The sequence below is a fragment of the Somniosus microcephalus genome, unplaced genomic scaffold (assembly GCF_052327205.1).
Source record: "Somniosus microcephalus isolate GS21.2 unplaced genomic scaffold, FLI_Smic_1.0 unresolved_chr1, whole genome shotgun sequence".
Lineage (NCBI taxonomy): Eukaryota > Metazoa > Chordata > Chondrichthyes > Squaliformes > Somniosidae > Somniosus > Somniosus microcephalus.
Genome location: NW_028225179.1, coordinates 52,016,465 through 52,088,553, shown reverse-complemented (window position 1 = coordinate 52,088,553; position 72,089 = coordinate 52,016,465). Strand labels below are relative to the sequence as shown.

The 72,089-nt window shown below is 45.3% G+C and overlaps 7 non-coding genes across 7 annotated transcripts; 3 read left to right on the top strand and 4 right to left on the bottom strand.

Annotated features, from left to right (window-relative positions):
* Positions 1-31,947: 31,947 nt before the first annotated feature.
* Positions 31,948-32,029, bottom strand: trnas-uga (transfer RNA serine (anticodon UGA)). The gene has a single exon. It is a non-coding gene; the product is annotated as a tRNA-Ser (tRNA).
* A 1,958-nt stretch (positions 32,030-33,987) lies between these two features.
* Positions 33,988-34,061, top strand: trnaa-agc (transfer RNA alanine (anticodon AGC)). Its single transcript has one exon. It is a non-coding gene; the product is annotated as a tRNA-Ala (tRNA).
* Positions 34,062-36,462: 2,401 nt separating this feature from the next.
* Positions 36,463-36,536, top strand: trnat-agu (transfer RNA threonine (anticodon AGU)). Its single transcript has one exon. It is a non-coding gene; the product is annotated as a tRNA-Thr (tRNA).
* Positions 36,537-37,742: 1,206 nt separating this feature from the next.
* Positions 37,743-37,824, bottom strand: trnat-ugu (transfer RNA threonine (anticodon UGU)). The gene has a single exon. It is a non-coding gene; the product is annotated as a tRNA-Thr (tRNA).
* Positions 37,825-38,934: 1,110 nt separating this feature from the next.
* trnat-agu (transfer RNA threonine (anticodon AGU)) lies at positions 38,935-39,008 on the top strand. Its single transcript has one exon. It is a non-coding gene; the product is annotated as a tRNA-Thr (tRNA).
* A 1,210-nt stretch (positions 39,009-40,218) lies between these two features.
* On the bottom strand, positions 40,219-40,300 carry trnas-uga (transfer RNA serine (anticodon UGA)). The gene has a single exon. It is a non-coding gene; the product is annotated as a tRNA-Ser (tRNA).
* A 10,343-nt stretch (positions 40,301-50,643) lies between these two features.
* Positions 50,644-50,716, bottom strand: trnat-cgu (transfer RNA threonine (anticodon CGU)). Its single transcript has one exon. It is a non-coding gene; the product is annotated as a tRNA-Thr (tRNA).
* Between the last annotated feature and the right edge of the window lie 21,373 nt (positions 50,717-72,089).

The window sequence follows — 72,089 nt, the reverse complement described above, 5'->3', positions numbered from 1 at the left end:
TTAGAAGGCAAATGGTATGTTGGCCTTCGTAGCAAGAGGGTTCGAGTAGAAGAACAAGGATGTCTTGCTGCAGTTGCACAGGGCCTTGGTGAAACCGCACCTTGAGTATTGTGTGCAGTTTTGGTCACCTTACCTGAGGAAGGACGTTCTTGCCATGGAGGGAGTGCAGCGAAGATTCACCAGGCTGATACCTGGGATGGCAGGAATGACGTACGAGGAGAGATTGTGTCAATTGGGCTTATACTCACTGGAGTTTAGAAGATTGAGTGGGGATCTCATCGAAACCTATAAAATTCTGTCAGGTCTGTACAGACTAGATGCAGAAAGGATGTTTCTGATGGCCGGGAATCCAGAATCAGGGGTCATAGTCTAAGGATAAGGGGTAAGCCATTTAGGACTGAAATGAGGAGGAATTTCTTCACCCAGAGAGTGCTGAACCTATGGAATTCTCTGTCACAGAGGGCGGTGCAGGCCAGTTCATTAAATATATTCAAGAAAGAGTTGGATATATTTCTTGAGGCTAAAGGGAGCAAGGGATATGGGGAGAAGGCAGGACAGGGTACTCAATTTGGATGATCAGCCATGATCTCATTGAATGGCGCAGCAGGCTCGAAGGGCCGAATGGCCTACTCCTGCTCCTATCTACTTTGTTTCTATATAAGTACCACACGCTAACCGATTGCGCCACTACAGCTGCGCTTCATGTGTGCCAGTTATCCGTGCTCATTTACTTGCACGTTTCAGGTTGTCTAATCGTGCGGGGGCGCAATGTTGTTTAATGGAGGTGCATTGGCTGGGTTTATATGAAAGAGTGAAGCAGGTGTTTTCTCATGTGTTAGTGAGCTGGTGAATTTAGCAACAGCTGCACCAGATCATGGTGCCATAAACACTGAACATTTTTACCCAACTCCTACAATACGGTCTGCAAAATTAGAACCGATGAAAATTCATCACATGCAAAACGGAGAAACGTTTTAAACATTTGCCCATGATTCGGTAACCATGTGAATTACCCGGTGATTAATGACGATTACAACAATCTTTTCACACAGTCTAATGAGTTTTACTTAATAGAATAAACAGTTTTCTTAAAGTTCACTCCTTGACATGCAATGGAACCCTTTCGCAGGGTAAGAGTATTTGTAGCTGACAATTGCTGTTCTGAGCTGCTTCTCTAATTATTTAAAGAGCAGCAGTTTCCGAAGTGTAGCGGTTATCACTTCCGTCTAAAGTACAACAGGTCCCTAATTCGATCATCTCTTGTAGGTAGAGATCAATAAAATGCATTAACAGCCGTGCGGTATTCTCCTTTTCTCTATACAGTTCTGTACACACTCAAACTGTACAGAAATACCGACAGTGTGAGATAACATTACAGGATCCTGCAGCGCTGCCTCGGTCAATAGCAACAGTTCGGAGCTGCATTTCAGACCCGGCAACAAACCCATGAGTTTGTTTGCTGTTACACAGCTCCCGGAGTGAGTGAGGCCGCGACAGCAGCGAACTTCAGGCTGCCTGTCCGGCCCCGCTCTCTCCAAGCGCCTACTGCCGGCGGAAAACAGCGATTGCAGCCTCAGAGAGTGTAAACTGCCCATCGCTGCGAAACAAAATGTCACTGAAGCAGAGGAGCGCAGAGATTTGCATCTGCAGCGTGTAGGTGAGGATGTCGAGGTTGATATAGGTCGACTCGTTGTTGGAAACGCTGAAATTGAATCTTTCTCTGGCAGATGTTGCAGGTTTACCTGTGAAAAGTGCCCTCGAGGTGCAATCGACAAATTTGGAGATGCCGTGTAGTGGAACAAGTTAAAGGATCAGCACAGTTAATGCCGAGAACAAATTAAACAGTAGCTCAAGCTGATGGACCTTGCGCTGGTGACAATCCTGAACGGAGATTTAGAGGAAGCGACAGTGGGAAGGGCTGTGCCTCGATTCCAACACTTCTCCAAGCACATTCCGGGCAAGTAATCGACAGCAAAAAGAGGGCTTGGAACCAGAATGGAACTGCGGGCCCACTTTTCAGACAAAATGCAATGGACAATACATGACAAATCCATTTGATTTTCCGTTTGATAACCAGTTGACTGGGCCTGTATTCCAGACAGAGTGACTCTTTAGTCTAGGGGTATGAATCTCGCTTTGGGGATTGTAGATTGACATTTGCGAATGGTTCCGCGTGAGGCCATTTTTAATGTCGACTTCTAATATTGGACTTGCGCTCAAAAGTTGCTCGAATCCGCCTAAGAAATGATCGTTTAGAACCCAAATCATTCTCCATCAGTCTCCAGCGGCTTTGGAGGAAGGTCAATGCAAACTACCATGTAAATATTGTGGCTTTAAAGACAAACAATTAAAGTATTTTTTTTAGCAAACTATCAGTAGTGATGGTTGTAAGTATATTTGTGTGTGTCCATGTTAGATACAAATGTATTGGTGAGTTGCTATTGTATTAGTTGTAAATGCTTTTGCACCTCTGATCGCTACAAATATGTTTAGATGTATCTGTATTATTTATAAATGTATTGAGTGGGGGAATTTATGCCAGTTATAAATGTATTTCTGAGCACTGTAAATGTTCAGTCCGGCCCCATTCTACCTTCTCATTGCCCCCACGTGGGACACGGCAGACCATCTGTTACATTAGGATTCAACTTTTGCTTGTATTGATAATTAGAAAATGTGAGCTGTAGAAAGTAATAAATCTGCATCCATCAGACTCTCTGATACCTCTTGAGCGTCCCTTACTCTGTCTGATTGGCCCTGAGCATCCCTTACGCGCTCCAGAACCTCTTGAGCATCCCTTACCCTGTTTAGTACATCCGGAGTATCCCTTACCCTGTCTGGTACATCCGGTGCATCCCTTTCCCTATCTGATACAACCGGAGCTTCCCTTACAATGTCTGGCACATCGGGAGCGTACATTACCCTGTCTGTTACATCCGGAGTGTCTCTTACCTTATCCGATACATCCGAAGCGTCCCTTACCCTGTCTGATGCATCCGGAGCGTCCCTTACCCTGTTTGATATATCCGGAGTGTCACTTACCCTGTCTGGTACAACAGGACCGTCCCTTACCCTGTTTGGTAAATCCGGCTCGTCCCTTAAACCGTCTGGTACATCCGGAGCGTCCCTTACTCTGTCTGGTAAATCCGGAGCGTCCCTTCAACTGTCTGGTACATCCGGAGCATCCCTTACCCTGTCTTTTACATCCGGAGCGTCCCTCACTCTCCTTGATAACTACTGAGCGTCCGTTTTCATTTTTGGTAGCCAGTTTGTCAAAATTGCATATTTCACCCTTCATCCGCAGCTATGTAGCGCTTCCCATCGCTCACGCCCCTCAACTGTTTAGGGAAAAGCGGCAACTACCAGGTGAACAAACCCACTTTTTCAGTTAGCCTCCCCAGTGCACTTCATTTCCCGAGGAATTTTCTTGTACAATCAGGCTGCTTTGGTTCCAAATGCCGGCCCTGCTTTCGCAGAGCTTGTCTGTCGAGAGGTCCCGCAGGTCTAAGTATATCGACTGGTTTGAAAGCACCAACTCAGATTGGGGTGAATGGGACATGTGCCCCAGGAACAGCGGTGGTAGCAGAGCACACTTTGCGTTTTAAGTAGGTGAAAGTGAATGTTAGATTAAGGTAATACTGCAGGAAATTTAAAATGAAATTGAAGGAGGAATGTAAAGGAAGGCTATTGATTGTGGAAGGATGAAAAATCTGTGCCGTGACTGGGATTCTGACCGAGATTGCTGCGGCCACAACGCAGAGTACTAACCACTATACGATCACGGCGCCACACATCAACTATTGAATGAAGCTCTGCTCTGACTACAACAAAGTAACGCACGGCACTGCATAGAAAAGATGGATTTTTGGTGAAGAGGCCAAAATCAGCACCGCCAGAAATTAGGACAGTGGTGGAATTCGACCCAGGCCCCGCAGGTATTGGAGCGTTCAACCAGAATGGGAACCAGTGCAGCTGCAGTTACATTAAAAAGAATTTTAGCCTTTTCACACGAGAAGAAACTTACCCCTAGAGATTCAATAAAACAAAGGCCCCGCTGCAAGTCGAACCCAGGATCTCCTGTTTACTAGACAGACGCTTTGATCAGCTAAGCCACGGGGCTAAATCCCGAAAAAAAAATTCACCTCCACTCACTGACCTCTATCAGCTACCGGTCACTGTCTTCTGGAGTCTCAGTCCATTTTGTATTTCTCCAGCTCTCTTGTCTATTCCGCCATGTGTCCCATTGTTGTCTGTATCTCCCACTTAATTTATCTCAGTGTCAATCTGTGGGGTGATTCTGAATGATTACCTGAGTTTGTGTCTTATTATCTACATATATAAAAGGATCGATCTGTCTGTCTGTCTATCTGTCTGTCCTTCCATCTGCCTGTCTGTCTGGCTATACACTCTAAAGTTATAGAGCCTACCTACACGTGCATTACATCAAAAGAAAGCTTATGATTCCGGAGCGGTCAGAAGTGTATTTAATTTTCGGCGAGACAAAAATTGCACCCGCGGTATCCAAAAAACGTTCAAAATTCTGCTCATTATCCGCTCATTAGCATAGAGTAACATTAAGGTCGACCAATCGTACGGTCGAGCGAACCGACGGTCAACCAATCGCTGCATGGCGGGGGCAGGTTCGTTGCGCGTGTGGACGGGCCCTGCCAGAGCCGAGCGGCAGGACGATTGACCAATCCTACGCTTTGGTGACATGACGGTCGGCCAATCGGTGCATGTGTGGGCTGACCTTATCGTTCTGAGATGAGGTGAGTGGCCGCCATCTTGATTCCAAACTGTGCATTTCTTTTTCCCACTTTCTGCGTGTTTCTTTTCACATCTACATTTCCAGCAAAAAAAAAGTTGCTTTAAAAACACAAATTATTTTTTTAAAAAGTTAATTAATTTGTAAATCTTTTCTCTAAGCTCTATAATTTTCCTACCTTTCACCATTTTTCCAGGCCGCGAAGCCTGGGCCTCTGTTGCCCAGCCACGCCTGAGCTAGTCACCACCCGTCGCGATCAACAAAAGGCCCGCGATCGCCGCAATCTTTGTGAATGCTGGAGGGGGAGGGCCTGAGCCAAGCGTCGCCACTGCCACTGCCTCCATCTTAGTAAAGGCGGACGGGGCGGGAGTCAGCGCATGCATCAACTTCTGCCCGGAGCGTGACTTGAGTCCGGCCGGGCCTCACGCGATAGGCTGTGCGGCGGCATCTCTCTCTCTGGTCTTGAAGCCGGCTCGGGCATGGGGAGGGGTTTGGGAGGGCGGAGCTCAGGAGGGCAGGGCTTGGGAGAGCTCGTGCGTGAGGCTCGGGGGGGCGGGGCTCGGGAGAGAGTGAGCGCGGGACTCGGGTGGGTGGGGCTCGGGAAAGCGCGAGCGCGGAGCTGGGGGGGGCGGGGCTCGGGAGACCGAGCGTGGGGCTCGGAAGAGCGGGATCGCAGGGCTCGGGAGGCCGGTGTGCGGGACCGCGTGGCTCCGGAGGCCGGGGTTCGGGAGGGCGGGGATCGGGCTGAGCCATGTCAGTACGTGGGGTGGAATGGAGCTCCGCGGAGCCATCGCCGGCAGAGGGGAAAGGGTCTGCTAGCTCCCCCCTCCCTTTCCCCCCCTCCCTTTCTCCCCTCCCCCTCCTTCCTCCCCACACACCCCCTCCCCTCCCCCCCACACCCCCCTCCCCTCCCCCTCCCTCCCCCTCCCCTCCCCTGCCCCTCCCAACTACCCCCTCCCCTCCCCACCCCTCCCCCTCGCCCCTCCCCTCCCCCTTCCCTCCCCTACCCCCTCCCCTCCCACCCCTCCCCCTCCCCTACCCCCCAGTCGCTCTCTCTCTTCCCCCCAGTCGCTCTCTCTCTTCCCCCCAGTCGCTCTCTCTCTCTTCCCCCCAGTTGCTCTCTCTTCCCCCCAGTCGCTCTCTCTCTTCCCCCCATCGCTCTCTCTTCCCCCCAGTCGCTCTCTCTCTTCCCCCCCCAGTCAGTCTCTCTCTTCCACCCCCCAGTCGCGCTCTCTCTTCCCCCCCCCCAGTCGCTCTCTCTCTCTCTCTTCCAACAACAACATGCCCTCAAAAAAGCCTCGGCACCGCCGGGCACTCCAGCTAGTATATATATATATCTAAGAGTATGTCTCTCTGTCTTTCTCTCTGTCTCTCTGTCTCTCTGTCTGTCCAGCTATACAATCAAAAGTTATAGAGCGTGCCTACACAAATGTTATATCAAAAGAAAGCTTATCGCTAGTGGACTCTTGTGGTTGTATTTACTTTTTAGTCACACAAATATTATTTGGACAGTCTACAAAAAACATTAAAAATTACTCAAAAATCCACTCATTAGCGCTTGACCAATCCTACCTCTCATTAGCGTTGCGTGACGTGCTACTTGACCAATCCTGCAGTTCACTCACCTGATGCTTGACAAATCGGTGCATCACAGGCGGGACCTAATGCTCCAATCTCCTTAAACTTTGCCGCCATTTTTTTCATCCCCACAGGGACACTACCAGCCAAATAAACCCCCACATTCTGACTCCGGCAGCGGTAGGTGAGTTTCCACGTAACGGGCGGTTCATCGGCAGCGGCCGACCGTCAACCGCGCCACCCGCAGGGGAGCTCCATCCCCACAGGAACCCCCACATTGTGGCTCCCAATCCCGCTGCAGCGGCCGCCCATCAGCCACGCAATCCATGAGGGAACTCAGCTCTGGTCCGTCTCGGCCCGACAGCCCGGCCGCGCCTCAAGCGCTAGGCCCCGGACGGCCGCTATCAGAATGGCACTGGGCCTCAGGCGCTAGACAGGGAGAGGGGAGGGAGGGGGATGTGAGGACGGGAGAGAGAGGTGTGGGGGGAGGGGGAGGTGAGGGGGGCAGGGGGAGCGGAGGGAGGGATGCAGGGAGAGGACAGCACAAGGAGAGGGGGAGAGGGACAGAGAGGGGGGACACACAGGGGCACGGGCACCGCGCACCCCAAAATTGCCCTGGCAACGCCAGGCTCCCCTGCTAGTATGAAATAAATGTGGGGATCAGACAATTCTTTCTCTGACACCGGGGAACTAATGAGACAACATTTATAACAAGATATTGTTTATTTTGGTGCAGCAAACACAATATTCCATCTTGAAAGATTCAGGTTCATTCCTGTGCAAAAGAAACTGTGAAACCAACGTGTTTCCAATAGACTGCCTTTTAATTTGACGTCAAAAACACCACCATTGCAGCTCAAGGTGATTCATAACTAATGAACAGAGAAGTCAAGCAGTGAAAGGGTATTTGTAGAAAGGGTTGTGAGACTGTCGAATGCACTGGCCCAGCAAAGCAGCAGATATAAAACAAGGTCTAAAAACCGGCAGCATGTGGGAGGGAGGCAAGACAACCACAGGTAAGATTACCTTGGAATGCACTGGCCCCGAATCTGCTTTAAATCCCCCCACTGTACTGAAACACATTTAATGTCATATTCACACATTGATGCATTTGAGCAATATATGAGATTTAACGCTGTCTCTGATCTAAAATATCTGCTTTATGTATGTGAAATTATCATGGCCGAGATTAAACACGCATTGCAGGGTTAGTGGCTCTTTGCTCTAGGGGTGTGATTCTTGTTTTGGGAATTCACAACAATTAAAATGCAAGAGGCACCAGGTCCAAATCCCGGACGTGCTCCAAAATTTTAATAGAACCACTTTCCTCGGCCTGGAGACATTCCACAAGTCTTCAAATAATAACTGGCAGAAAATCAGCCTTTGTTCAGTACATCGCAAGAAAACGGCAATTTTATTCTTTAAAGCAGGAGTTCAGTCCCAGAAGTGCCGAATCTGTAAAATAAATAGAAAAGTCCGTTTGTATCCAGAAGCCTGCTCCACATTTTCCACATTTTCAATCTGGGAACACAGGCAGGACATGTGGTAAAGAGACTTTATTAAAGGTTGTTTCTACCGTTTGAAACAGAAATACTGAAATAAAAGGGATTTTTGGATGACTCCTTTTGTATAATAATGTTAGATCGAGGTTGGTGAGACATTAACGTCTCAGGACTGTTAATCCAGTTGGAAGATACGTGGCCTGAAAATGTTACATTCCCCAAGTTAGACAATATTTTCTCTCCCTGTTTGGTAAAATTCTCCCAATTTTTCAGCCTAATATTTCACCCAGCTCTAATGGAAAGAAGATCGAATCGAGAGCTCCTTCCTCCTTCCTCCCTTGCTTCCCTCATTGCTTCATTCACATCCTTCTTGTTCACGGTTTCCTGCTTCATTGGACAATGAGCCTGAATTTGATGTTAACTCTGTGATCGACATCTTATCAGTTCCAGTCCTAACCTCGTCTTTTTGCAGATTTATTAAAATCGTTTTGATGGAAACTCTCCAACCTATAATAAAACCGCCCATTTAATGCCTGTGAGTTAAAACAGGCGTTTTCCTGGTGAGGGAACTATTAGAGGAACAGAACAACTCCTGCAACAATAGAAATAGATTCAGTGCCCAAATCTGCTGTTCGGGGCAATCCTCGAAGGGCTGAATGACCTACTCCTGCTCCAATTTCTTATGTTCTTATGTTCTTACACCGCTTGAACGATAAACAGAAAAAGCAAATGAAGTGGGAGCTGGCAGAAAGGGTTAACTTTTTCCTTTGGAAATGAATTTAATTTCAAACTGTTATCGATCTTAGACCAGTGCAGTTTTCTGATTTGTAACACGTCTGTACAATTTATTTCTGTTAAACTGTATTCCTGCCCCCGCTCTTCATAAAGAACAGAGGGTCCCGCGCCATGGGCATTCAAAAACATTTCAATTATGGCCAACCTCCTGTAATTGCTGGTTTCACCCACTAGTGCTCTTTCCATTTAACCTCTATTTGTTTCAATCGCACACTTCAAAGGAACTGTTAAGATTAAGACGAAGCACTTCCGATCCAACTGCACTGTAACAGCGGGCCACTTGTTCACATTTAAACCCTCATTGGCAGCTAGGTAGCGCTCCCTGTCACTCACGCACTACAACAGCTTTGGGAACAGCACGAACCAGCATTAAAATAAATCCCAGTCCTTCAGTTAACAAGATTCTCCAAGGAAATTTCGTGAACAATCCGGCCGCTGTCCATCTGAAGTTCAGTCCTGCTTTCACAGTGATTATCTGTCGATCTGTCACACAGATCTAAATGTATCGACTGGTTGTACATTGGTGCGAATGGGACATGTGCCCCCATGAACCGCGGTGGTAGCAGAGAGAATTTACCACGTAAGCACATGAAAGTGAATGCTAGATTAAGGTAATACCGCAGGCAAGTGACAATGAAATGGAAGGAGGGAAGTAAGGAATGGCTACTGATTGTGGAAGAGTTAAAACCTGGGAGAAGAGGTGAGTTTGAATTATGGGGCATCAAGCTCAGGCTTGTGAGAGCGCGGTGTTTTAAAGGAGTAAAAAGGTTTTCACCGCCAAAAAAGCATAATTTTTCATGTCATAAAGATTGATTTTTCAGTCAGTTCCATTGGCAGGTGCCGCAGAGGACAGAAGATAAAAAGCGAGCTGTGACATGATTTAAGTTTGAACCGAGGTTACTGCGGCCACAATGCAGAGCACTAACGATGATATGATCAATGATCACAGCGCCACACGTCAGCTTCGCGTATTTTTTCTGGCTACAGCATAGTTGCGCACGGCACGGATATTTTTGCTGTTAACTATGAATAAAATGCGACGTATGTTTGCAGCTGTTGATGTTTCTGTCCTGTTACTGTCATAAGAACATAGAAACATCACAAGGCCATTCAGGCCCTCGAGCCTGCTCCGCAATTCAATTAGATCATGGCAGATCTGTATCTGAACTCCATCTACTTGCAATGATTCCATAAACCTTCACATCCTCGCCGAACACAAATCTATCGATCTCATTTGGAAATTGTCAATTGAACCCCAGCCTGAACAGCTGTTTCAGGAAGGGAGTTCCAGATTCCCACTACCCTTGTGTGAAGAACAGCTTCCTTATATCATCCCTGAACGTGGTAGCTCTAATTTTACCGTTAGGCCCCGTTGTGCTGGACCCTCCCAACAGAGCAAATAGATTCTCTCTCTCTTACACCTATTTGTTTGCAGCTCTAACGGAAGTTCACACCCCAGAACATTAATTGTCACTCAGATCCTGTCCTGCTAATTTGGATTTTGAGTTCATGCCTCTTTCCCCGATTGTTATTTGCGCCCTGTCTCTGCAATTGGGTTTGTTGCAGATTACTGGCAGCAGGCAGCAGAAGCAAGCGGGATATGGGTGCTGATAGGGAATATTGCTTCTCATGGCTGTCTCACACCCCGCGGGAGCTGGCGGGGGTTTGAAAGCCTTCATGTGCAACACAGTTAGAATTGATGACGTGGTGTCTCAAAGTGCGACCCTATAATGGAAGTGCCTGTATATGGGGATATTTGAGACGCACACAGGATTTCGGGAACCTGTCTAATTCCAGATTATAAGACCGCCTGTTCGAATGACGCCCAGATCACGGCTACTTTTATACCAGATGTGCGTCTGAATAAATCTAAACCGCTCACAATAAACACTGTGAACTTTCAATATTTAGCGGACGAGTTTCTCCGAGCGATCAATTTGATCCTCTCATTAATTCGTTTCTACAAACTTTGGGAACAGACGGAAGTGGAAATGATTTACAGGGAAATCACGTAAACATATCTTCAAGTCTCCCAGTCACCCACAAAGAAGCTCAAACTCACGGATTCAGCATCCTCCGACGTAATCGGCTCTGTTGCGCAATGAATAGCGCGTTGAACTTCTCGTGTCAAGAGTTGGTAAAAGTTATTCAAAGGCTGTGGATTCGAGTGCCGCCAGAGTCGCTGTTCAGTCAGGTTTCGATGATGAACTTCTGAAGCAAAACCACTTTGATGTCCTTCAAGGACTGAGAATAGCCAATGAGGTCGTTTCGAATTGTGAACAATTAACATGTCAGCAATCTGCGCACTTTCTGCAACTGTAAAAAGACATCATTTGAACCTGAGAACCACTCCCACATCAATCAATGGAAACCCCCCAAGCGAGAATTCAAACCCGAGGACCAACGAGTCGCTGGCAATGAAGCCATAGCATTTCATTCAGACCGCTTCTGTCCATCCAATATGGCTTTCCTATAAAATGTACAGCAATATCTGCGGTACACTAAACATTTCAAGTCAAAATATCATCCTCACTTCACCAGGTTCTGTTTGAAAGTTCGAATTTCACTTTACTTAATTACTTACCCTGCCGTCTCAGTCACTATTTCTTTCTTAACCGTTTCCTGCTGGTGTGGCAGGTTAGATCAGCCTTGGCAGTTCAAGGAAGCCTGAGACGTCTATCTGTGGAAAACACAGAGAGGCAAGATAGAGAGACGGAAACATTGAGAGATGGTGTCTACCGGTATGATTCTCGCACAGAAAAATCCACTGACTTAAATGCGAGAGACGAGGACCCAAATCGCGGATGAGCCCCGTTCTTTAGACGAAAATCCCCAAATCCCTCAGTTTGGCGACATTGCAGAAGATTTAAAATAATAACTGGCAAAAATTCTGCACCGAGCTTGTGTCCAGTACACGCAAGAAACCTGCGATTTTGTTATTAAAAGCAGGAATTCAGTCTCAGGTGTACAGAAACTGTATAATGTTAACCCGCTTGTTTACAGAAGCCTGCTCCACATTTTCCACACTGTCAATCTGGGAGCGCGAGCCGGACATATCTACAAGTCTGCCGCTCACCCACAAAGCAGCACAAACTCATGGATTCAGAAACAACTCATAGATGGAGAATGAAAGATAAACACAACCAGAGAAAACTGCAATACCTTTAGCTCAGGAAAAATACTTTGGCACAAAAGCAAAAGACTGCGGATGCTGGAAATCTGAAATAAAAACAGGAAATGCTGGAAATACTCAGCAGGTCAGGCAGCATCTGTGGAGAGAGAAAGGGAGTTAACGTTTCAGGTCAATGACTCTTCGTCGACCTGAAAAGTTACCTCTCTTAAAATTCCGTGGCTCAGTTGGTTAAAGTGCCTGTTCAGTAAGCACGTGTTTCTGGCTTGGACTCCCAGCTTTCTTTCATAATTAGTGAAATTAAGCAACAAAATAACTCTGTATCTGAAAACCACACAGACCAGAGCGTGGAAATATCAATTTTAATAAAATGACCTGCAATTTTTTCAATGATTGGTGCGAAACATTAGATCGGAGGAGAGCTCATCGACCTGAAACGTTAACCCTGTGTTTCCATCTCCACAGATGATCCCGGACGTGCGGAGTGTTTACAGCATTTTCTGAATAATTTCATTTCCAGACTCTGCAATATTTTGCTTTGTGTTTTATTCTTTCATTAAAAGAATCAGGAGCGTAACAACAGAATTGAATACTAGGCTCTGTTGGTCCAGAGGTAGAATTCTCGCCTGCCATGCGGGTTCCATTTCCGGCCAATGCAAAGTTTAAATTCTGACTGAAGTATTTCGGTAATCCTTTTAAATTAAAGAAAATTCATGAAACGCACTACAAAGTATACAATTTTAAAAATATGTATCAAACTTTCCGTCATTCTTCAGTTAAAGAAGGTAAATCCATCCTCTCACATCCGTGGGACAAATCTCAGGCAAAGAGCTCCGAGCTTACTTAAGAATTTCTTCACTCAGAGGGTTGTGAATGTTTGGAATTCTCTGCCCCAGAGGGCTGTGAATGCTGAGTCTTTGAGTATATTCAAGGCTGAGATAGATAGGTTTTTGGACACTAGGGGAATCAATGGATATGGAGATCACGCAGGAAAGTGGAGTATAGGTCGATGATCAGCCATGATCTTATTGAATGGTGGAGCTGGCTCGAGGGGCCGAGTGGCCCTCTCCTGCTCCTAATTAGTATGTTCGTACAGATAACCCGTGAGTTTACACATCTTCTCGATTGTGCCAAATTCTTAGTCACTGCGTTGAAATCAAATCTATTTCCTGCACATTATACTTTGCCTGATAATTGCTGCTTTAAGAGTTAAAACTGGCCCCACTTTCGTCCTGTCAATAAGTAACACTGAAGGGCTCCTTTAAAACTCGCATCCGTTATTGCAACACGGTGGGCCTGAGGAAACTAAGTGCCTACGTGAAACAGCTAATAAGGAGAAAGCTTCCGCAAACACCAATTGTACCATCAGCTCCGGTAGAAATATCACACCGCAAAAGCATTGGCTGCTGCAAGTGAGGCTCGAAATCACAACGCCGGCATTTCCAGAACCTCTACTCTCATAGAAATATGGCACGCTAAACGATTGCACCACTAGAGACGTGCACTGTGGGTTGGAGTTATCCATGCTCATTTACTTAACTTTTCAGATTGCTTAATAGTGCGGGGGGCTGCGGCACTGGTTACTGTTGTTTAATTGAGGAGCATTGGCTGGGGTTATATGACAGAGTCCAGCAGGAGTTACTCTGATGTGTTCGCGAGCTGATGAATTTACCAAAGGCTGCACCAGATTCCTGGCGTCATAAACATAGAACATTTTTACTCAACTCCTAAAAGTGCAGTCTATAAAATGAGAACGGATGTAAATTTATCACATGCATAACACAACATTTATTTTAAAGTTTTGCCTATGACTCGTTAACCATGTGTGTATTTCGATCAGTCCGAAACAGAAAGTTATCGGTTGATTACTGCCGATTACCAGAAACGTTTTGCACAGTTTAATGAGTTTTGCTTAATTAATAAATTAGCAGTTTTCGAAAAGTTAATTGAACCCATGTCGCACGAATAAGAGCATTTATAGATGACAGTTCTCTTCTGAGTTGTGTCTACAATTATTTAGAGAGCAGCGGTTTCCAAATTGCAGCGATTGCAGCCTCAGAGAGCGTAAACTGCCCATCGCTGCGAATCAAGCTATCACTGAAGCGGGCGCTTGGAGGGAACCGGACGGACAGGCGGCCTGAACGTTGCTGCTGTCGCGGCCTCACTCACTCCAGGAGCTGGGGAACAGTAAACCAACACAATGGGTTTGTTGCCGGGCCTCAAATGCGGCTCCGAACTGTTGCTATTGACCGAGGCAGCGGTGCAGGATCCTGTAATGATCTCCCACACTGTCGGTGTCTCTGTAGAGTTTGAGTGTGTACAGAACTGTACAGAGAAAAGGAGAATACTGCGCGGCTGTTCATATATTTTATTGATCTCTGCCTACAAGTGACGATTGAACCGGGGACCTGTTGTACTTGAGACGAAAGTTACACTTCAGAAACCGCTGCTCTCTAAATAATGAGAGGAACAGCCCAGAACAGCAACTGTTCATCTATAAATCTCTTATCCATGCGACGATGGTTCCATTCCACGTCGAGGAATTAACTTTCAGAAAACTGTTTATTTTATTAATTACACAAAACTCAATAAACTGTGTGAAAAGTTTGTTTTAATCGCCATTAATCAACCGCTAACTTTCTGTTTCCGACTCAGCGAAATACTCACATGGTTAACGAGTCATAGGCAAAACTTTAAAAAGATATTGTGTTCTGCACGTGATGTATTTTCATCCGTTCTCATTTTACAGACTATATATTAGGAGTTGGGTAAAAATGTTCAGTGCTTAGGACACCAGGAATCTGGTGCAGCCTTTGGTAAATTCACCAGCTCGTGAATACATGAGAGTAACTCCTGTTGCATTCTAGCATATAACCCCAGCCAATGCTCCTCAATTAAACAACATGGTGGTGCAATAAAGCATGAGAGTTTTAAAGGAGCCCTTCAGTATTGCTTATTGACAGGAGGGAAGGTGGGGTCAGTTTTAACTGTTAAACCAGCAACTATCAGACAAAGAAAAATATACAGGAATTAGATTCGATTTCAACGCAGTGAGTAAGCCATTGACACAAAGGAGAAGATGTGTAAACTCACGGGTTATCTGTACATGTTTCCTACATCATTTTGAACACAAACAACGATTCACCTGAACACGTTGTTCAGGATTATAACGACGCAAGTTGCGTACAGAGAATCGCCCAAACCCCATATCCAAAATTATAGATTCATTTAACTGCCGAACTTCAACATTGATGGAGCGAGATCGTCCATACAGGATGTTCAATTACCATTGCCCTGATGGACAGTATCACACACATAATTGGCGTCAAACATCCGACAAAATCTGAGCTCAATTTCAGAGTAGGACCGAGGGGTTTCGTTATCTGGAGAGTACATCGGGCTCTCGGTGGCGCTCAACAACAATAAAAACAACAACTTGTATTTACATAGCGCCTTTAAAGTAGGAAAACCCCCCAAGGCGTTGCACAGGAGTGCTTTAAGTCAAAAAATTTGAAACCGATCCACACAAGGATAAATTAGGGCAGTTGGTCAAAGAGATATGTTTCAAGGACCGTCTTAAAGGAGGAAGGTGGGATAGCGAGGCGGAAAGGTTTAGGCAGGGAATTCCAGAGCTTAGGGCGGCAACAGAAGGCTCAGCCAGCAAAGATTGAGCGATTATAATCAGGGATCCTCAAGAGGGCAGAATTAGAGGAGCGCAGATATCTCGGGTGTTGTGGGGCTGGAGGAGATTACAGAGATAGGGAGGGGCGAGGCCTTGGAGAGATTTGAAAACAAGGATGGGAATTATGAAATCGAGGCACTGCTTAACCGGGAGCCAATGTAGGTCAGCGAGCACAGGACTGATGGGCGAACGGGACTTGGAGCGAGCTTGGACACGGGCAGCCGAGTTTTGGATGATCTCAAGTTTATGTAGGGTGGAATCTTGGAGGCCAGCCAGGAGTGCGTTGGTATAGTCAAGTCTAGAGGTAACAAAGACATGGATGAGGGTTTCAGCAGGGCATGAGCAAAACAAGGGGTGTATACAGGCGATGTTACAGAGGTGGAAGTAGGTGGCCATCGTTATGCCGCGGATATGTGGTCAGAAGCTCATTTCAAGGTCAATTATTACACCAAGGTTGCGAACAGTGATGTTCAGCCTCAAAAAATTCTTTGGGAGAGGGATGGAGTCAATGGCTAGGGAACAGAGTTCGTGATGGTGACCGAAAACAATGGCTTCATTTTTCGCTCCTGGAGGTTCTTCTGGAGCAAGTTCCAAATAATGTTTCCACCCGGGATCGAACCAGAGACATTTCGCGTGTAGAGGTGAACGTGATAATCACAACACGATGGAAACCTCTGCTCCGTTTATTATCGGCAAGTCAGATGACGTGTTCAGGGACAGGGTGAATCGCTGAATTAGAGGGCGGGGATCCTGCGCTGTTGTTGAGGCGGTCTGGCTGTTGCTGCTTCCACCTCTCGCACTCGGAGAGCCTGAGCCACAGTCCGTACTGATCTCACTCCTGTAGATCCCAACTTTACTCCGTTCACTGTGGCGCAATGGTATCGCAGTCTGAAGCCAGTTCATGAAAGCTGCGTGTTCAAAATCATGCGCAGTTACAGAAACCGCTCCTAAATTGATAAAAAGGAACAGTTTGCAAGCTGGGAAACTCAGTGTTTTTCAGAATTGTGCTCTTTTTCTGTTACTTCCCAGTTACACATTCAGTTTTTATTTGGCAATTTTTATTTTATATCGGAACAATGTTTAGGGGATGTGATGTATTCATTGTTGGTACAGTAACTCTGTCACCCAGTGTGAGAAGTGAAACACAAACCGCCCAGCCTGGGGCTCGCACCCATTCGAGGTGAGTCTTTCTGTCCGTCAGCTCAGTTGGTTAGAGGCCGTGTTAATAACGCCTTTACAAAAAAATACAGAATGTCAGGGGAATTTATTTTCAATAACATCCATTGCACCTTTGCACTGGGGTGGAGTAACACATCTTTTTGTTTATTTGTGTTTCTTCGGTTTGCTGAAAAACGTTTAACTGGCGGCCTGTTCCCGTTAATGGTCACAAGCATTAACAGACAGACAGAGCGTGTCGGACCGCCCGAGATGTGCAAAAGGCATCAGTTTAGGACAAATGCATCAAATCAAATGTTCACCCGGTACCGAGAGAGAAAAAACCAGAGAAAATGGCAGAAGTAGATCGAGAAATAAACACTAAATACAGAGGATATAAATATGTCCCACTCTAGATGTCATTCAACCACCATAACAAAAACAGATGATCTGGTCATTGCCCCATTGCTGTTTGTGGGAGCTTGCTGTGCGCAATGGCTGTCGCGTTTCCGACATTACAACAGTGACTCCACTTCTGTAAAGTGCTTTGATTGGTCCGGTGGTCATGAAATGCAAAATAGAAATGCAAGTCTTTTTTTCTTTATTGATTGAAAACCAACCCTTCCGTTCCGGATAAAGAATTTCAGAGTAAATCATTCAGTTCGAGATTCAGACCAAAGAAAGTGACAGGAAATACCATAAAACTGCCAAAACCAGAGAATGAATCAGGAACCTTTAGATCTTTTTCAGTCTAACGCTCTCCCAACTGAGCTATTTCGGCCTCACAGCAAATTGCGCTTAGTGTCATTCATTGGAAAAAAATATCTCCCCGGATGGAATTGCCCCGAACCTGCAACACCAGCAGAAAAGAGTAAAGAAAGAAATAATGACCGAGACGGCAAGGAAAGTAATTCAGAAAAGTAAAATTCGCACTTTCCAACCGAATCTGGTGAATTGAGACTAATATTGTTGACTTGGAATATTTAGTGAACCGCTTGATATTGTTGAACATTGTGTAAGAAAGCGGATTGGATGGACAGAAGCGCTCTGAAACGATGGCTGATCAGCAGTGGGTGGTAGCGAAATCTTACGGCTTCGTTTCCAGCGGCTCGTTGGACTTGGGGTTTGATTCACGCTCGGGGGGTTTCAGTGATTGATATGGGAGAGATTCCCAGGCTCAAATGATGTCTTTGTACCGTTCCAGAAGGTCGGATTGTCTTTTCTCCAGAGAATGTTTGAGCTCCAGAGGACAGAATGCACAGGGTTTGTCCACACAACACACGTGGAGTAAAGAAAATATTGCCAGGAGGTGCGCAGATTGAAGCTGACATGTTAATTAATCACAATTCAAGCGGCCTCATTGGCGATTCCCAGTTCATGAAACATAGAAACATAGAAGATAGGAGCAGGAGTAGGCCATTCGGCCCCTCGAGCCTGTTCCGCCATTTAATGAGATCGTGGCAGATCATCCAAATTCAGTACCCTGTCCATGCTTTCTCCGCATATCCCTTAATCCCTTTGGCCTTAAGAAATATATCGAACTCTTTGAAAATATTTAATGAATTGTCCTCAACTGCCTTCTGTGGTACAGAATTCTACAGGTTCACCACTCTCTGGGTGAAGAAATTCCTCCTCATCTCAGTCCTAAATGGCTTACCCTTTATCCTTAGACTATGACCCCTGTTTCTGGACCCCCGCCATCGGGAACATCATTCTTGCATCTAGTCTGTCTAGTCCTGCTAGAATTTAACAAGTTTCAATGAGATCCCCTCTCATTCTTCTAAATTCTAGCGAATATAAGCCGAGTCGACCCAATCTCTCTTCGTACGTCATTCCTGCCTTCCCAGGTATCAGTCTGGTGAATCTTCGCTGCATTCGCTCCATGGCTAGAAGATCCTTCCTCAGATAAAGTGACCAAAACTGCACACAATACTCAAGGTGTGGTCTCATTAAGGCCCTGTACAATTGCAGCAAGACATCCTTGCTCCTGTACTCGAAACCTCTCGCTCTCAAGGCCAACATACCATTTGCCTTCTTAACTGCCTGCTGCACCTGCATGCTTACCTTCAGCGACTGTTGCACAAAGCACCCAGATATCGCTGCACTTCCCCTTGTCCCAATCTATTGCCGTTCAGATTATAACCTGTCTTTCTGTTTTTTCTACCAGAGTGGATAACCTCGACATTTATCCACATTCTACTGCAGCTGCCATGCATCTGCCCAATCACCCTGGAATTTCTCTGCATCCTCCATCAGAACACACATGCCCACCTTGCTTTGTGTCATCTGCAAACTTGGAGATATTACATCTAGTTCACTCATCTAGATCATTAATATATATTGTGAATAGCTGGGGTCCTAGCAGCAATCCCTGCAGTACCCAACTAGTCATTGCCTGCCACTCGGAAAAAGACCCGGTTTTTCCAAATCACAGAAACCTCACAGTGCAGATAGAGTCCATTTCGGCCCATCGAGCCAGCACCGGCACATATCCCACCCGCTCCCTGTAACCCCTACACCAACACATATCCCACCCTATCCCCGTAACCCCACGTATTTAATCCCCCTAACACTAAGGGTCAATTTTATCATAGCCAATCAACCTAACCTGCATATCTTTGGACTGTGGGAGGAAACCGGAGCACCCGGAGGAAACCCACGCAAACACGGGGAGAATGTGCAAACTCCACACAGACAGTCACCCGAGGCTGGATTCGAACCCGGGTCCCTGGCGCTGTGAGGCAACAGTGCTAACCACTATGCAAATCTTTCCTTACTGTCTGCCAACCAGTTCTCTATCCAAGTCAGTACATTACCCCAATCCCATGTACTTTAACTTTGCACGCTAATCTCTTGAAGGACATCAGTGAACGAGTTGTGGTGTTGCTGCAAAATGTCGTCACCAAAAACCTGAGTAAACAACGACTCTGGTGGGACTTGAACCCACCACTTTTGAATGTTTTTTCCAATAATTAACTAGACGTCCAATGCGCTATCCAATGCGCCGTGGAGCCTACTGTATATTACAGTTCTGAATCCGTGAGTTTGTGCTTCTCTGTGGGTTACGCGAGCCTTGAAGGTAAGTTTAAATGATTTCCCTGTAAATTATTTCCAACTCCGTCTTTTCCCGAACTTTGTACAAACGCATAAATGAGAGGATCACACACATCGCTCCGAGAATCTCGTCCGCTAAACTGTGAAAGGTGAGAGTGTTTATTGTGAGGGGATTCCATTTATTGAGACACACATGTGATGTAAAAGTAGCAACAGGAGGCCTTATGGTCTGGAGTGAGACTGGTTCCTGAAAGCCAGTTGTGTCTTAAACATTTAGATTTTATTCAATATATGGTCATATTCTGAAGCACCGCTTCAGACATTCTGACTTCGTGACACATGAAGATTTTCAACCCCCCACCAGCTCCTGTCGCTTCTGCCGCCTGCTGCCAGTGATCTACAACAAATCAAATTGCAGGGGCAGGGCGCAAAGAATAATCAGGGAAAGAGGCATGGGCTCAAAATCCAAATTAGAGGGACAGGGTCAGAAGGACAGTTCATGTTCTGGAGTGTGGACTTCGGTCAGAACTGCAAACAAATAGGTGCAAGAGAGAGAGAACCTCTGGTTGGAGGGTCCAGCACAATGGGGTGAAGCAGTAAAGTTAGAGCTCCCCCGTTCAGGGATAATGAAAGGAATCTCTTCTTCACACAGAGGGCAGTGGAAATCTGGAATTCTATTCCCAAAACAACTGGTCAGGCTGGGGTCAATTGACAATTTCAAAATGAGATCGATAAATTTATGTTCGGCGAGGATGTGAAGGATTATGGAATCATCGCAGGTAGATGGAGTTAAGATACAGATCTGCCATGATCTAATTGAATAGCGGAGCAGGCTCGAGGTCCTAAATGGCCTCCTCCTATTTCTCTGCTCCTATGACAGTAACAGGACAGAAACCTCAACCGCTGCAAACATACGGCACATTTTATTCATATTTAACAGCAAAAATATCCGTGCCGTGTGCAACTATGCTGTGGTCAGAAAAAATACGCGAAGCTGACGTGTGGTGCTGTGATCATATCATGGTTAGTGCCCTGCATTGTGGCCGCAGTAACCTCGGTTCAAATTTAAATCACATCACAGCTCGCTTTATATCTGCTGTCCTCTGCAGCACCTGCTAATGAAACAGACTGATAAATCAAATCTTACCACATGAAAAAGATGTTTTTTTGGAAGTGAAAACCTATTTACTCATTTAAAACCCCGCACTCTCACATGCCTGAGCCTGATACTCCATAATTCAAACCCGCCTCTTCTCCCAGCTTTTTCTTCTTCCACAATCAGTAGCAATTCTTTACTTCACTCCTTCCATTTCATTGTCACTTGCCTGCCGTATTACCTTAATCTAACATTCACTTCATGTGCTTACGTGGTTAAGTTCTCTCTGCTACCACCGCTGTTCATTGGGGCACATGCTCCATTTGCACCAGTGTACAACCAGTCGATACATTTAGATCTGTTTGACCGCTTGACAGATAAGCGCTGCAAAAGCATGACTGGACTTTAGAAGAACAGCGGCCGAATTGTTCACGAAATTTCATTGGAGAATCTTGTGATATCTTGTTAACTGAAGAACTGGGTTTTGTTTTGATGCTGGTTGGCACTTTTCCGAAAACTCTTGCAGTGCGTGAGCGACGGGCAGCGCTACCAAGCTGCCAATGGCGGTTTAACTGTGAACTATTGGCCCGCTGTTATGGTGCAGTTAGATCGGAAGTGTTCCGTCTTAATCTTAAGAGTTCTGTTGAAATGTGTGATTGAAACAAAGATAGGACACATGGAAAGAGTTGAAATGTCTTTGAATGCCCGTGGCGCAAGGCCCTGTGTTCTTTATGAAGAGCGGCAGCAGGAATAAAGTTTTACAGAAATAAAATGTACAGACTTGGTGCGAATGAGTAAACTGCGCTGGTCTAAGATAGATAAATGTTTGAAATTAAATTCATTTCCAAAGGATAAAGTTAACCCTTTCTGCCAGCTCCCTCGTCATTTGCTTTTTCAGTTAATATTTCAAACGGTGTAACAACATAAGAACATAAGAAATTGGAGCAGGAGTAGGCCATTCGGCCCTTCGAGCCTGCTCAGCCATTCAATGAGATCAGGGCTGATGTTCTGCCTCAACTCCATTCACCGGCCCTATCGCCATATCCCTTGATGCCCTTACTCGTCAGAAATCTATCGACTTCTATTTTGAATATACCCAATGACTGAGCCTCCACAGCCCTCTGGGGTAGAGAATTCCAAATATTCACCACCCTCTGTGTGAAGAAATGTCTTCTCATCTCAGTCCTGAATGGTCTATCCTTTATCCTGAGACGGTGGCCATTGGTTCTAGACTCCCCAGCCTAGGGAATCATCCACCCAGCATCCACTTTATCAAGCTCTGAAATAATTCTGTATGCTTCAATGAGATCCCCTCTCATTCTTCTGAATTCAAGAGAATAGAGGTCTAGTTTACTCAATCTCTTCTCATAGGACAGTCCCGCTATCCCAGTAATCAATCTCGTGAACCTTCGTTGCACCCCCTCTATGGCAAGTATATCCTTCCTTCGGAAAGGAGACCAAAATTGTACACAGTACTCCAGGTGTGGCCTCACCAATGCCCTATATACTTGGAGTAAGACTTCTTTACTCCTATACACAAATCCTCTTGTAATGAAGGCCAGCATACCATTTGCCAACCGAATGGCTTGCTGCACCTACGCATTCACTTTCAGTGACTCATATACAAGGACACCCATGTCCCTTTGAGCATCTGCATTCCCCAATTTTTCACCATTCAGGAAATACTCTGCCTTCCTGTTTTTTCTACCAAAGTGGATAACTTCACATTTATCCACATCATATTCCATCTGCCATGTTCTCGCCCAGTCACTGAGCCTGTCCAGATTCCCTTGAAGCCTCTTCACATCCTCTTCACAACTGACACTGCCACCTAGCATGGTATCTTGAGCAAATTTGGAAATGTTACATTTAGTCCCCTCATCTAAATCATTGATATAGATTGTGAATAGCTGGGGCCCAAGCACGATCATTGAGTGACCACACTAGTTACAGCCTGCCATCCTGAAAAAGACCCGTTTATCCCTACTCTTTGTTGTCTGTCTCTTAACCAGTGTAAAGCCCGTGTAGATTGGAGTTCGCTCTCAGTTTTCCCATCGATGTGAAAATGAAACACGAGGTGGCGAGGATTGCCCCGAACAGCAGAGCTGGGCACTGACTCGATTTCTATTGCTGCAGGAGTTGCTCTGTTCCTATAAATATTTCCCTCAACATTAAAACGCCTGTTTTAACTCACAGCGTTTAAATGGGCGATTTTATTATATGTTAGAGAGTTTCCATCAAATAGATTTGAATAAATCTGCAGAAAGATGAGGTTAGGACTGGAGCTGGTATGATGACGATACACAGAGTTAACATCAAATTCAGGCTCATTTTGCAATGGGGCAGGAAACCGCAAACAGTTGCTGATATGTGGCACCGTGATCGTATAGTTGTTCGTACTCTGCGTTGTGGCCGCAGCAACTTCGCTTCGAATCCGAGTCATAATACAGGTTTTTCTTCCTTCCACAATCAATAGCCCTCCTTTACTTTCCTCCTTCAATTTCGTTGTAACTTTCCTGTGGTATTACCTTAATTTAACATTCACTTTCACCTACTCGTACCGCTAAGTGTGCTCTGCTCCCACCGCTATTCCTGGGGCACATGTCCCATTCGCCCCAAACTCAAGTCGATACCTTTAGACCTGAGGGACCGCTCGACAGACAAGCTGTAGGAATGCAGGTTCGGCCTTTGGAACCAAAGCAGCCCGATTTTACAAGTAAACTCCTTGGGGAATGAAGTGAACTGGGGAGATTAACTGAAGAACTGTTTTTTTTTTTAGCTGGTAGTTGGCGCTTTTCCCTAGACAGTTGAGGAGCGTGAGCGATGGGAAGCAGTACATGGCTGCGGATGAAGCGTGAAATGTGAAATATGCAATTTTTGCAAACTGGTTATCAAAATGCATAATGCACGCTCAGTAGGGAACAAAGAGAGGAAGGGACGCTCCGGATGTAACAGACAGGGTAAGGGACGCTACGGATGTAACAGACAGGGTAAGGGACGCTCCAAATGTGCCAGACAGTTTAAGGGACTCTCCAGATTTACCAGACAGTGTAAGGGACGCTCCGGATGTACCAAACAGGGTAAAGGACTCTGCGAATGTATCACACAGAGTAAGGACGCTCCGGATAGATCAGACAGTGTAAGGCATGCTCCTGATGTAACAGACAGTGTAAGGGACGCTCTGGATGTATCAGATAGGGTAAGGGACGTTCCGGATGTACCAGCCAGGGTAAAGGACGCTCCGGATGTATCATACAGATTAAGGGACGCTCCCGATGTACCAGAGAGGGCAAGGGACGCTCTTGATGTACCAGACAGGGCAAGGGACGCTCCGGATGTACCAGACATTCTAAAGGACACTGCGGAATTACCAGACAGGGTAAGAGATGCTCAGGGGGTTCTAGAGCGGTTAGGGTGCACTCAGGACCTATCAGACAGAATAAGGGACGGTAAAGAGGTATCAGAGAGGCTGATGGATGCAGAGTTATTACTTTCTAAACCTCACATTTTCTAATTATCAATAAAAGCAAAAGTTGAATCCGAATGTAACAGGTGGTCTGCCGTCTCCCACGTGGGGGCAATAAGACCGTAGAAAGGGGCCGGCCTGGACAATTGTAGCGCTGAGAAATAGATTTATAACTTACACTGATTCCCCCACCCAATACATTAATAAATAATACAGATATGTCTAAATATATTTGTAATGAACAGAGGTGCAAAAGCATTTACATCTAACACAATAGCAACTCACAAATACATTTGTATCTAACATGGACATACACAAATATACTTACATCCATCACAGGTGATTGATTGCTAAAAGCAGTGTAATTGTTTGTCTTTATGTGTCCCAGAAATTCGGGTCGGGGGCTTCCCGTGGGTGCAAGCCCCCGACCTACACTTACCTTGCGCGCCGGCAGTTGAGCTTTAGGGCTCCGTGGATGTCCTCTCTGTGGCCCGGTCCAGCTCCCGGCGCGCTGTGCTTGCGTGTTCCAGCCGCATAGTTAGTGCGATGCGTCCCCTTGGATAACGTGAGCCATGGGCAGCCAATCCGAGGAGGGAAAAGCCCATTCATAAGATTGACAGAAAGACCTGTCAAACTTATGAATACTCCGGTCCCCAAAACAGTAGTTAACCTTCAAATAAATTTTTACAAATCATCACACTTTTTAAATAAACTTTAAATTACATTAAATAACTATTTTAAAAATAATTTAAATTTTTGAAAAAAATAATTTTATAAAAAAACGGGGCTAAAAATAAACTTACCTTACTTTAAAGTATTTAAAAACAATAAACCTCTGGAAAAAATGTTTTCATTTCAATTAATTGACCACTTACCTTTAAAAAGCAGGCCTTACGCCTGCTTTTCAAATGTGTAAATCCTACAGGCTTACCCTTGCGTGAAAACCTGTAAAAAAAAACTATGTTCAAAGCGCACGCGCCGCCTCCCCTGCGCGCGCGTTCCACCTCTGAACCACTTCGTTCAGAGGATCGGGAGTGCCGGTTTCCCGCGCATGCGCGGTGCATGCATGATATCGGCCCTTCCATCGGATCTACGCGTGAGTACCCCGTGCATACTCACGCGTTGGGACCCGAATCTCTGGGCCTACTATGGGCCAGAAATTCGGGTCGGAGGCTTCCCGTGCGTGGAAGCCCCCGACCTGCAGTTACCTAGCGCGCCTGCCGTTGTGCTGTGGGCCCGCGTGGGATTCTGATCCTGGGCCTGCTCCAGCTGCTGGCGCGCAGTGCTTGCATGTCCTCGTGGCGCCATTAGTTCGAAGAGTCCCCTGGGATCACGTGGGCAATGGAGAGCCAATCGTAGCACGGAATCTTTATTATCAGATTTGACAGGAAGACCTGTCAAATCAATGAATAGACATCTGCCCGAAAACCTAACTAAAACTTCAACATTTTTTTAGAAAACATCACAATTTTAAAATAACTATAAATTACATAAAATAACTATTTAAAAAAAAATTTAAATTTTGAAAAAATAATTACTGTTTTTAACGCGGCTTAAAATAAACTTACCTTTCATTTAAGTATTTAAAAATAATAAACCTGTGGAAAAAAGTTTTAATTTTATTTAATTCACCACTTACCATGTTAAAAGCAGGCCTGGCACTGATTGTTTAATCTCGGCAATGAGAATTTCACATACATAAAGCAGATATTTTAGATCAGATACAGCGTTAAATCTCATTGCTCTAATGCATCAGTGTGTGAATATGACATTAAATGTGTTTCAATACATAAGAAATAGGAGCAGGAGTAGGCCATACGGCCCCTCGGGCCTGCTCTGCCATTCAATAGGGTCATGGCTGATCTGAATGTAGACTCACGTCCACTTCCCTGCCCTCTCCCCGTAACCACTAATTCCCTTATCTGCTAGGAAAATGTCTATCTCCATTTTAAATTTATTTAATGTTGCAGCTTCCACAGCTCTCTGGGATAGCAAATTCCATAGGTTTACTACCCTCTGAGTGAAGAAGTTTCTCCTCATCTCAGTTATGAAAGGGCAGCAACTTATTCTAAGATTATGCCCCCTAGTTCTAGTCGCACCCATCAGTGGAAACATCCTCACCGCATCCACCCGATCAAGTCCCCTCACAATCTTATATGTTTCGATAAGATCGCCTCTCATTCTTCTGAACTCCAATGCGTAGAGTCCCAACCTACTCAACCTTTCCTCATACATCAACCTCCTCATCTCTGGAATCAACCGAGTGAGCCTTCTCTGAACCGCCTCGAGAGCAAGTATATCTTTTCTTAAATATGGAAACCAAAACTGCACGCAGTATTCCAGGTGTGGCCTCACCAATACCCTGTGTAACTGCAGCAAGACTTCCCCGTTTTTATACTCCATCCCCCTTGCAATAAAAGCCAAGATTTCATTGGCCTTCCTGATCACCTGCTGCACCTGCATACTAACTTTTTGTGTTTCATGCACCAGGACCCCCAGATCCCTTTGTACTGTAGCACTTTGCAGTTTCTCTCCATTTAGATAATAACTTGCTCTTTGATTTTTTCGGCCAAAGTGCATAACCTCACAGTTTCCAACATTATGTTGCATCTGCCAAATCTCTGCCAACTCACTTAGCCTGTCTACGTCCTTTTGCAGGTTTTTTATGCCCTCCTCACTCAATGCTTTCCCTCCCATCTTTGTATCGTCGGCAAACTTGGATATGTTGCACTCGGTCCCTTCCTCCAAATCGTTAATATAGATTGTAAAGAGTTGGGGCCCCAGCACTGACCCCTGCGGAACACCACTAGTTACTGATTGCGAGCCCGAGAACGAACCATTTATACCAACTCTTTGTTTTCTGTTAGACAGCAAATCTTCCACCCATGCCAGTATATTACCCCCAACCCCGTGATTTTTTTATCTTGATCAGTAATCTTTTGTGTGGAACCTTGTCAAGTGCCTTTTGGAAGTCCAAATACACGACATCCACTGGTTCCCCTTTATCCACCCTGTATGTTACATCCTCAAAGAATTCGAGCAAATTGCTCAAACATGACTTCCGCTTCGTTAAACCATGCTGACTCTGTCCTATTAAATTATGTTTATGCAAATGCTCTGTTACTGTTTCCTTAATAATGGACTCCAACTTTTTGCCAACCACAGATGTTAGGCTAACTGGTCTATAGTTTCCAGCTTTTTGTCTACCTCCCTTCTTAAATAAGGGTGTTACATTAGCAGTTTTCTAATCTGCTGGGACCTTTCCTGAGTCCAGGGAGATCTGGAAAATAATCACCGATACATCCACAATCCCTACCGCCACTTCTCTCAAGACCCTAGGATGTAGGCCATCAGGTCCGGGGGATTTATCCGCCTTAAGTCCCATTATTTTACTGAGTACCATCTCCTTAGTGATTTTAATCGTGTTTAGCTCCTCCTCCCCCATTGCCCCCTGTTTGTCCAGTGTTGGGATATTTATAGTGTCCTCTACTGTAAAGACTGATACAAAATACAGTAGGGGGATTTAAAGCAGATTCGGAGCCAATGGTTTCTAAGGTGATCTTACCTGTGGCTCGTTAGTTCAGTATTTCTGTTTCCAAATGGTAGAAACAACCTTTAATAAAGTCCCCTTTACCGCATGTCCTGCCGAGCTCCCAGATTGACAATGTGGAAAATATGGAGCAGGCTTCTGGAAACAAACGGACTTACACATTGACCTCACAGTTTCAGCACTTCTGGGACGGAATTCCTGCTTTAAAGAATAAAATTGCCGTTTTATTGCGATGTACTGAACACAAGCTGTTTTTCTGGCAGTTATTATTTGAAGATTTGTGGAATGTCTCCAGGCCGAGGAAAGTGGTTCTATTAAAATGTTGGGGCGCGTCCAGAATTTGGACCCGGTACCTCTTGCATTTTAATTGATGTGAATTCCCAAAATGACAACCACACCCCTAGACCAAAGAACCACTAACCTTGCACTGATTGTTTAATCTCGGCAATGAGAATTTCACATACATAAAGCAGATATTTTAGATCAGAGACAGCGTTAAATCTCAATGCATCAATGTGTGAATATGACATTAAATGTGTTTCAATACAGTAGGGGGATTTAAAGCAGATTCTGAGCCAATGGTTTCTAAGGTGATCTTACCTGTGGCTCGTTATTTCACTCTCCCCTTCCTCCCACACGCTGACGGTTTTTAAACCTTGTTTTATTTCTGCTTCTCTGGGCCAGAGCATTCCACAGTCCCACAAGCCTTTTTACAAATACCCTTTCACTGCTTGACTTCTCTGTTTATTAGTTATGAAGCACCTTGAGGTGCAATGGTGGCGTTTCTGACGTCAAATTAAAAGGCGGCGATTTGGAAACACGTTGGGGTAACAGTTTCTTTTGCACAGAATTGAACCGGAATCTTTCAAGATGGACTATTGTATTTGCTGCATCACAATAAAACATATCTTGTTATAAAGGCTGGCTCATTAGCTCCCCAGTGTCAGAGGAAGGATGGTCTGATCTCCTCATTTATTTCATGTAAGACACAAACACAGGGTAATCATTCAGAATCACCTCACAGATTGACACAGATATAAACAAAGCGGTAGATACAGATAGCAATGAGACACATGGCGAAATGGACAAGAGTTCTGTACACAATTAAACTCTACAGAGATACCGACAGTGTGAGAGATCATTACAGGATCCTGCAAAGATGCCTCGGTCAATAGCAACAGTTAGGAGCTGCATTTCAGATGCGGTAACAAACCCATGAGTTTGTTTGCTGTTCCCCAGCTCCCAGAGTGAGTGTGGCCGCGACAGCAGCAACATTCAGGCCGCCTGTCCGGCCCCGCTCTCTCCAAGCGCCCTCTGCTGGTGGAAAGCAGCAATTGCAACCTCAGAGAGCGTAAACTGCCCATCGCTGCGTAACAAGATATCATTGAAGCAGAGGAGCGCAGAGGTTTACATCTGTAGCGTGTAGGTAATATGACCGACTCATTGTTTTGGAACAGCTGAACCTGAATCGTTCTCTGGCAGATGTTGCAGATTTACGTATGAAAAGTGCCCTCGAGGAACAATCGACAAATTTGGAGATGACGTGCAGTGGGACAAGTTAAAGGATCAGCACAGTTAATGCCGAGAACAAATTAAACAGTAGCTCAAGCTGATGAATCTTACACTGGTGAAAATCATCAGCGGAAATTTAGAGGAAGCGACATTGAGAAGGGCTGTACTGCGATTCTAACACTTCTCCAAGCACATTCCGGGCAAATCATTGACAGTAAAAAGACGGTTTGGAATGGAAATGGAACTGCGGGCACGCGTGACAGAGCATTGGTATTGGGAATGCAAAACTGCTGCCTCCAATACTCTGCTTACCTGAATCAGTCAAAATGCAATGGACAATACATGACAAACCTATTTGAATATACATTTGATAATCAGTTGATTCGGTCTGAATTCCAGACAGAGTGACACTTCAGTGAATGGGTATGAATCTCGCTTGAGGGATTGTAGATTGAAATTTGCGAAAGCTCCCTCGTGAGCCCCTTTTTAACGTTGGCGTCGTACTTCTGCTCCCACATGACACAGATCAGCCACAGCCTCTGCTCCCTGCCCGCCGGCTGCAGAAACATTGTCTCCAGATTACAAACTGATTCTAGGTCGGAGATCAATATTCAGGGTAGAGCCTAAACACAGCGGGTGGGATCAAATAATAAAGCATTTATTTTAGACCAGAGGCAGCGATAAATGTCCTATATTGCTCACATGCATCAATGTGTGAATCTGACATTAAATGGGTTTAAATACAGTGGGGGTATTTACAGTAGATTCGAGGCCAATAGTTTCCAAGTTGATCTTTCCTGTGTCTCGCTTGCCTCTCTGCCGCCTTCCTCCCACAGGCTGCCGGTTTTTAAATCTTGTTTTAAATCTGCTGCTTGCTCGGCCAATGCATTCCACAGTCTCACAACCCTTTCTACAAATACCCTTTCAGTGCTTGACTTCTCTGTTTATTAGTTATGAATCACCTTGAGGTGCAATGGTGGCATTTGTGACGTCAGATTAAAAGGCAGCCTATTGGAAGCACGTTGGAGTCACAGTTTCTTTTGCACAGAATTGAAACTGAAACTTTGAAGATGGAAGATTGTATTTGCTGCAGCACAATAAACAAAATCGTGTTATAACTGTTGGCTTATCTGTTCCCCAGTGTCAGAGGAAGAGTTGTCTGATCCCCCCATTTATTTCATATAATACACAAACATTCAGAATCACCTCACAGATTGACACTGAGATAAATTAAGCGGGAGATACAGACAGCAATGGGACACATGGCGAAATGGACAAGAGAGCTGGAGAAATAAGAAACGGCCTGAGAGTCCAGAAGACAGTGACCGGAAACTAAGAGACATCAGTGAGTGGTGGCGAGAAGGTGTGTCAGCAGTCTACCCCGTGTCTTCGCTGGTCAAAGAGTCTATCTAATTGAAGAGGAGATCCTGGGTTCGATTCCCAGCGGGGCCTTTCTTTAATGAATCTCCAGGGGTGAGTTTCTTCTCGTGTGAAAAGGCTACAATTCTTTTAAATGTAACTGTGTCTGCACCAGTTCCCATTCTGGATGAAGGCTCCAGTCGCTGCGAGGCCTGGGTCGAATTTCACCGCTTCAGTATTTCTGGCGGAGCTGATTTTGGACTCTTCACCAAAAATCCATGTTTCCCAAGCAGTGCCATGCGATACTTTGCAGAGCTCCAGTTGTTGATGTGTGGTGCCGTGCTCGTATAGTGATTAATGCTCTGCATTCTGGCCGCAGCAACTTCGGCTCCAAACCGAAACATAACGCAGACTTTTCTTCCTTCCACAATTAATAGCCCTGCTTTAATTACCCCCTTCAACTTCATTGTAATTTTCCTGCGGTATTTCCTAAATCTAACATTCACTTTCAGCCACTTAAACTGCCAAGTGTGCTCTGCTGCCACCGCTCTTCCTGGGCCACATGTCCCATACGCCCCAATCTGAGTAGGTGCTTTGATACCAGTCGATACATTTAGACCTGCGGGACTTCTCGACAGTCAAGCTCTGCGAAAGCAGGGCCGGCCTTCGGAACCAATGCAGCCCGATGATACAAGAAAATTCCTCGGGAAATGAAGCTTCAAACTTTTGAAACAAATCGTTTTATTGACATAATAATACAAGTTTTACCGAGAGAGACTTGTGCAACCTCAGTTGTGCCACTCAAAACTAAGAATGTTCAATTCTTCTGATTCGGGAGAGGGAGAGATGAGTTATGTGTAAGTGTCCTCCTTGTTCTTTTTCTGGTCAGTCTTCCAGATCTCCACTCCGTTTGTCTGTCTCCTGGCCTGTCTCCTGGAATGTGTTCTGCTTTTCACTATAGATTGGCTGCTCTTGTACCATTGCTGCTGACAGAAACAAGCCTTCCAGTGGCTTTCCATTCTCTCTCTCCCATGGTTACACAGACTGATGCTACCGGACAGCACCGAGTGAATGTGAAGGTACCTCAGAGACTGTCGAGGCCTCCTTATCTGGAGCTTCCAGACAATCTGCAGAAAACTTTTGGAATTCGGTCAGCAAACCTTCTTGAAGTAAGTGATCCAGTTGTCTCGGCAATCCTTTAGTTTCCTTAAAGCCGGCATTGAAATTTGCAAAATCCTCCCAGAGGGAGCAGATTGAAGAAAATAATTTATTCGAAGTAATTAATTATCATAATGAGAAAACCCGCTGCGAGCAGGGCTCGAACCTGCGCGGGAAAACCCCATTGGATTTCAAGTCCAACGCCTTAACCACTCGGCCATCGCAGCCGCTGCCACGTCGGTTTCAAGATATTAAATTCTCAAATCGCTGACCCTGTTTATTGTTGGCGATGACGGTTTCGTGATATTTAATTTGCTGCAAATTCAGCAAGTCCAGAAGAATCGCAGCGAACATTACAATAAAAGAAAACTTCCGATATTTAACGGTATGTAAGATGTTGAGAACAGTATGGAATATTCTGCAGGGTAATGAAAATAAACAGCAGAAACATTGTGTTCTGCTCCCACATGACACAGATCAGCCACAGCCTCTGCTCCCTGCCCGCCGGCTGCAGAAACCTTGCCTCCAGATTACAAACTGATTCTAGGTCGGAGATAAGTATTCAGGGCAGGGCCTAAACACACCGGGTGGGATCAAATAATAAAGCAGTTATTTTAGGCCAGAGACTGCGATAAATGTCTTATATTGCTCACATGCATCAATTTGTGAATCTGACATTAAATGGGTTGAAATACAGTGGGGGGATTTAAAGTAGATTCGGGGCCAATAGTTTCCAAGTTGATCTTTCCTGTGTCTCTCTTGCCTCTCTGCCCCCTTCCTCCCACAGGCTGCCGGTTTTTAAACCTTGTTTTAAATCTGCTGCTTGCTGGGCCAGTGCCTTCCACAGTCTCACAGCCCTTTCTACAAATACCCTTTCAGTGCTTGACTTCTCTGTTTATTAGTTATGAATCACCTTGAGGTGCAATGGTGGCGTTTGTGACGCCAGATTAAAAGGCAGGCTATTGGAAACACGTTGGAGCCACAGTTTATTTTGCACAGAATTGAAACTGAAACTTTTGAGATGGAATATTGTATTTGCTGCATCACAGTAAACAATATCGTGTTATAACTGTTGGCTTATTTGTTCCCCAGTGTCAGAGGAAGAGTTGTCTGATCCCCCCATTTATTTCATACTAGCTGGGGAGCCCGGCGTTGCCGGGGCTGTTTTGGGGCAGGCGTTTTAAATCGAGTGCCAGGCTTTGGGGCCCTGTCTGTGTCCCTTTGTGAATCTGGTGCTGGGCAACATTTTAAATCGAGTGGCAGGATTAAGGCCCTGTGTGTGTCCCTGTCTGTCTACCTTTTAAAAGCTTGCAAAATGAAAGTGAAACTACTTATGGCTTTGGGGCCCTGTCTGTGTCCCTTTGTGAATCTGGTGCTGGGCAACATTTTAAATCGAGTGGCAGGCTTAGGGCCCTGTCTGTGTCCCTGTATGTCTACCTTTTAAAAGGTTGAAAAATGAAAGTGAAAGTACTTTTCAAACGTTTTTGATAAATCTTATGTTATTTTTAAAAGAGATACTAACTTTGAAAGTCGTTATAGCTGGAAGCTGAAGTCATTTGAGCTGGAAGCTTAGAGAAAGAATGGCTGCCACATCCCCGAGATGAAAACGAATAGTCCCGCCCACACACACACCGATTGGCCAACCATCAGGGGACCGTACTGCAGGATTGGTCAATCGTGACGGAACAGGATTGGTGGAACCTTGATGTCAGTCAATCAATGCTACCAGATAATGAGTTTAATTTTGAAGGTTTTTTGCTGAAGGTTTTTTGCATAAGGCGCGAATACTTTTCGTCCGACTGAAAAGTAAATACGCTTAAAACCGTCTCTGAAGCGTAAGCTTTCTTTGGAGGTAACGCGTGCGTAGGTACGCCCTGTAACTTTCGAGCACATAGCCCGACAGACGCACAGGCGATGACAGAATGACAGACAGAATGACAGACAGAATGACAGACAGAAGTACCGATTTATATATATAGATAAGACACAAACATAGGGTAATCATTCAGAATCACCTCACAGATTGACACTGAGATAAATTAACGGGAGATACAGAGAGCAATGGGACATATGGCGGAATGGACAAGAGAGCTGGAGAAATAAGAAACGGCCTGAGAGCCCAGAAGACAGCGACCGGAAGCTGATAGACATCAGTGGGTGGGGGCGAGAAATTCTGCCAGCATTCGGTCCCATGGCTCAGCTGGTCAAAGCGTCTGTCTAGCAAACAGGAGATCCTGGGTTCGATTCCCAGCGGGGCCTATTTTTATAGAATCTCCAGGGGTGAGTTTCTTCTCGTGTGAAAAGGCTACAATTCTTTTAAAAGTAACTGTGCCTGCACCAGTTCCCATTCTGGATAAAGGCTCCAGTGGCTGCGAGGCCTCCGTTGAATTTCACCGCCTCTTTATTTCTGGCGGTGCTGATTTTGGAATCTTCATCAAAAATCCATGTTTCCTAAGCAGTGCCATGCGATACTTTGCAGATCTCCAGTTGTTGATGTGTGGTGCCGTGCTCGTATAGTGATTAATAATCTGCATTCTGGCCGCAGCAACTTCGGCTCCAAACCGAAACATAACGCAGACTTTTCTTCCTTCCACAATCAATAGCTCTCCTTTACTTTCCCCCTTCAATTTCATTATAATTTTCCTGCGGTATTTCCTTAATCTAACATTCACTTTCAGCCACTTAAACTGCTAAGTGTGCTCTGCTACCACCACTCTTCCTGGGCCACATGTCCCATACGCCCCAATCTGAGTTGGTGCTTTGAAACCAGTCGATACATTTAGACCTGCGAGACCTCCCGACAGTCAAGCTCTGCGAAAGCAGAGCCGGCCTTCGGAACCAATGCAGCCCGATTCAGAAAATTCCTTGGGAAATGAAGCTACAAACTTTTCAAACAAATCGTTATATTGACATAATAATACAAGTTTTACAGAGAGAGACTTGTACAACCTCAGTGGTGCAAGTCAAAACTCAGAATGTTCAATTCTTCTGCTTCGGGAGAGGGAGAGATGAATTATGAGTTGGTGTCCTCCTTGTTTTTTTTGTGGTCAGTCTTCCAGATCTCCACTCCGTTTGTCTGTCTCCTGGCCTGTCTCCTGGAATGTGTTCTGCTTTTCACTTTAGAATGGCTGCTCTTGTAACATTGCTGCTGACAGAAACATGCCTTCCAGTGACTTTCCATTCTCTCTCTCCCATGGTTACACAGACTGATGCTACCGGACAGCAGCGAGTGCATGGGAAGGTACCTCAGAGACTGTCGAGGCCTCCTTATCTGGAGCTTCCAGACAATCTGCAGATAACTTTTGGAATTCGGTCAGCAAACCTTCTTGAAGTAAGTGATCCAGTTGTCTCGGCAATCCTTTAGTTTCCTTAAAACCGGCATTGAAAATTCCAAAATCCTCCAAGAGGGAGCAGATTGAAGAAAATTAATTATTTGAAGGAGTTAATTATCATAATGAGAAAACCCGCTGCGAGCAGGGCTCGAATTGCGCGGGAAAACCCCATTGGATTTCAAGTCCAACGCCTTAACCACTCGGCCATCGCAGCTGGGACGATATCGGCTGCAAGATACTAAATTCTCGAATCGCTGACCCTGTTTATTGTTGGCGATGACGGTTTCGTGATATTTAATTTGCTGCAAATTCAGCAAGTCCAGAAGAATCGCAGCGATCATTACAATAAAACAAAACTTCCGATATTTAACGGTATGTAAGATGTTGAGAACAGTATGGAATATTCTGCAGGGTAATGAAAATAAACAGCAGAAACATTGTGTTCTGCTCCCACATGACTCAGGTCAGTCAGAGCCTCTGCTCCCTGCCCGCCGCCTGCAGAAACCTGGTCTCCAGATTACAAACTGATTCTAGGTCGGAGATAAATGTTCAGGGTAGAGCCTAAACACAGCGGGTGGGAGCAAATAATAAAGCAGTTATTTTAGACCAGAGACAGCGATAAATGTCCTATATTGCTCACATGCATCAATTTGTGAATCTGACATTAAATGGGTTGAAATGCAGTGGGGGGATTTAAAGTAGATTCGGGGTCAATAGTTTCCAAGTTGTCTTTCCTGTGTCTCTCTTGCCTCTCTGTCCCCTTCCTCCCACAGGCTGCCGGTTTATAAACCTTGTTTTAAATCTGCTGCTTGCTGGGCCAGTGCATTCCACAGTCTCACAAACCTTTCGACAGATACCCTTTCAGTGTTTGACTTCTCTGTTTATTAGTTATGAATCACCTTGAGGTGCAATGGTGGCGTTTGTGACGTCAGATTAAAAGGCAGGCTATTGGAAACACGTTGGAGTCACAATTTCTTTTGCCCAGAATTGAAACTGAAACTTTTAAGATGGAATATTGTATTTGCTGCATCACAGTAAACAATATCGTGTTATAACTGTTGGCTTATTTGTTCCCCAGTGTCAGAGGAAGAGTTGTCTGATCCCCCCATTTATTTCATATAAGACACAAACATAGGGTAATCATTCAGAATCACCTCACAGATTGACACTGAGATAAATTAAGCGGGAGATACAGAGAGCAATGGGACATATGGCGGAACAGACAAGAGGAGAGCTGGAGAAATAAGAAACGGCCTGAGAGTCCAGAAGACTGCGACCGGAAACTGATAGACATCAGTGAGTGGGGGCGAGAAATTGCGCCAGCATTGGGTCCCGTGGCTTAGCTGGTCAAAGCGTCTGTCTAGTAAACAAGCGATCCTGGGTTCGATTCCCAGCGGGGCCTATTTTTATAGAATCTCCAGGGGTGAGTTTCTTCTCGTGTGAAAAGGCTACAATTCTTTTAAAAGTAACTGTGCCTGCACCAGTTCCCACTCTGAATGAAGGCTCCAGTGGCTGCGAGGCCTGCGTTGAATTTCACCGCTTCTGTATTTCTGGCGGTGCTGATTTTGGAATCTTCACCAAAAATCCATGTTTCCTAAGGAGAGCCATGCGATACTTTGCAGAGCTCCAGTTGTTGATGTGTGGTGCCGTGCTCGTATAGTGATGAATAATCTGCATACTGGCCGCAGCAACTTCGGCTCCAAACAGAACCATAACGCAGATTTTTCTTCCTGCCACAATCAATAGCTCTCCTTTACTTTCCCCCTTCAATTTCATTATAATTTTCCTGCGGTATTTCCTGAATCTAACATTCACTTTCAGCCACTTAAACTGCTGAGTGTGCTCTGCTCCCACCACTCTTCCTGGGCCACATGTCCCATACGCCCCAATCTGAGTTGGTGCTTTGAAACCAGTCGATACATTTCGACCTGCGGGACCTCCCGACAGTCAAGCTCTGCGAAAGCAGAGCCGGCCTTCGGAACCAATGCAGCCCGATTCAGAAAATTCCTTGGGAAATGAAGCTTCAAACTTTTCAAACAAATCGTTATATTGACATAATAATACAAGTTTTACAGAGAGAGACTTGTACAACCTCAGTGGTGCAACTCAAAACTCAGAATGTTCAATTCTTCTGCTTCGGGAGAGGGAGAGATGAATTATGAGTTGGTGTCCTCCTTGTTTTTTTTGTGGTCAGTCTTCCAGATCTCCACTCCGTTTGTCTGTCTCCTGGCCTGTCTCCTGGAATGTGTTCTGCTTTTCACTTTAGAATGGCTGCTCTTGTAACATTGCTGCTGACAGAAACATGCCTTCCAGTGACTTTCCATTCTCTCTCTCCCATGGTTACACAGACTGATGCTACCGGACAGCAGCGAGTGTATGGGAAGGTACCTCAGAGACTGTCGAGGCCTCCTTATCTGGAGCTTCCAGACAATCTGCAGATAACTTTTGGAATTCGGTCAGCAAACCTTCTTGAAGTAAGTGATCCAGTTGTGTCGGCAATCCTTTAGTTTCCTTAAAACCGGCATTGAAAATTCCAAAATCCTCCAAGAGGGAGCAGATTGAAGAAAATTAATTATTTAAAGGAGTTAATTATCATAATGAGAAAACCCGCTGCGAGCAGGGCTCGAGTTGCGCGGGAAAACCCCATTGGATTTACAAGTCCAACGCCTTAACCACTCGGCCATCGCAGCTGCGAAGATATCGGCTGCAAGATACTAAATTCTCGAATCGCTGACCCTGTTTATTGTTGGCGATGACGGTTTCGTGATATTTAATTTGCTGCAAATTCAGCAAGTCCAGAAGAATCGCAGCGATCATTACAATAAAACAAAACTTCCGATATTTAACGGTATGTAAGATGTTGAGAACAGTATGGAATATTCTGCAGGGTAATGAAAATAAACAGCAGAAACATTGTGTTCTGCTCCCACATGACTCAGGTCAGTCAGAGCCTCTGCTCCCTGCCCGCCGCCTGCAGAAACCTTGTCTCCAGATTACAAACTGATTCTAGGTCGGAGATAAATGTTCAGGGTAGAGCCTAAACACAGCGGGTGGGAGCAAATAATAAAGCAGTTATTTTAGACCAGAGACAGCGATAAATGTCCTATATTGCTCACATGCATCAATTTGTGAATCTGACATTAAATGGGTTGAAATGCAGTGGGGGGATTTAAAGTAGATTCGGGGTCAATAGTTTCCAATTTGTCTTTCCTGTGTCTCTCTTGCCTCTCTGTCCCCTTCCTCCCACAGGCTGCCGGTTTATAAACCTTGTTTTAAATCTGCTGCTTGCTGGGCCAGTGCATTCCACAGTCTCACAAACCTTTCGACAAATACCCTTTCAGTGCTTGACTTCTCTGTTTATTAGTTATGAATCACCTTGAGGTGCAATGGTGGCGTTTGTGACGTCAGATTAAAAGGCAGGCTATTGGAAACACGTTGGAGTCACAATTTCTTTTGCCCAGAATTGAAACTGAAACTTTTAAGATGGAATATTGTATTTGCTGCATCACAGTAAACAATATCGTGTTATAACTGTTGGCTTATTTGTTCCCCAGTGTCAGAGGAAGAGTTGTCTGATCCCCCATTTATTTCATATAAGACACAAACATAGGGTAATCATTCAGAATCACCTCACAGATTGACACTGAGATAAATTAAGCGGGAGATACAGAGAGCAATGGGACATATGGCGGAACAGACAAGAGAGCTGGAGAAATAAGAAACGGCCTGAGAGTCCAGAAGACTGCGACCGGAAACTGATAGACATCAGTGAGTGGGGGCGAGAAATTGCGCCAGCATTGGGTCCCGTGGCTTAGCTGGTCAAAGCGTCTGTCTAGTAAACAGGCGATCCTGGGTTCGATTCCCAGCGGGGCCTTTTTTTATAGAATCTCCAGGGGTGAGTTTCTTCTCGTGTGAAAAGGCTACAATTCTTTTAAAAGTAACTGTGCCTGCACCAGTTCCCACTCTGAATGAAGGCTCCAGTGGCTGCGAGGCCTGCGTTGAATTTCACCGCTTCTGTATTTCTGGCGGTGCTGATTTTGGAATCTTCACCAGAAATCCATGTTTCCTAAGGAGAGCCATGCGATACTTTGCAGAGCTCCAGTTGTTGATGTGTGGTGCCGTGCTCGTATAGTGATGAATAATCTGCATACTGGCCGCAGCAACTTCGGCTCCAAACAGAACCATAACGCAGATTTTTCTTCCTGCCACAATCAATAGCTCTCCTTTACTTTCCCCCTTCAATTTCATTATAATTTTCCTGCGGTATTACCTTAATCTAACATTCACTTTCAGCCACTTAAACTGCTAAGTGTGCTCTGCTGCCACCGCTCTTCCTGGGCCACATGTCCCATACGCCCCAATCTGAGTTGGTGCTTTGAAACCAGTCGATACATTTAGACCTGCGGGACCTCCCGACAGTCAAGCTCTGCGAAAGCCGAGCCGGCCTTCGGAACCAATGCAGCCCGATTATACAAGAAAATTCCTTGGGAAATGAAGCTTCAAACTTTTCAAACAAATCGTTTTATTGACATAATAATACAAGCTTTACAGAGAGAGACTTGTACAACCTCAGTGGTGCAACTCAAAACTCAGAATGTTCAATTCTTCTGCTTCGGGAGAGGGAGAGATGAATTATGAGTTGGTGTCCTCCTTGTTTTTTTTCTGGCCAGTCTTCCAGATCTCCACTCCGTTTGTCTGTCTCCTGGACTGTCTCCTGGAATGTGTTCTGCTTTTCACTTTAGAATGGCTGCTCTTGTAACATTGCTGCTGACAGAAACATGCCTTCCAGTGACTTTCCATTCTCTCTCTCCCATGGTTACACAGACTGATGCTACCGGACAGCAGCGAGTGTATGGGAAGGTACCTCAGAGACTGTCGAGACCTCCTTACCTGGAGCTTCCAGACAATCTGCAGATAACTTTTGGAATTCGGTCAGCAAACCTTCTTGAAGTAAGTGATCCAGTTGTCTCGGCAATCCTTTAGCTTCCTTAAAACCTGCATTGAAAATTCCAAAATCCTCCCAGAGGGAGCAGATTGAAGAAAATAATTTATTTGAAGTAATTAATTATCATAATGAGAAAACCAGCTGCGAGCAGGGCTCGAACCTGCGCGGGGAAACCCCATTGGATTTCAAATCCAACGCCTTAACCACTCGGCCATCGCAGCCGCAAAAATATCGGCTCCAAGATATTAAATTCTCAAATCGCTGACCCTGTTTATTGTTGGCGATGACGGTTTCGTGATATTTAATTTGCTGCAAATTCAGCAAGTCCAGAAGAATCGCAGCGATCATTACAATAAAAGAAAACTTCCGATATTTAGCGGTATGTAAGATGTTGAGAACAGTATGGAATATTCTGCAGGGTAATGAAAATAAACAGCAGAAACATTGTGTTCTGCTCCCACATGACTCAGATCAGTCACAGCCTCTGCTCCCTGTCCGCCGCCTGCAGAAACCTGGTCTCCAGATTACAAACTGATTCTAGATCGGAGATAAATATTCAGGGTAGAGCCTAAACACAGCGGGTGGGAGCAAATAATAAAGCAGTTATTTTAGACCAGAGACAGCGATAAATGTCCTATATTGCTCACATGCATCAATTTGTGAATCTGACATTAAATGGGTTGAAATGCAGTGGGGGGATTTAAAGTAGATTCGGGGTCAATAGTTTCCAAGTTGATCTTTCCTGTGTCTCTCTTGCCTCTCTGCCCCCTTCCTCCCACAGGCTGCCGGTTTATAAACCTTGTTTTAAATCTGCTGCTTGCTGGGCCAGTGCATTCCACAGTCTCACAACCGTTTCTACCAATACCCTTTCAGTGCTTGACTTCTCTGTTTATTAGTTATGAATCACCTTGAGGTGCAATGGTGGCGTTTGTGACGTCAGATTAAAAGGCAGGCTATTGGAAACACGTTGGAGTCACAGTTTCTTTTGCCCAGAATTGAAACTGAAACTTTTAAGATGGAATATTGTATTTGCTGCATCACAGTAAACAATATCGTGTTATAACTATTGGCTTATTTGTTCCCCAGTGCCAGAGGAAGAGTTGTCTGATCCCCCCATTTATTTCATATAAGACACATACATAGGGTAATCATTCAGAATCACCTCACAGATTGACACTGAGATAAATTAATAGGGAGATACAGAGAGCAATGGGACAAATGGCGGAATAGACAAGAGAGCTGGAGAAATAAGAAACGGCCTGAGAGTCCAGAAGACTGCGACCGGAAGCTGATAGACATCAGTGAGTGGGGGCGAGAAATTGCGCCAGCATTGGGTCCCTTTGCTTAGCTGGTCAAAGCATCTGTCTAGTAAACAGGCGATGTTGGGTTCGATTCCCAGCGCGGCCTATTTTTATAGAATCTCCAGGGGTGAGTTTCTTCTCATGTGAAAAGGCTACAATTCTTTTAAAAGTAACTGTGCCTGCACCAGTTCCCATTCTGGATGAAGGCTCCAGTGGCTGCAAGGTCTGCGTTGAATTTCACCGCTTCTGTATTTCTGGCGGTGCTGATTTTGGAATCTTCACCAAAAATCCATATTTCCTGAGGAGAGCCATGCGATACTGCGTTGAATTTCACCACCACCTTCTCAAGGCCAATGAGGGATGGGCAATAAGTGCTGGCCTTGTCAGCGATGCTCACATTCCAGGAGGGAATAAAAATAATAGCATTGCCACGCACGATACCGCTTAATAAAGGGATTGTTGATGAAGAGTATGACTCACTAGATGCTGCTTGACCCAATCAATGCTTCCTATATCATATATTTTTATTTTGAACTTTGCAGCGAGCATTTCTTTGGTAAAACCCGAAAATAAACATAATTGTGGCAGTGGTGGGATTTGAATCTACTCCCCTGAAAAGACTGAAAATTAAATCCAGCGTCTTAGAACGCTCAGCCAGGCATGCACGTCATTGCTATCTCACTTCTGATGCTGGGGACTGACAACTGAAAGCTGACTTTCCTGTTGCTTTTGCTTTGGGTACAGGGATTTGCATTGAGAAAGAAGGAAAGAAAAGATCTCTGTGTGCTGTGTTTGCGGGGCGCGGTGGTTGAGAGGTTAAGGATGTGGACCGTTAATCGACTCCGCTCTACACGCAGGATTTCGAATTCTAGCGTTGTTGCATTTCAGACCAGATTTTTTTTCATTACTTCAACACATCCAAGGCTCCTGCATCTGAGTGCCATCTTTGCCCAATCCGTAGTGGGGAGTTTTGTTTTGCTGCCTCGCTCTATTTTCTCAAATCAGCAAGGACCTCATTCCCGCCCAAACTGTTTGTTGCACGGAGGTGTAGAAATTGTAAGTTATGACCCACGTGAAGTATCAGTCACAGTGGGTAGTGATGTCCTGGTAAAATGAATATTTCTTCACAGATGCTGCCTGAGCTGCTGAATTTTTTTTCGCTTTTTCTGTTTTTAATTTTGTGCTTTCACTGTAACAGTTTACCTGACAACACAAAACTTGCCTCAAGGGCGGAGCTCCAAGCAAAACGTTTCGGTGGTCTTCTCACACACAAAGTCCACTTAACTTTCCTACACACACTGTGAAGTCAGCCGGTTCCGCAAATATTTGCCTGAGCCACGGCATTCAAAACACCCTTTGCACCTGGTATCAGGGAGTCTAAAAGTTTCTCAGAGGGGATTGCGAGAGCAAAGGTCAGCTCAGAGGATGTGAGGGAATTGAAGGGTTCCTGAGGTAGCATCAAGGGGGTATGAGGGCTTTGAGTGGATACCAGAGAGAGTAGTGGACTCTGTGGCGGTATCAGGGAGGTTAGAGACTCTCAGGATGTATCAGAGCACGTAAGGGACGCTTCGGATGTTTCAAAGAGTGCAAGAGACACTGAGGATCTATAAGCGAGGGTGAGCAATGCTATGGAGATATCAGAGTGGGTAATGAACACTCAGGTTGTATCAGAAAGATTGAGGGACACTTGGGAGGTAGCAGAGAGATTATGTTACGCGGAAGCGGTGTCAGAGAGGCTGGTGGAACAAGAGTTGTTTTTTTTATAATTATCACATTTCTAAATGTCAACATAGTTACTAAAAACAAATGTTGAACCCAAATGGAACAGATAGTCTACCGTACCCCACGTGGGGCAATGAGAAGGTAGAATCGTGCCGGACTGGACATTTTCAGACCTCAGAAATACATTTATAACTGACACAGATCACCCACCAATATATTAATAACTAGCTGAAGTGCCCGGCGGTGCCGAGGCTTTTTCGAGGGAATGTTGTTGTTGGAAGAGAGAGAGAGAGCGACTGGGGGGAAGAGAGAGAGTGACTGGGGGGAAGAGAGAGAGCGACTGCGGGAAGAGAGAGAGCGACTGGGGGGAAGAGGGAGAGCGACTGGGGGGAAGAGAGAGAGCGACTGGGGGGAAGAGGGGGAAAAGAGCGGGGGGAAGGGGAGGGGGGAAGGGGAGGGGGGAAGGGGAAGGGGGAAGGGGAGGGGGAGGGGGGAGGGAAGCGGGGAAGGGGGGAAGGGGAGGGGGGAGGGAAGGGGGGGAAGGGGGGGAAGGGGAGGGGGGAAGGGGGGGAAGGGGAAGGGTAAGGGGGAAGGGGAGGGGGAAGGGGGGGAAGGGGAGGGGGAAGGGGGGAAGGGGAAGGGTAAGGGGGAAGGGGAGGGGGAATGGGAGGGGGAAGGGGAGGGGGAAGGATGGAAGGGGAGAGGGAGGGGAGGGAGGGAGAGGGAGGGGAGAGGGAGGGGGGAGAGGGAGGGGAGGGGAAGGGGAGGATAAGGGGGAGAATCCCCGAGCCCCCTGATCCCCGAGGCTCGCCCCCCCCGAACTCCCGAGCCCCCTGATCCCCGAGGCTCGCCCCCCCCGAACACCCGAGCCCCCTGATCCCTGCCCCCCCGAGGCTCACCCTGGCACCCCCCACCAACCCCACCACCGATCTCCGGATACCCGATTTTCCGAACACCGGCCCCCCGCCCTCCGGAGCCCCGCCCTCCCGAGCTGGCTTCAAGACCGCCGATTGCGGCTGTGAGAGACGGCCGGCGGACCCGGTTGCCGGGGTAACCCTTACCGCTCACCAAGCCCCGGCCGAGATCCGCACTCCCGAGAGCCCCGCCGACCCCCCGCCCGAGCCGATCGGGGAACAGAGAGACGCCACGTCTCAGCTGCTCCTGCTGTGAGCGCACCCTGACCCTCGTGGCTGACGCCGTTGCCCCGGGTAATGTGACACCGGGGGGCGCGGGGGGGGGCTGGTGAGGAGCTTAGCAGAAACCGTGGGACAATTACCTAGCTCGGGCCTGGCTGGGCAAGAAAGGCCCAGGCTTTCAGGCCTAACAAAAACGGGGAAAGGTAGGAAAAAGAATCTTCAGGTTAGAGAAAATACTTACAAATGAGTCTAGTTTTTTTTAAAACAATTTAATAAAAACAATTTTATTTTGCTGGAAATGTATATTTGAAAAGAAAGAAGCAGAAAGCAGGAAAAAGAATGGAAGCAAGATGGCGGCTACTCACCTCAGTTCAGAACGATAAGGCCCGCCCACACACGCACCGATTGGTCGACCGTCAGGTCACCAAACCTCGAGGTCACTCTGTCGCTAATGAGCGGATAATGAGATGCTAATGAGCGGAATGTTGAAGGTTTTTCGGATACCGCGGGCGCGATTTTTGCCCGGCTGAAACGTAAATACGCTTAAGACCGTTTTGGAAGAGGTAAGCTTTCTTTTGACGTAACGCATGCGTAGGTACGCTCTATAACTTTCGAGCGCATACCAGACAGACGCACACGTGAGGACAGACAGAAGGACAGACAGACAGAAGGACAGACAGACAGAAGGACAGACAGATCGACCGCTTTATATATATATAGATAATACAGACACATCTAAGTATATCAGCAAACTACAGAGACGCAAAATCACTTACATTCAGCACAACAGCAACTCACAAATACATCTTTATCTAACATGGACACATCCGATTATATTTACAAGGACCACAGGTAATTGATTGCTAAGAAAGACATTAATTGATGTCTTTAAAGGCTTGATATCAATATCGTGGTTTGCAGTGACATTCTTCCAGAACCGCTGGAGATTGTTGTGGACTGATTTCGGTCCTGTCCGATAACTTCTTGCGTGGATTACTGCAAATTTGAGCATAATGGATTGATTCCACGGGCCCTGTTCTGTTTACTCCCAACACAATACATACTTACAACCAATAAAACAAATCTGCCGTGGATGGAAGTCGGCTTCGGTTTCTGGAAGCAATAATCAAAAGGGCCGAAAAATGACCTCTCGCAAAATCGTGCTATATAAACAAAGGATTAAACGTCAGAAGTGGGATGCGAGCCCACACCTCCAGGAGCAACCCCGATCTAAACACCTGAGACCGACTGGTCATCCTGACTTACTGTTCCAATCCTACTCACGTCCCCTCCCTCACCTCTTTTTCTGGAACATTGATGACTGTATCGGTGCTGTTTCCTGCTCTCGCCCTGAACTAGAAAATTTCCTTCACTTTGTTTCCAATTTCCACCCGTCCATCACCTTCACATGGTCCATCTCTGACTCTTCCCTTCCCTTCCTCGACTTCTAAGTCAACATCTCTGTGGATAGGTTATTGACAAACATTCACTTTAAGCCCACTTCCTCCCACAGCTACCTGGACTACACTCCCTCACACCCTGCTTCCTGTAAGGACTCTCTTCCATTCTCCCAGTTTCTCCATCTGCGCCACATCTACTCTGACGATTCCCCCTTCCATACTAGTTCCTCTGACATGTCTTCATTTTTCCTCAACTGAGGATTCCCCTCTACTGTGGTTGACATGGCCCTTAGCCATGCCCGTTCTATCTCCCGAACTTCTGCCCTCACCTCTGCCCCTCCCTCCTGCAACCACCATAGGGTTCCCCTACGCTTTCACCCCAACAGCCTCCACATTCAACGGATCATCCTCCACCATTTCTGCCACCTCCAGCGTGATCCCACCACCAAACAAATCTTCCCCTCACCTCCCCTTTCACCATTCTGAAGGGACCGCTCCCTCCGCGATACCCTGGTCCACTCCCCTATCACCCCAATCACCTCTTCCCCTTCACCCGTCACCTTCCCGTGCAAGCGCAGGAGATGGAACGCATGCCCTTATACCACCTGCTTCCCACTGTCAGGGGCCCCAAACATCACTTCCAGGTGAAACAGCGATTTACTTGTACTTCTTGCAATTTACTATAGTGTACTCGATGCTCACGATGGGGTCTTCTGTACACTGGGGAGACCAAACGCAGATTGGGTGGCCTTTTGCAGAACACCTCCATTCAGTCCATAAGCGTGACCCGGAGCTTCGGTCGCCTGTCACTGTCATTCTCCACTGCACTCCCGCTCAGACCTCACCGTCCTAGGCCTCTTACATTGTTCCACTGAAATTCAAAGTAAGCTCGAAGAACAGCACTTCGTCTTTTGATTAGGCACTTTATAGACTTCTGGACTCAACATAGAGTTCAACACTTTCAGACCATAACATCGGCACCTAGCAAGTATATTTTTTTCCACACTTCTTTTTTGTTTATTTGTGTTTTATTTTCTTCGCTCCCACATGGCAGCTGCCTTTCCTTCTGTCAGCGCAATTTACACTTCATCTAGAGCCATCTTTTGTTTCTTAAGCTGCCCCATTACCAGCTCCTTTTGCCTTGAATATCGGTTAATGTCTCTTACCCTCTACTGCCTCCTATCCTATCACAGACCATCCTTGTTGTTCTTTCATTCCCTCCCCCTTTCCCAGCACCTACACTTGCTTTAAAATCTGTTCTTTCTCCTGCTTTTTTCCAGTTCTGACGAAACGTTAACTCTGATTCTCTCTTCACAGATGCTGGCTGAACTGCTGAGTATTTCCAGCATTTTCTGTTTTTTTCCTGTAACATTATCCAGTGATTTCCTCACTGAGGCAAGTAAAACGTTTCATTTCATTCGGTCCTCGCCAACTGTTGCTGGAAGGCTGATTGACCTGGATTCAATCTCCACGGATTTTATGTCGCTGTGCTCGGTGTATGAGGAGGCTTCGCCAGGCCATATTGTATCTTGCTTCCCAAGGATGGACAGCAATGCGCTGCCTTCGCTGCAGTAGGGTCCCCCAGGTGTGGGTATTAGCACCATCACTTTTCCTGTTATATATAAATGACCTGGACTTGGGTATCGGGAGCAAATTTCAAAGTTTGCTGATGGGTTGGCAACATTTTAAATATTCAGCAGGACAGCATTCGGCATTCGGGATCCTTGATATTATAAACAGGGAAATAGAGAACAAAAGCAAGGAATCTATGCTCAAACTTCATAAAACATCATTTAGGCATAAGGTTGAGTAGTGTGGCAAATTCTGGGCACCACAGTGAGGAAGGATGTAAAGGCCTCAGAGAGTCTGCAGTAGAGATTTACCAGAATGGCACAAGGGATGAAAGACTTCTGTTATGTTTAGAGATGAGGAAACATTAATACGCAGCGATATTTAAGATCTGTAATGCGCTGCCTGAAAGGGTAGTGGAAGCAGATTCAATCGTAACTTTGAAAATGTAATATGATAACTACTTGAAAAAAATACTGGGCTATGGTGAAATTGCAGGGGAGTGGGATTAATTGTTTCGCTCTTTCAAAGAGCCGGCACAGGCACGATGGGCCGAATGCCCACTTCTGTGCTGTAATATTCTACCATTCTATAATATCGACCTCCACAACGTCACCTATAGGCGAGAGATGCAAAGTTGTGCACAACTCTGCTTCAGTGGTATCGTGTTCACCAGAGATGGGCTGTAATGCGCTGACTGAGGCCACATTCGCGGCTTCTTGCCAGCAGCGGGTGATTGAAGAGAGCTGCTTTTCGCGGCCTCACTCATTCGGGGTTCTGGAAAACGGCAACAAAACGATGGATTTGATGGCATGTCTGAAATGCAGCTTCGGACAGTTGTTATTAACCGAGGCAGCCCTGCAGGATCTTATAATGATCTCTCAAATATCAACTGAAACCAGTCAGGATGTAAGTATCATTTTGCTTTTCCAAAATAAACGGTGTGACTTTCATTGTGGAAACCTGGAAAGAGTCTGGTCTGGCTCACTGCGGAAATATGCATGTCACAGCTAACCAGCTCTCCTGCAACCTGTACAGCCTCCCATTGGCCTTTCGGAGACTTGTCTGCTAAGATGAAATCTGATTTCCGTGAAGCCAATCTCAGGCTTTTATATATTTTTGATGTGCCTGCTTCCGATCGCAGGGTTAATGGTGGGAATGTCAGCTCTGCCCAGCTGGCAATGTTTGTAGCACATTTCCTTTCAGTCAAAACACACGTTGAAATCTGAAACTGTGAGCCAATAATGTAAAGATTACCCGATCGTTCGTAGAACCATTAATTTTTGAGCTCACGGCCGACCGTGTTAACTGATTGTCCCACAGAGGCAAAACCCTTTCCATATTGAAACAATGATTCACCGAGCTACAGCATCAGGTTACAGCAACCAATAAGGATCGAACATATATTACGAATTACGTTCGGTCTGCTGCAGATAAGCGGAGCATTGGGGACTGTATTTTGTACATTCCGAATACCAACGCCCTTTCACGCCAGCCCAAAGTTCGATTCCCATTCTGAGCCCTCTTTCACAGTTCGATGACTTCCATCGTATGTCCAAGTTTGCTGACGGCACCAGGTTAGGCAGCACAGTAAGTAGTGTAGATGGAAGCAGAAATTTGCAAGGGAACATTTATACTTTAAGTGAATGGGCAAAACTGTGGCTGACGGGGTTCAATGTGGGGAACTGTGAGATCATCCACTTTCGAACTAAGAAAGGTGGATTAGAGTAATTTCAAAATGGCAAATAGTTAGGAACTGTGGAGGAGCAGAGAGATTTAATAGTCCACGTAGAGTAATTACTTCAAACTACCGGACACGTACAAAAAAATGCTAGGTTCATGGAATATTAGCCTTAATCTCAAGATGGCGGGAATACAAAGGGGCGGAGGTGCTGCTGGAGGACTACAGGAAAGATAGGGAAATGGTGCAGGGGGAGGAGTAGCCTTAGTGATTCAGGATGAAATCAATTCAATGTTAAGGAGGATATAACGAGAGGTAAACAGACAGTGGAGAATTTATGGTTAGAATTAAGAAATAGGAAACGATTTAAGACTGAGCGATTAAGACAGTGGGATTTGTGTATAGGCTCCCTGGTCGCTGGTCTGAAGTGCTAGATTGTATAAATGCAGCAATTAGACAAGCGCGTCATAAAGGCAGTGTTGTATTAATGGGGGATATTAACTTTCACAGAGATTGGGGTAAGCAGACTAGCACTTATCAGAAAGGTTTTTTAACTGTGTCCGGGATAGTTTTCTACAACGATATGTCCTTGAACCAAGAAGGGGGCATGCCATATTAGATTTAGTAATGAGTAACAAGCCAGATTTATTCATCAGATTTAGCGTACGTGAAACTGTATTTAATAGTGATCATAACATGTTCGAGTTCACCGCAATGTTTGAGAGGGAGAAATGCAAAGCAGCTACAAAGATTTTACGTTTTGGAAAGGCCGTCTTCAACAAGACAGAGCCTGTCCACAATAAACTGGGCAAATCTGTTCACAAGTAAAACGACAGAAGTGGGAGGTGTTCTGAAATAATTTAAGATGAAATTGAATCAGTTTAAACATCTGAGGGGCAAGAACTTTACTGGCCAAAAAATAGGCATGGGCGGCTAGAGGTAAGAGACCGCATTAAAATAAAAGGAGAAGAAAACACAAATGCAAAACATTGCAGCGATCCTGGTGAATGGGAAAGTTACAAAGAACAGCAAAGGGTCACAAAGCAGATAGTAAGAGCTACAAAGGGGGAGTATGAAGAGAAAGAGACTGGTGAAATGGGCAGACACATGGCAGATAAAGTTAACGTAGAGAAGTGCAAAGTGATATATTTTGGTCGGAAGAATGAGGAGAGGCAATGTCAACTAAATGGTAGAACTTTAATGGGGCCGATTATTTCGTTTAATCGGCTCCCTCTGCAGACCACTGGCCCCGAAACCACTCAGAATGCTCTCCCCTGCAATTAATTAACCAGCTCTAAATGGTACAATTTGAAAGAGGGTGCACGAACTGGAACACATGGGGTGTGCGCACACAAATCATTGAAGGTGGCAGGATAAGTTGAGAAAGCTGTGTAAACGGATTTGAGATCCTGTCTTTTATTAATAGCTGAATAGAGTATAAAAGCAAGGAAATTATGCTAAACATTTATAAAGCACTGGTGAGGCCTCACCTGGAGTATTGCGTTCAATTCTGGGCACCACACTTTACGAAAGAAGGCAAGGCCTTGGAGGGAGTGCAGAATCGATTTATTGGAATGGTACCAGGGATGCGGGACCTCATTTATGCAAAGAGACTGGAGAAGCAGGGATTTTTCTCTTTAGACCAAAGAATGTCAAGAGCAGAGCTGAAAGAAATGTTCAAAGTTATGAATGTATTTGATAGAGATAAAAAGGAGAAACATTAAAAATGTCAAATTAAATGCGATAAACGTCCCGAGGCGTAGATGGGGGTCGAACCCATGCTCTTCCGGTTTACGAGACCAACGCCTTACCACTTGGCCACAAAGCCGTATACCAGAGTTTAACTTGAGCTTCATTAGTACCGAACCCCGAATCATTTCAATGAGGTTGAAACAGAACAGGTACTTGTGCACAGAAATAAACTGAGATAGTGGAGCAGGCAAATAACAGCCTCAGTTACATGAATCCTTCAATAAAACCTTTCAGATAATTAGAGAATCATACATCACAGAAGGAGGCCATTTGCCCCGTCGTGCTCTTGAAAGAGCAATCCAATTATTCCCAGCTCTTTCCCCATACCCCTGCAAAATTTTCCAATTCAAGTATTTATCCAATTCCCTTTTGAAAGTTACTATTGAATCTGCTTCCAGCACCATTTCAGGCAGAGCATTACAGATTATAATAACTCGCAATGTAAAAAAATGTTTCCTCATCTGCCCTCTGGTGCTCTTTCCAATTACATTCAGTTTGAGTCCTCTGTTGTCCTCTGGGTGTTGCCAGGACTGGAGAATGTTGGCGTTGAGGAAAGATTGGACAGACTGGAGTTGTTTTCTTTGGAACAGGGGAGGCGGAGGGGAGACTTAATTGAGGTGTATAAAGTTATGAGGGGCCGAGCTAGAGTGGATAGGAAGCACCTATTTCAGTTAGCAGAGAGGTCAATAACAAGGAGCCATAGATTTAAAGTAATTGGTAGAATGATTAGAGGGGTGTTCAGGAGAACTTTTATCACCCAAAGGGTGGTGGAGGTCTGGAACGCACTACCTGAAATGGTGGTAGAGGCAGAAACCCTCATCATATTTGAAAAGTACTTGGATATGCACTTGATGTGCCGTAAACTGCAAGGCTACGGACCAATAGCTGGAAAGTGGGATTAGGCTGGATAGGTCTTTCGTCCAGAGCCGATGGCCCTCCTTCTGTGCCGCAAATTTCTAGGGTCCTATGATTCTAACAGGTAGTGAGTTCTCCTAGGTGTCCTGGGCATATCTGTGTCCGAGAGCCAACATCACCAGTGGGATCTTGCTGTGTAGAAATTGGGAGCCGTGTTTTCATACATTACAAGCAGTGACCACGCTTCAAAAGGTACTTCATTTTCTGTAAAGCAATTTTTTAAAAAACATTCGCCATTCATGCGATGTGGGGGTCGCTGGCAATACTAGCATTTATTGACCATCCCCAATTGCCCTTGAGAAGGTGGTGATGAGTGCCTTTTTGAACCACTGCAGTCCGTGAGGTGAAGATACCCAGAGTGCTGTTAGGGAAGGAGTTCCCGGATTTTGACCCAGCGACAATGAAGGAACGACAATATATTTCCAAGTCAGGATGGTGCATGCCTTGGAGGGGAACTTGCAGGTGTTGGTGTTCCCATGCACTAATTGCTCTTGTCCTTCTAGGAATTACAGGCATCGGTTTTGGGAGGTGCTGTGGAAGAAGCTTTGGCACTTGTGTAGCGCGATTGTTACTTTCTACGTATCAACTCAAGCCTGAATGTTGTCCAGTTCTTGCTGCATGCAGGCCAGGATTGCTTCATTATCTGATGGGATGAGAATGGAACTGAACACTGTGCAATCATCGCTGAACATCCCCACTTCTGACCTTATGATAGAGGGAAGGTCTTTGATGAAGCAGGTGAAGATTAACTCCTGCAGTGATGTCCCGGTGCTGATATGATTGGCCTCCAACAACCACAAGCATCTTTCTTTATGTTAGGCATGTGTCCAGCAGAGGAGTTTCCCCCTACCCCACGTCCCCCGAAAGATTCCATTGACTTCAATTTTACTCGGGCTCCTTGATGCAACATTCGGCCTAATGCTATTTTGATGCTAAGAGCAATCACTCTCACCTCGCCTTTGGCCATGTTAGGATCAAGGGTGTAATGAGGTCTGGATCCTAGTGGTCCTGTCGGGACTCAGACTGAGCATTCGTGAGCAATCCGGACGTCCCATGGTCGTGAAAGCTGCTATAGGAGAGCGAGTTTTCTTTTTCACTATTTAAAAACTTCTAACAATTGCGTGATGTTTATTTGTAGTAACAGATGGTCATCGGGCTGAAACCTTAACTCCAACTTTCTCTCCCCACAGACCCTGCCAGGTTGTCCCAGCAAGGCCCATTCATAAATGTTGATATTAAATAAATTGTTCCTCCTATCGTCATTAATGACTTAGAAAACACAATATAGAGCCATATATCCAAGTTTGCCGATGATACAAAGGTTGGTGCTACGGTAAGTCGTGTAGCCAGCAGCATATAATTACAAAGATATATTGATAGCTTAAGTGAATGGGCGAAACCGTGCCTGATGGATTTCAATGCAGGTAATTATGTCGTCATTCATTTTAGACCAAAAATGTAGATCGGAGTATTGATTACATGGTGCACAGATCGGAACAGTGGAGTTCCGAAGTTATTTCGGGTTCATGCACACAGACCACTAAAAGATAGCAGTAAGGTACAGAAATAATCAAGAAATCGCACAGCATATAAGGCTTTATAACGAGAGGCTAGAATATAAAGGAGAGGAAGTTATTCTACAGCTAACAGATACCTGGTTCTATGTACAGTTCTGGGCACCGACCGTTAGAAAGTATAGATTGACAATGGAGGGGTTGCAGTGCACATTCACCAAAACGTTACCAGCGCTCCAAGGGTTAAAATATGAGGAGCGATTACATAAACTGGGCTTCTACTTCCTGGAATTTAGAAGGTTGTAGCATTTGATTGAGGTTTTTAAGATTTTGAAACGAATTGATAAGGTAGATAGAGAGAAATCATGCTTCGCCGTTGGTGGCGGAGTCTAGGACAAGGGGGCATAATTGTAAAATCAGAGGCAGGCCATTCGGGGAAGAAGTTAGGAAGCATTTCTGCACGTGAATGTTGGCAGCAGTGTGGAACTCTCTCCCACAAAATAGCAGTATATGCCAGCTCAACTAATAATGTTAACCTGAGATCGGTACGTCTTTGCTAGACATGCGTTGAAATGATGTGTTGCCAAAGCAGATGGATGGAGTTAAGACACAGCTCAGACAGGAATTCAATGAATGGCGAAAAGGCTCAAGGGGCTGAATGGCCTCCTCCTGTTCCTATGTTCAGAACACCAATTGTAAATGAAGAAACGCTGTCTTGAAGGGTGAATTATAAATATGGCACCATCCCTTGCAGAGATCAAATGACTTTTATTCCATTCCATACCAAAATTGGCTGGATGTTTTATTTTCAACCCCCGTTGCCTGAGCATCTACCAGAAGTGGGGTTCGAGCACACGCAAACACACTTCTATTAGAATTTAATCTAACGCCTTAAAAACTCGGCCATCCTGGTGATAGAATCCGTGCCGCGCAGTGCTTGAAAATTCGACAAATCCCTTGCAGACTCTAAGTTTAGTTTTCAGCGCCGAGCAAACTACACGTCAGCATAATCTAAAAATGTGAGAGGATAAAGACATTTTCTAAAGCTACGGACGGTGAAAAGCTGAACTGCAAAAGCACAGCAACTGGGCAAGTGATGCATTGAACTGATCGTGCGTAACTAAACAAGAACTCCCTCGGCTTTTAGCCCATAGACCATGTAACCCTCCCGTTCAACACCGAACACCTATGAAGGAATAATATTAAAATGCACGTGAAACACTCAGGATCAGCAAGCTGTAAACTGAACCAGCGCTTAAAGGGATAACACGTGAGGTGCAGAGTAAAATGATGTGGGGGGGCGATGGAGAGAGTGACGGAGAGAAGGTAATAGTTGGACGGATAAACAGTGACCCAATTAGAAAAGCTTACAGAAAGTGACTGAGGCTGAGTGAGACATACAGAGAGACTGACACCAGGAAATAAATACAGCAACAGAGAGAAATAGAGCGAATCATAGAGCGAGAAAAAGAGAAACATCACATTAAAGGTGAGAAAGTCGCTGCCGGCACGGGCGTGAATTGGAGACGTGACCTGCGGTTTACCGGCGAAAACACAAGGTCACTGAGGTAGAGGATTGTCGCATCATAGAACCATAGAATGGCGCACTTTCCCCACAGCCCTGCACATTGTTCGTCATCAAGTATTTATCCAATTCCCTCCTGACTATTGCATCAGCGATCCGATCTGCTTCCACCAACAGTTCAGACAATGAATTCCAGACCATAGCTACCCTCTGAGTAAAAAAAAAACTCATCGCCTCAGTAATAAAACAATCTAATCTCACCTCGCGTTCTTTTGCCAATTAAATTAATAATTTAAACCTGAGATCGATAGTTTTCTTTTAGACAAGGGTACGAATGGATTAGACGTTCAAAGCAGGTGGGTGAAGTTAAGATCCAGGTCAGCCATGATCTCACTGAATGGTGGAATATGCTCGAAGAGTTGAGTGGCCCACTCCTTTTCCTATTTTCTGTCAATCGGCGGAGCACCTGCTGTAAATGTAGCAACGCTGCCTGGAAATGTGAAATATAAATATTGAAATTTCCTTTCCAATGATTACAATACTTCGATGAGTTATCACAATCGATAACATCCAACATTGGGGGGCTCAGAATTCACACGTAATGACGTACATTCAATCTTCACTCAGATCCCTTAACCACTCGGCCATCCTGGTGATATAAACAGCGACGCGCAGTTGTACACAATTCAACAAATTCCTTTCACGTCAAAATACAAATCCATTGATAATGCCAGTGATTTGAAAGCTGCTGTGGGAAAAATAACATCACTTACATTCTTGTTTCCTGGTCCTCACCGTCTCCCTTTCACTGTGGGCGTCCAATCCCGCTACACCTCCATCCCCCACCAGGACGGCTGGATGACCCTCCGCTTCTTCCTTGAACGGAGGCCATCAGAGTCACCAGCCACTACCAACCTCCACCGCCTGGCTGAACTTGTATTGAACTTACATGAACTACTTCTCCTTTGAATCTACTCACTTCAACCAAAGAAGCCCAGCTGCTCCCAAAGCTAACTTGACGCCACGTCCTCCCACCTTGCTTCCTGTAAGGACTCTATTCCTTTTTCTAAGTTCCTCCCTCTCCATCGCATCTCTTCTGACGATGCCAACATACAGTTGGGCCAGTAATTCCGGTCCCAACGCGTGAGTACGGACGGGGTACTCACGTGTGGGCCCGTTGGAAGTGCCGGATATCAGCATGCACAGCGCATGAGCAGGAACCAGCATTTCCTCCAAGGGGTTCAGAGGTCCTGTGCGCACGCGTTGAACTTCCTTCTTTTTGACAGGTTTGCCCGTGTGCAAGGGCCTGAACTTTTTAGACATATAAAAAGGAGGCGTAAGGACTTGATTCTTTAAGGTAAGTGGTCTATTATTTAGAATTATAACATTTTTTCCACAGCTTTATTGTTCTTAAGGACTTTACAGTAAGGTAAGTTTATTTTTAGACCCGATTTCTTAAAAAATTATTTTTTTCAAAAATTTGATTAATTGTTTAAAATGGTTTTTTAAAGTTATTTATAGTTTATGTAATTATTGGGAAGCTTTTTTAAATTTTATTTAAAGTTAAACTAGTCTTTTGGGCGCACTACTTTTCATGAGTTTGACAGATCTTACTATAAACTCATGAATGAAGTTTCCCCTCCCCTGATTGGCTGCATAGTGCTCACCTGATCCCAGCCGGCACATCGCACTAACTACGCCGCTGGATCAGGCAAGCACAGCGCGCTGACATCTGAACCGGGCCAGTGACAGGAATTGCAAGCAGGTCCAGGCTTCAGATGTCGGCGTGCCGGGTGAGTGCACATCGGGGGCTTGCACGCGCGGCAAGCCCCCGAACCTAATTTCTGGGCCAACCACCTGGATCTGTGTAAGGGCAGTCTGTGTCAGGGTAGCATCTGTCTAGTTCTGCATATTATATCTGGATCTGAGTAAGCGCTGTCTGTGTCAGGGTCGGAGCTGTCAGGGTCGGTACGTTATATCTGGATCTGTGTAAGGGCAGTCTGTGTCAGGGTAGGAATTGTTTGGCTCTGTATGTTATATCTGAGTCAGTGTAGGTTCTTTCTAGGTTTGTGTAGGAGCAACCAGGGTTTATGAAGAAGCTAACGAAAGGCAATCAACCTGCAACATTAACTGTTTCTCTCTCCACAGATGCTGCCAGACCTGCTCAGTATATCCAGCATTTACTGTTTTTATTTCAGATTTCCAGCATCAGCAGCATTTTGCTTTGGTTTCTATGAAGCAGATGTCTGGGTCTGTGTAGGAATATCTGGGTCTGTGCAGGATCTGTCTGGATTTGTGTATGAGTGCCTGGGTCTTTGTAGGAGCTGTCTGTGTCTGTGTAGGAAGGTTTGGGTCAGGGCAGGAGCTGTCTGGGTCTGTGTAGGAATGTCTGTGTAGGAGCGGCCTGGGTCTGCGTAGGAGCTGTCTAGTTTTGAATAGGAATGTCTGGGTCTGTGTATGTGCTGTCTGGTTCTGCGTAGGAATGCCTGGGTCCGTGTAGGCACATTCTGTGCCTTTCTTGGAACTGTCCATGCCCGTGTAGGAAGTTCCCATGTCAGTGTAGTGGCTCATGCATAGGTGCTGGCTGAATCATTGTAGGAATTGTCTGGGTCTATGTAGGAGCGAATGGGTCGGAGCAGGAGCTCTTGGGTCAGCACATGTGTTCCATGGATCAGGGTTGGAGCTATCTGGTTTTCTGTAGGATAGTCTGTGCCTGTGACGGTGCTCCCTGTGTCAGGGTAGTAGCGCCCTGTGTCTGTGTAGGACAGTCTGTGCCTGTGATGGTGCTCCCTGGTTCGGGGTAGGAGCTCCCTGGATCTGTATAGGACAGTCGGTGCCTGTGGTGACGCTCCCTGTGTCAGTATAGGAGCTCCCTGGGTCTGTGTAGTTAAGTCTGTGTCTGTGATGGTGGTACCTGTGTCAGGGCAGGAGCTGACTGGGTCTGTGTATGAAAGTCTGTGCTTGTGATGGTGCTCCCTGTGTCAGGTTAGGAGCTACCTAGGTCTGTGTAGGAAAGCCTGTGCTTGTGGTGGTGCTCCCTGTGTTAGGGTAGGAGCTGACTGGCTCCGTCTATAAAGTCTGTGCCTGTGATGGTGCTCCCACTGTCAGGGTAGGTACCTTGTAGGTCTAAATATGCTTACGGGTCTGAACCGAAGTTTTCTGGGACTAAATAGGAACTGCTTTGAACTTTATAGACAAAAACATCTGTCTGATGGGGCTGAGATTTCGTCAAAAGGTCACAGCGTCTCCGTCCTCACCTGAGCTTTGTAAAGCAGTTTTATTTACGTTTTAATTTACAGATGGGTGAAATGATAATCAGGGGCGGTTGGAGCCTCAGCGCCCCCGGGTGAGACAGGGATGAATCTGCTGGGCCTGGTCCTGAATGTGCAAATGTGGCAGAAATCACGATGGGCATGGGAGGAGATGGGTGGGGCTATGAACTGAGATTAAACCCCCTGCCCAAACAAAACTTGCCTCAGTCACAGAAACGAATGGTCACTTCCTGGGCGGTTGTTGCATCACTCACTGCCTCCATATCTTCTCACTGCCTTTGCTGAGATATTGTGCAAATCTGAGGCCTCGCACCAAACTAATGCAGAAACGCTGCTGCTGCTCTCGGGATGGGTACCTGCTGCCTCTATACATTACCGTCCTAACAATTCATTAACTGTCTGAGTGGAGCAGTGCGGCGCTTCAGAAGACTGGCAGACAAGGCAATGTCAGAGCTGTCCCGGGCTCAAGTGCTCTGCTTATCAAGAACAGCCAACACATGGCTTACTTATGCAAACGCTCTAAGTGCTGCTTTTTATATCAATGGCTCGTTGGTCTAGGGGTATGATTCTCGCTTCGGGTTAATTAGCATAGAATATGTGAGAGATCCCGGATTCGCCCTCATTTTGCTCTCGACTTTTGACCTTGAATTCCCTTTGAAACATTTGGAAAGATAAAAGAGCAGTTTCCAAATCAATCCACGTGAATCTCAAGCGCTTTGGTAAGAGGGTCAGTGCAAATATGCCGGATCAAAGGTAATCTCTACGGCCTACTATTTGTATAAACGAGTTTTTTCTGGAAGTTGAATGCGATATTCAACCAGTTCTGGATTTTCATCGCATTAAAGTAGATAAATGAACAAAAGATTTGCATTTATTGTGCGCCTTTTACCACAAACGGACGTCCCAAAGCACTTTACAGCCAATGAAGTACTGTTGTACATCACTGTTGTAATGTCGGAAACATGGTTACCAATTTGCGCACAGCAAGCTGCCACAAACAGCAATCAGATAATGACCAGATCATCTGTTATTTTTTGTTATGTTGATTGAGGAATAAAAATTGGCCAGAATGATTGATGTCCCAGTTTTATTCAGTATACAGGCAGTCATTAAGATAAATAATGATTGGGACTGGGAAGGACACAGTTTTCACACCTACCCGCAATGATCACAAGATCCTTACCTCTCAGGAAGGCCATTCAGCCCATTCTAATACAGCCCTCCAGGGCATCCATAGTCTTCACCTCATTGTTTAATCCAGTTTATTCCTATAAATCATTCCGAGGGTTTAACCACCACCGCTCTGCCTGGAGTCCATTCTAAGTGTTGATCATTCTCCTGATATCAGCCCTAAAGAGCTCACTTTTACTTTTGAGGCTGTTTCTTCTTGTAATCTGGTATTCCACATGAGTTACTTTCTTGTAGCTCTCTCCATTGCCGCAGCTGCCTCCATACTAGGCTGAAAATTTCGATTTTAACCCCGAGCGGGTAGGGGTAAAATCCCTCCACGTGTGTATGTTTGTTCAACAGTATCCAGGTGTGTCTGGTACTGTTGCTCCCTCCTCTGGCCGCTGTGTAGTATTGCACCACCTGGCACTGCTGCAGCCTCCTCTGGCCGCTGTGCAGTATTGCACCACCTGGTACTTCTGCTCCCTCCTCTGGCCGCTGTGCAGTATTGCACCACCTGGTTCTGCTGCTCCCTCTGCTGGCTGCTGCGCAGTACTGCTGTGTATGGTTGAACCTGGTCCAGCTTCGACCTCCTCTGCTTCTAGCTGTGCCAGAACTGGAAAAGGAGAATGAAGGGTGGAGTTGCTTCGGGGGAAGCGACCTTCCAGAATAGAAGGAGTGAAAGGACGATTTCTTGATCCAGTCTGCAGACACCTAATATAGGGTAAACTTATCTGAGAAGGAAGAGAACAGAATTCCCGAACTTAGAGCGGGTGTAGTGCTTTCAACCTTCTACCTGCTCCGACATTACATTAGTTCATGGCTGATCTGCACCTCACCTACATTTGTCTGGCGTTGCTCCATATAGCTTGATCCCCTTACCTAACAACAACTTGCCGATCTCAGTCTTGGAAGCAACAATTGACCACCACGGAATTATTGGGGAGAGAGTTCCAGATTCCTACAAACCTTTATGTGAAAAGATGCTTTCGGATTTGACTTTTGAATGCAGCGGCTGTAGTTTTAAATTTTTCCCCCTTGTACTTGATTCCCCAGTCAGAGGAAGGAGTTTAACTCTATCTACACTATTAAACCTTTTAACACTTAAAACACCATGATCAGCTCACCCATCAACCTACTAAATTCAAGAGAACAGAAGCCAAATTTATACAATTAATCCTCATAATTTAACCCTGTAAGCCACGGTATTAATCTGGTAAATCTGCACTGCACCACTCCAAGGACAATATATTCTTCCTGCGTGCGGTGACCAGAACAGAAAACAACAGGCTTGACTATTCCAAAGCACGCCTGGCCGGCCTGCTACGTTCCATCCTTCAGAAAACTGAGGTAATCCTGCCTGCCCATGTCCTTACTCGCACCAAGTCCCATCCAGCCATCACTCCTGTGCTTACTGACCTGGATTGGCAGGGCAGCAATTTCTGTGTGAATAACTGGGAGAATCGGACATTATAGGGACGTGGGAGGCTATAGAAACGCGGAGCAAATGAGGACTTTTTCATTTTGAGTCTCAATTTTGACAAACCAGAATCGCTGAATGGCAGCTTATGATCAATTATGATTATGGAGCCTGACATTGCTCGGAACTCGAATCACAATAATGATGCATTGAAGGTGTGCGTCATTATTATTACATATATGTTGCAGCAAGCGCGAGGCAAGATGGTTTGTGCTGCGCAAGAAACTGATGGTTATTCACTACAAATGGGAACATATTGTGCTTGTCCGGGATTTGTACATGTGACCTCACATATCAATCAGTGAAACCCTTTAGCGAGAATCACACCACCAAAACAACGAGCCGTTGGCAACATAGCCGTTCAGCCAGTGTAGAATTTAACTGCCACCAAAACCCCATCAGCCCGCCTTTCAAACAGCGTGTGTCCATTCCATCTCGGTTTCTATTCGGGGAAAATCCTCTCTGACACATCTAGGTGAGTGGAATTAGCCCAGGAAATCACCCTGGCCCTGTATCCCTCACAGTACCGAGCTGTTGCAAGAGGTGAATCTGCCCCAGCCAGAAACAGGTCCAGCTCTCGCTTGAAGAAATTCAGCGAATCGGCGTCCACTGCCCGAACCAGCAGATTGTTCCAGAGTTAAAAATAGAAACATAGAAGATAGGAGCAGGGGTAGGCCATTCGGCCCCTCGAGCCTACTCCGCCATTCAATGCGATCATGGCTGATCATCTAAATTCAGTACCCTGTCCCTGCTTTCTCCCCATACCCCTTGATCCCTTTAGCCTTAAAAAATAATTGCTACTCCTTCTTGAATATATTTAATGAATTGGCCTCTACTGCCTTCTGTGGTAGAGAATTCCACAGGTTCACCACTCTCTGGGTGAAGAAATTCCTCCACATTTCTGTCCTAAATGGCTTACCCCTTATCCTTAGACTGTGACCCCTAGTTCTGGACTCCCCGACCATCGGGAACATCCTTCCTGCATCTAGTCTGTCCAGTCCTTCAGAATTTTATAAGTTTCAATGAGATCCCCTCTCATTCTTCGAAACTCCAGCGAGTATACGCCCAATCGAACCAATCTCTCCTCATACATCATTCCTGCCATCCCAGGTATCAGCCTGGTGAATGTTCGCTGAACTCCTTCCAAGGCAAGAACATCCTTCCTCAGATAAGGCGACCAAAACAGCAAACAATACTCAAGATGTGGTCTCACCAAGCCCCTGTACAACTGTAGCAAGACATCCTTGTTCCTGTACTCAAACCCTTTCGCTACGAAGGCCAACATACCATTTGCCTTCTTAACCGCCTGCTGCACCTGCATGCTTACCTTCAGCGACTGGTGCACAAGGACACCCTGGTCTCGTTGCCCTTCCCCTTCTCCCAATCTAATACCATTCAGATAATAATCTGCCTTCCTGTTTTTGCCACCAAAGTGGATACCCTCGCATTTATCCACGTTATATTGCATCTGCCATGCTTTTTGCCCAATCACCAATCACCAATCACCCAACATGTCCAAATGATCCTGGAATTTCTCAGCATTCTCTTCACAGCACACAAGCCCACCCAGCTTTTTTTCGTCTGCAAATTTGGAGATATTACTTCAAGTTCCCTTGTCTGGATCATTAATATATATAGCTTGGGCCGAAGGACCGATCCGTGCTGTACCCCACTAGTCACTGCTGCCACTCAGAAAAAGACCCGTTTATTCCAACTCTTTGCTTTCTGTCTGCCAACCAGTTCTCTATCCAAGTCAATACCTTGCCACCAATCCCACGTGCCTTAACTTTACACGCCAATCTCTTATGCGGGACCTTATCGACAGCCTTCTGGAAGTCGAAATACACCACATCCACTCGTTCTCCCTTATCTATTTTAACAGTTACAACCTCAAAAAACTCCAGTGGATTAGTCAAGCACGAATTACGTTTTGTAAATCCACGTTGAATTTGTCCGATCCTGTCACTGCTTTCCAAGTGCTCTGCTATTACATCTTTTATAATGGACTCTAGCATTTTCCCCACTACCAATGTCAGGCTTACCAGTCTGTAATTCCCCGTTTTCTCTCTACCAACTTTTTTGAATAGTGGGTTAACATTAGCTGGCTTCCAATCCATGGGAACTGTTCCAGATTCCATCAAATGTTGGAAGATGATCAGCAATGCATCTATTATTTCTAGGGCCACTTCCTTAAGTATCCTAGGATGTAAGTTATCAGGCCCTGGGGATTTATCGGCCTTCAATCCCATCAATTTCCCTAACACCATTTCCCGACATATACTGATTTCTTTCAGTTCCTCACTTTCATCAGACTCTATGTTCCCCGACATCTCTAGGAGGTTATATATGTCCTCCTTTGTGAAGACAGGACCAAAATATGTATTTAATTGGTCAGCCATTTCTTTGTTCCCCATTATAAATTCCCCTGATTCTGACTGCAAGGGATCTACACTTGACTTCACCAATCTTTTTCTCTTCATATATCTATAAGAGCTTTTACAGTCAGTTTTTATGTTCCCTGAAAGCATACTCTCATATTCTAATTTCCCTTTCTGAATTAATCTCTTTGTCCTTATTTGTTGAATCCTAAACTGCTCCCAATCCTCAGGTTTACTGCTTTTTCTGGCCAATTTATATGTCCTCTCCTTGGATCTTATGCTATCCCTAATTTCCCTTGTTAGCCACGGTTGCATCACCTTTTTTGTTTTATTTTTATGCCAAACTGGGATGAACAAATTCTGTAGTTTATCCATGCGGTCTTTGAATGTGTGCCATTGCCTATCCACCGTCAACCCTTTGAGTGACTTTCCCCAATCAATCCTACCCAACTCGCACCTCAGACCATCATAGATTCCTTTATTTACATTTAGGACCCTAGTCTCTGGGTCGACTACTTCATTCTCCATCTTAATGAAGAATTCGATCATTTTATGATCGCTCCGACCCAAGGGGCCTCATACAACAAGATTGCTAATTAATCCTTTCTCGTTACATAATACCTAGTCTAAGATGGCCTGCTCTCTGGTTGGTTCCTCGACGTATTGGTCCAGGAAACCATCCCGTAAACGCTCCAGGAATTCCTCCTCCACAGTATTGTTACTAATTTGGTTAGCCCAATCTATATGTAGATTAAAGTCACCCATGATGACTGCTGTGCCCTTATTGTCCTCTTCTCTAATTTCCCTTTTAATGCCATCCCCAACCTCCACATTACTGTTTGGAGGTCTATATACCACTCCCACTAACGTTTTCTGCCCCTTGGTTTTTCTCAGTTCTATCCATACAGATTCCACATAATCAGAGCCAATATCTTTCCTTACAATTGTGTTAATCCTTTCTTTAACCAGCAAAGCTACCCCACCTCCCTTCCCTTTTTGCCTATCTTTCCTGAATATTGAATACCCCTGCATGTTGAGTTACCAGCCTTGGCCACCCTGGATCCATGTTTCCGTAATCCCAATCAAATCATATTCGATTACCTCTATTTGCGCAGCTAATTCATCCACCTTATTACGAATGCTCCTCGCATTATGACACAAAGCCTCCAGGCTTGTTTTTTTAACGGTCTTCGGCCTATTAGAATTATTATTTACTGTCAGCAGCAATTTTATGAGAGATGCAATACTAAAGTGAAAAGCAAAACACATTCCAGGAGACAGACATAGAAACATAGAAACTTAGGAAATAGGAGCAGGAGTAGGCCATTCGGCCTCTCGAGCCTGCTCCGCCATTCAATGATATCATGGCTGATCATCCGAATTCAGTACCCTCTCCCTGCATTCTCCCCATATCCCTTGACCCATTTAGCCTTAAGAAATATATCTAACTCCTTCTTGAATATATTTAATGAATTGGCCTCAACTGTCTTTTGTGGTAGAGAATTCCACAGGTTCACCACTCTCTGGGTGAAGAAATTCCTCCTCATCTCAGTCCTAAATGGCTTTCCCCTTATGCTTAAATTATGACCCCTGGTTCTGGACTCCCCGCCATCGGGAACAGCATTCCTGCATCTAGTCTGTCTGTTCTGTCAGAATTTTATAAGTTTCAATGAGATCCCCTCTCATTCTTGTAAACTCCAGAGAGTACAATCCCAATCGACCAAATCTCTCCTCATACATTATTCCTGCCATCCCAGGTGTCAGCCTGGTGAATCTTCGCTGAACTCCTTCCATGGCAAGAACATCCTTCCTCAGATAAGTCGACTAAAACTGCACACAATACTCAAGATGTGGTTTCACCAAGGCCCTGTATAACTGCAGCAAGTCATCCTTGTTCCTGTACTCAAACCCTTTCGCTATGAAGGCCAACATACCATTTGCCTTCTTAACCGCCTGCTGCAGCTGCATGCTAACCTTGAGCGATTGGTGCACAGGACACCCAGGTCTCTTTGCACTTCCCCTTCACCCAATCTATTGCCATTCAGATAGTAATCTGCCTTCCTATTTTTGCCACCAAAGTGGATAACTTCACATTTATCCACGTTATATTGCATCTGCCATGCTTTTTGCACAATCCCCCAACCTGTCCAAATCATCCTGGAGTTTCTCGGCATCCTCCTCACAGCACACACGCCCACTAGGCTTTGTTTCGTCTGTAAATTTGGAGATATCACATCGACTTCCCTTGTCTAGATCATTACCATATATTTTAAATAGCTTGGGTCGAAGGACCGATCCCTGCGTTACCCCACTAGTCACTGCCTGCCACTCGGAAAAAGACTCGTTTATTCCAACTCTTTGCTTTCTGTCTGCCAACCAGTTCTCTATCCAAGTCAATACCTTGCCCCCAATCCCATGTGCCTTAACTTTACACGCTAATCTCTTATGTGGGACCTTATCGACAGCTTTCTGGAAGTCCAAATACATCACATCCACTGGTTCTACCTTATCTATTTTACCAGTTACATCCTCAAAAAACTCCAGTGGATTAGTCAAGCACGATTTACCTTTTGTAAATCCATGTTGATTTTGTCCAACCTTGTCACTGCTTTCCAAGTGTTCTGCTGTTACATCTTTTATAATGGACTCTAGCATTTTCCCCACTACCAATGTCAGGCTTACCAGTCTGTAATTCCCCGTTTTCTCTCCACCAAATTTTTGAATAGTGCGGTAACATTAGCTACCTTCCAATCCATGGGAACTGTTCCAGATTCCGTCGAATGTTGGAAGATGATCAGCGATGCATCTATTATTTCTAGGGCCACTTCCTTAAGTATCCTAGGATGTAGGTTATCAGGCCCTGGGGATTATCGGTCTTCAATCCCATGAATTTCCCTAACACCATTTCCGGCATATACTGATTTCTTTCAGTTCCTCCATTTCATCAGACTCTATGTTCCCCGACATCTCTAGGAGGTTATTTGTTTCCTCCTTTTTGAAGACAGAACCAAAATATGTATTTAGTTGGTTCGCCATTTCTTTACTCCCCATTATAAATTCCCCTGATTCTGACTGCAAGGGACCTACGCTTGACTTCGCCAATCTTTTTCTCTTCAGAAATCTATAAAATCTTTTGCAGTCAGTTTTTATGTTCCCTGAAAACTTACTCTCATATTCAAATTTCCCTTTCTTAATTAATCCCTTTGTCCTCCTTTGTTGAATCCTAAATTGCTCCCAATCCTCAGGATTACTGCTTTTACTGGCCAATTTATATGTCCTCTCCTTGGATCTTATGCTATCCCTAATTTCCCTTGTTAGCTACGGTTGCTTCACCTTTTTTGCTTTATTTTTATGCCAACCTGTGATGTACAAATTCTGTCGTTTATCCATGTGGCCTTTGAATGTGAGCCATTGCCTATCCACCGTCAACCCTTTGAGTGCCATTCCCCAATCAATCCTACCCAACTCGCACCTCAGACCATCAAATTTTTCTTTATTTACGTTTAGGACACTAGTCTATAGGTCGACTATTTCATTCTCCATCTTAATGAAGAATTCGATCATTTTATAATCGCTCCGACCCAAGGGGCCTCGTACAACAAGATTGCTAATTAATCCTTTCTCGTTACATCTAGTCTGTCTGTCCTGTTAGAATTGTATAAGTTTCAATGAGACCCCCTCTCAATCTTCTAAACTCTAGCGAATATGAGCCTAATCGACCGAATCTCTCTTCATACATCATTACTTCCATTCCAGGTATCAGGCTAGTGAATCTTCGCTGCACTCCCTGCATGGCAAGAACATCCTTCCACAGATAAGGCGACCAAAACTGCACACAATACTCAAGGTGTGGTCTCACCAAGGCGTGTAGAACTGCAGCAAGAGATCTTTGCTCCTGTACTCGAATCCTCTCACTATGAAGGACAGCATACCATTTGCCTTCTTAACCGCCTGCTGCACCTGCATGCTGACCTTCAGCAATTGGTGCACAACGACACACAGTTCTCGCTGGACTTCCCATTTTTCCAATCTATTGCTGTTCAGATAATGATCTGCCTTCCGGTTTTTGCCACCAAAGTGGAGAACCTCGCATTTATCCACATTATACTGCATCTGCCATGCATCAGCCCAATAGCCCAACCTGTCCAAATCATACTGGAGTTTCTCTGCATCCTCCTCATAGCACACACGCCCACCCAGCTTTGTGCCTTCTGCCAACTTGAAGATATTACATCTAGTTTCCTCGTCTAGATCATTAATATATATTGTGAATAACTGGGATCCTAGCACCGATCCCTGCGGTACCCCATTGGTCACTGCCTGCCACTTGGAAAAAGACCTGTTTATTCCAATTAATTGCTTCCCGTCTGCCAACCAGTTATCTATTCAAGTCAGTACCTTACCCCCAGTCCCATGTGCGTTAACTTTGCATGTTAGTCTCTTATGCGGGTCCATATCAAAAGCCTTCTGAAAGTCCAAATGCACCACATCCACGGGTTGCCGCTTATCTATTCTACCAGTTACGTCCTGAAAACATTCCAGTAGATTAGTCAAGCATGATTTACCTTTTGTAAATCGATTTTGACTTTGTCCGATCTTGTCACTGTTTTCCACGTGCTCTGCTATTACATTTTTATAATGGAATCTAGCATTTTCCCCACTACATATGTAAGGCTTACCGGTCTATACTTCCCCGTTTTTCTCTACCACCTTTTTTAAATAGTGGGGATACATCAGCTAACCTCCAGTCCACGGGAACTGTTCCAGGGTCGATCGAATTTTGGAAGATGACCAGCATTGCATCTATTGTTTCTTGAGCCTCTTCCTTAAGTACCCTAGGATGTAGACTATCACACCCTGGGGATTTATCAGCCTTCAATCCCATCAATTTCCCTAACACCATTTCCCTACAAATACTGATATCATTCTGTTCCTCACTCTCATTAGACCCTTTGTTACCTGACATCTCTGAGAGTTTATTTGTGTCCTCCTTTGTGAAGACAGAACCAAAGTATAAATTTAATTGGTCTTCCATGTCTTTGTTCCCCATTATAAATTCCCCTGATTCTGATTGCAAGGGACCTACGCTTGAATTTACCAATCGTTTTCTCTTCTCATATCGAGAGAAGCTTTTACAGTCAGTTTTTATGTTCCCCGAAAGCTTACTCTCATACTCTATTTCCCCTTCTTAATTAATCCCATTGTCCTCCTTTGCTGAATCCTAAAGTACTCCCAATCCTCAGGGTTGCTGCTTTTTCTGGCCAATGTATGTGGTCTCTCCTTGGATCTTATGCTATCCCTAATTTCCCTTGTTAGCCAATGTTGAGTCACCTTTATTGTATTATTTTTTTGCCAAACAGGGATGAACAAATTCTGTACTTCATCCATGTGATCTTTCAATGTTTGCCATTGCCTATTCACCGTCAACCCTTTAAGTAACCTTCCCCAATCCATCCTCGCCAACTCACGCCTCATACAATCGTAGTTTCCTTTATTTAAATTCATTACACATGTTTCTGAATCAAATACATCACTCTCCATCTTAATGAAGAATTATATCATATTATGATCGCTCCTCCCGAAGCGGCCTCGCACAACAAGATTGCTAATTAATCGTTTCTCATTACATAATACCCAGTCTAGAATATCCTGATCTCTAGTTGGTTCCTCGACATATTGGTCCAGGAAACCATCCCGCATACACTAGGAATTCCTGTTCCACAGTATTGTTACTAAGTTAGTTAGACCAATCTATATGTAGATTAAAGTCACCCATGATAACTGCTGTGACCTTATTGCACGCATCTCTAATTTCCCGTTTAATGCCATCCCCAACCTCAGCATTACTGTTTCGGGGTCTGTATCTAACTCCCACTAACTGTTTCCGCCCCTTGGTATTTCTCAGCTTTACCATTCAGATTCCACATCATCAGAGCAAATACCCTTCCGGACTATTGTGATAATCTCCTCTTTAACCAGCAATGCTACCCCATCCCCTTTTACTTTCTGCCTGTCCTTCCTGAATATTGAATACCCCTGGATGCTGAATTCCCAGCCTTGGTCACCCTGGAGCCTTGTCGCTATACTCCCAATTATATCATACCTGTTTACATCTATTTGCGCAGCTAATTCTTCCACCTTATTACGAATGTTCCTCGCATTAAGACACAAAGGCTTAAGGCTTGTTTTTTAACCATTTTAGACCTTTTCGAATTTTTGTTTACTGCAGCCATGTTTGATTTACACCCTTGACCTCTCTGACTTCCACTTTTGCTTTTCTCCTTCCTGTCTTTTGCTTCCATCCTTGCTTCTGTTTCCTCTGTCTCCCTGCACAGGTTCCCAACCCCCTGCCATTTTAGTTTAAAACCTCCCCAACTGCACTAGCAAACACTCCCCCTAGCACATCGGTCCTGCTCCTGCCCAGGTGCAAATCATCTAGTATATACTGGTCCCACCTCCCCCAGAACCGGTTCCAATGTCCCAGGAATTTGAATCGCTCCCCCTTGCACCATTCCTCTAGCCACATGTTCATCTGACATATCCTTCTATTTCTACTCTGACTAGCACGTGGCACTGGTAGCAATCCTGAGATTACTGCCTTTGAGGTCCTAGCTTTTAATTTACCTCCTAACTCCCTATATTAAGCTTTTTGGACCTCGTCCCGTTTTGTACCTATATCGTTTGCACCTATATGTACCACGACAACTGGCTGTTCACCCTTCCCCTCCAAAATGCCCTGCAGCCGCTCCAAGGCATCCTTCACCCTTGCACCAGGGAGGAAACATACCATCCTGGAGTCTCGTTTGCGGCCGCAGAAACGCCTATCTACTCCCCTTACAATAGAATCCCCTATCACTATAGCTGTCTCACTCTTTTTCCTCCCGTCCCGTGCAGCAGAACCACTCATGGTGCCAGGAAGTTGGTTGCTGCTGCCTTCCCCCGATAAGCCATCCTCCCCTACAATATCCCAAGCGGTATATCTCTTTGAGAGGGGGATGGCCACAGGGGATCACTGCACTACCTGACTGCGCCTACTACTCTGCCTGGTGGTCACCCACTCCCTTCCTGCCTTTGCACCCTTTACCTGCGGTGTGACCAACTGATTAAACGTGATATCCATGACGCCCTCAGCATCACGAATGCTCCAGTATGTATCCATTCACAGCTCCAGCGCCGCAATGTGGTCTGTCAGTAGCTGCAGCTGGATACACTTCTTGCACATATGGTCATCAGGGACAAAGGAAGTGTCGCTGATTTCCCACATAGTGCAGGAGGAGCATGCCACAGGGCCGAGCTGTGCTGCCATGACTTATCTTTTAATTAATTTAAATTAAATCAATACCAACAATTAAACTACAATTAAATGATATACTCAAGGGCCCTTGTTTCCTAGCACTCCCCGCTACACAACAGAGACCACAGCAAATATAATCACAAAATTAAGACTTTCTAAACTTTATGAACCTCAACTGTCCAGCTATAGAGTAGTATAAGTACTCACGCAATCAGCTGCTTCCTCCTACCCGCGTCACGTTCAGAATCATGACATGGCTCTGGAGCGCCGCCACCAGTCTGTGAGATTGGTAAGCCTCTTTGAAAAAGTCTGGGAAAGTGAGCTTATATACCCACTGAAACTCCGCTCTCACCACTCCCGACAAAGGCCTCTGTAAAAAGCCCACAAAAGTGAGTTTAAATATTCACTGAGTCTCCGCTCTCACTGTTCCTGACAAATGGAGTGGAGAAGTGGAAGACCGACCAGAAAAACACCAAGGAGCACACCAATACATAATTCATCTCTCCATCTCCCGAAGCAGCATAATTGACCAATCTGAGTGTTGAGTTACACCACTAAGTTAAAGGTTGTACAAATCTCTCTGTGAAAACTTGTATTATTAGGTTAATAAAACGATTTGTTTGAAAAGTTTAAAGCTTTGGTTGATCTTAGCTCTGATTACCCTAAAGAGTGAAGAGAGGTAAAATAAAAATCCGACAGATCCTTCCGGCAAAATCACATTTTCCTCCCAAGCATGCTACACTTAGCTCATGGCAAGGCTCAAATTACTAATATATAGGTGGAATGGAATACCTTGTCGGACTATGGGGGAGAGCAGCAGAGTGATGCACGGTCTGTTAACTCACTGGGCGAAACTTTTTCTTCTCTGCTCTGAATCAAGCTTAAAACCGACCATTAAAACCGATGGTCATTCGTACTAATCCATTGTGCTCTGGACGCATGGGTGCTAATCGCTATCCTCATCATTGCTGGCCACACGGGGCTTTTCAGTCTGTGGCTCTGCGCTCTTCATGTGACTACAAAAATAAACATGGACTCATTGCATAAACGTAGAACAGAGATTGCGAATCGCAGATACACTTTTTCCTCTCTCTTCCTTCCTCTGAGATTGAAACCCACTGAAAGACTAGCGGGAAAACAAATGATTAGAGAGCCGAAACATAACTTTAACTTTTAGGAACAAATGTAATTTCAAAAGATTTTATCCACATCAATGTCCAGGTTATCTGTTTTTATTGTCTTTCGTCGAGAGATAAATAATGGGCAGTGCACTGGGGAGAAATCCTCATTCTTTTCAAAATAGTGCAATGGTACCTGAGGCTTCGGTGTAATGTCTTTTCAGAAGACGGTACCGTCGACAGTGCAGCACACCATCAGTACTGCAATTGAGTGTCAGCCTGGACTTTGAGCTCAAGTCTCTGGAGTTTGGTTTGAGTTTGCTACCGCTGAGCCACGGCTGACACCTAAACTCAATTCATTCGGCTCGAGTGAAATGGCAAAGACAAAAAAATGACAGTGGGCTAAATCTTCAACTTGGAGCTCACGAATAAACTGTTTAAAAGGGATGTGCTGTCAGTCCCGGATCACACTGTGTCTGTTTAAAAGGAATGTGCTGCCAGTCCCGGATCATTCTGTGTCTGTTTAAAAGGGATGTGCTGTCAGGCCCGGATCATTCTGTGTCTGTTTAAAAGGGATGTGCTGTCAGTCCCCGATCATTCTGTCTCTGTTTAAAAAGGATGTGCTGCCAGTCTCGTGTCATTCTGTGTCTGTGTAAAAGGGATAAGGGATGTCCTGTCAGTCCCCGATCATTCTGTGGCTGTTTAAACGGGATGTGCTGTCAGTCTCGGATCATTCAGTGTCTGTTTAGGGATGTGCTTTCAGACCCGGATCATTCTCTGTCTGTT